This window comes from Callithrix jacchus, chromosome 1 (genome assembly GCF_049354715.1).
Source record: "Callithrix jacchus isolate 240 chromosome 1, calJac240_pri, whole genome shotgun sequence".
Classification (NCBI taxonomy): domain Eukaryota; kingdom Metazoa; phylum Chordata; class Mammalia; order Primates; family Cebidae; genus Callithrix; species Callithrix jacchus.
In genome coordinates this window covers 101,519,492-101,591,580 of record NC_133502.1, presented here as the reverse complement: position 1 = coordinate 101,591,580, position 72,089 = coordinate 101,519,492, and the positions used below count along the sequence as shown (strand labels likewise).

Below are 72,089 nucleotides of genomic sequence, written 5' to 3'. Positions count from 1 at the left end.
TGTATGTTATAGACCCTGAGAGTACATTAAGTACATAGAACATGCAACACATTTTCTTTCGTTTTCTTGAGATGAAGTCTCCTCTGTTGCACAGGCTAGAGTGCAATGGCACAATTTTGTCTCATTGCAACCTCTTTCTCCTGAGTTCAAGCAATTCTCCTGCCTCAGCCTCCCAAGTAGCTAGGATTATAGCCATGAGCCACCTCACCCAGCTAATTTTCATATTTTTAGTAGAGACAGGGTTTCACCATGTTGGTCTTGAACTCCTGACCTCAGGTGATCCACCTGCCTCAGCCTCCCAAAGTGCTGGGATTACAGGTATGAGCCACCGCACCCGGCCAAGTGCAATACATTTTCTTAACAATCCAGACATATTTATAATCTATGAATCATCAATTTTGTGTCGTGATTCAAAATTTTAATTGTCTTATGAGCATATGTCTTGGAAGACATTTTTAATGATACAAACTAGAGGAATGAGAGCCTTGTTTTTGGTTGGTCTTAAGATAATATTTTGATGCTACGAAAATTTAAGTTCCATGCTACTGTCCATAAAACATTTGATAGCCACTAAATGAGAAGCAGCTTTTGAAATCACTTCCAACTGAATACACTTTTCTATGAAGGGTAGAACTCAAAGAAATTGGCAACAAAGAATCTCATTAAAAAAAAAGGGGGGCTAAGGACATGAATAGACAAGTCTTAAAAGAAGATGAACAAATGGCTGACAAATATGAAAAAATGCTCAACATCACTAATGACCCAGGAAATGCAAATCAGAACCACAATGTGATAACACCTTACTCCTGCAAGAATGGGCATAATTAAAAAGTCAAGAAATAATAGATGTTGGAACGAATGCGGTGAAAAGGGAATACTTTTACACTGCTGGTGGGAATGTAAGCTACTACAACCACTATGGAAAACAGTGTGGGGATTTTTTGAAGAACTAAAAGTAGATCTACCACTTGGTCAGCAGTATCACTACTAGATATCTACCCAGAGGTAAAGAAGTGATTGTGCAAAATAGATACTTTCACACACGTGTGCAGCACGATTCATGATTGCAAAAATATGGAAGCAGTTCAAATAATTGTGTAGCTCTGCAATATGTTTTGAAATCAGAAAATGTGAATCCTTCATCTTTGTTCTTCTTGGTCAAAATTTTCTTGGTTATTTGGAGTTATTTATAGTTTCATATACATTTTAGGATTCTTTTTTCTATTTCTGTGAAATATACCATTGGAATTTTGATAGTGGTTGCATTGGATGCGTGGATTGCTTCAGAAATAGGCATTTTAACAATGTTAAGTCTTCTAACTGATGAACACAATAAGTCTTTCCATTTATTTGTGTCTTTAATTTCTTTCAGCAATGTGTTTTAAAAATATATATTATAATCAATTTAGGTTCATTCCAGAAATGCAATGTTAAACATTTGAAAATAAACCAAAAAGTTAATCATATTGAGAATAAAGAAAAAAACGCCCTATGATTATTTCAATGGATGTAGAAAAGCCATTTGACAAAATCAACATCTATTCATGATAAAAGCTCTCAGAAACCAGGAATAAAAGGAACATCCTAAAATTAATGAAGGGCATTCGTAGTATTATATACATATATTAAATATATAGTACATATATTATACTTTAAGTTCTGAGATACAAGCACAGAACATACAGGGTTGTTACATAGGTATACACGTACCATGGTGGTTTGCTGTACCCATCAACTCTTCATCTACATTAGGTATTTCTGCTAATGCTATCCCTCCCCTCTCCTCCCACCCCTGGCAGGCCCTGGTGTATAATGTTCCCCTTGTAGGTTTTATATATTAGTCCTTTGTCAGATGTATAGGTTATGAATATCTTCTTCCACTCAGTGGATTGTCTGTTTACTCCGCTGATTTTTAATTTTGATGTGCAGAAGCTTTTTAGTTTAATTAAGTCCCACCTATTTTGTTTGGCTTTGTTTTGATTTTTTTGCATTTGGTTTCTGGTTACTGATTATGACATCTTTGCCTAAGCCAATGTCTAGAAAAATTTTTCCAGTGTTATTGTCTAGAATTTTTAAGACTTCAGATCTTAGATTTAAGTATTTGATCCATCTTGGTCAGGTGTAGTGATTCACATCTGTAATGCCAACACTTTGGGAAGACAAGGTGGGTAGATTTCTTGAGGTCAGGAGTTTGAGACCATCCTGGCCAACATGATGAAACCCCATCTCTACTAAAAATACAAAAAATAGTTGGGTGTGGAGGCAAATGCCTGTAATCCAAGCTACTAGGAAGGCTGAGGCAGGAGAATCACTTGAACTCAGGAGGCAGCTTAGAGAAGATGTTGAGCATGAAGGAAGAATGTTGCCTATCACCCTTGAACCCACCCTGAGTAAGATGGGGAAGCCAAAGTCCCATGCCAGGCTGCCTATTTCATTTCCCAATGGCGTCTCTCTCATGATGATAAATGTGCTAGTCACTCAGATGTACCAATCGGGAACTGAGGGAGAGAGCCCTGTCTGTCCAGAGATGTGGATTTGGAAATCAAGCAAAACAACATATGTCCCCTGACCACCAGACCAGGTATCATGGCTCTCCTGAAAGCAGTTTAACTGATGCACTGATGTCTGCAGAAGCTAGACTGAGTTATTTAGGAAATGACTGAAAAGAAACTATAAAAGGCAAATCATTCTTTCAAGAAGTCTTTTTGTAATAAGGTATGACACCTTGAAAAATAAGGTAAAGGCAAGGGTGGTAGTTGCTGTTGACGCTTTTTGTTCTTAAAAGGGGGGCAACTTAAGGTAAATTATTGTAGAATTAAGAGAAAAAAAACAAAGATCACCTAAGAGTCTCAAAATAGTGGTGGTACAAATAACTGGTTAAGCGAGGCCTCAAAGGGGCTTACAAGCGTATGCTCTATTGATGACGGAAAGAAATGGTACTTATAATTAGGAGTCAGTAAAGCAAATAAAAAGGATTTGTTGGCTGGGCACAGTGGCTTACGCCTGTAACTGCAACACTTTGAGAGGCCAAGGCAGAGGATCACTTGAGTCCAAGAGTTCAAGACCAGCCTGGACGATATGGCAAAACCCCATTTCTACCAAAAATACAAAAATTAGCCAGGAGTGGTGGCATGCACCTGTAGTCTCAGCTACTCGGAAGGCTGAGGTATGAGAATCTCTTAAACCCTGGAGGTTGCAATGAGCCGAGATCATGCCACTGCAATCCAGCCTGGGCAACAGAGTGAGACTCTGTCTCAAAAAAAAAATTTAGGGTAATCTCAAAATTTTAATCTCATGATATATATAATTTCACAAAACCACTACACCCCCTACTTTCTTTCGTATTTCTTATAGTAATGATAAAATTGTAATTCTATAAACTGGATACCATGGTGAGTACTTTGCATGCATGTACTCATTTGTCCATTACAACACTGTATTAAAGATTATTTATAAATGAAAATAACCAAGGTTCACAGGGTAACTAACTTGCTCAAGAGGCACATATGGAAAGTGAAGTAACTGGGAATTGATTGCAAGAATATGATCCAAAAACCCACGCTCTGAGGCATTTTTTCTATGCAGCATCAGAAACAAGTGGGAGTAAACATCTGTCATTTATTCATTTGCCTCACATTCCCTCCTTTTTGGAGCCTTCCCTCAGTGCCTCTGATTATGGTGGGGGTGACTACGTGGGCCTTATTTTCTCTACCAAAGAACGTGAAGGAAGCTGCAATCACAGCTATCCAACCCCTTTCTTCCAGGCAGGGTGGGATATGACTCAAGGTGAACCAATCAGACAACTCCAGGGACCATTCAGGCAGAGTCTCTAGGACAAATATTTCCTTTCCCTTGAGGTTGCTCAGATAGCACTCTTTGGTTCTTGAGCTGCCAATCACATGGAGAAAGCCTATCTGAGAAAAACAAAGCCCTGATAACATAATTTAGAACTGCTAGATCCAGCTGTGCCTGAAATGATCTTCCTCAGGAATCACAAGGGCCTATTAATTCCTTATTGTGTTTAAGCCTATGTAGCTTAGGTTTCTGCCATCTAACAACTGAAATATTCCTAATAAAATACTGTGCAACAAAATAGGATTTGGAGTCACACAAATTAGGATTCAAATCCCAGCTCCCTAATCTTCTAACTGTATATCCTGACTAACCACATTCCTGAACTTCCTTGAATCTCAAAATCCTTGTCTGTAAACATGAGGATAACAATGCTACATTACTGTATAAGCAAACAGGCTTAGGAACGGTCTATGTTTAAAGTCTGACTCCATGGCTAACCTACTATCCAACTGTAGATAACGCATTTGCAATTATTCTCTCTTCACGTCTTCTTTCCAACTTTCCTTCTTCCAAGCTATGTTTCCAAAAGAACCTAAGGAGATGTACAATAATTATTCATTCAACAAATATTTATTGAGAACTTATTATGTGCCAGGAACTGAGCTAGTAGCCAGGAAATTAAAGATGAGCAAAATAGACACAATCTCTGCACTCGCAGAATAGAGACAAATATGACACAATAATCACATGAACAGATGCAATCCATGTGGCAGCCGGGGCTTTCCATGCCTTTGAGATCCTGAACTGTCCCTTTCTACCCCCATGCCATAATCTTGACTAACAGAATACTTCCCCAAAATATCTGCCAATTTTGTATGAGAAAGGGGAAGGTTTACCATCACCTGGATTTTTGGACACTGATTTCCTCATGAGTGCCTTGATCAAGCAGCACTGTGATTTCTACATTAAACCGGGCTTGCCTTATTCCATTTCCACAATAAAATCGCCTAATCCAAGCAATTGCAATATTGGTGGTCATTATTGATCGTTTCAGTTGGATGCCAAGAAGGGGTCTCCTATGCACAGTACCTTCTTCCAATCTCACCACTTTCTCCCTTATCCCTTATTTTCCAAATCTCGATTCAGTTTTATTATGAAGCACAATTTAAAGTTCCCAATTTTTCTCTGTCTCATAGGATACATATCCCTGCTGGCTGAGCCTATATTACAGATCAATTCCAGTCCCTAAGAAGCTTGCTTCAACTCTGATGTACTCTGAAGAATTTTCCCAAAAGTGCTTTCCCTAAGGGGAATGTTTCTGCTACCTGTGAAAGCAACAAGATTTTTCTACCTAGTGACATGGTTATAAACTTTAAATGGCAACAAGAGAAGAAAGAAAAATGGAGTATTATGAGAGTGTGAAACAAGGTATGTGACCCAATCTAATAGGTGGGAAAAGTGTTTGCTGGGCTAGGTGAGGCATAAATAAACATTAACCAGGAACAGGAGAAAAGGGGGACCCTTCAAGAAAAAAAGTATGTAATTACTTCTTTTAAAATAAGAAAGAAACATAATAAAAGGTTAATAAACACAAGAACATAAGGATGGAGCCAGCTTTGTAGTACAGAAAATACATACAACAAAACCCTAATTGGACTTTACCGGTGTAATTGCCAGAGGTGAACTGCAGATTCTGAACTGAGGTTTTTATCACCCAACACAGGTAGAAAAGCATTACCATGGTATAACTGAATTTGCATACAATAAACATGCACCAAGATGTGTTTCTTTTAGCATATGGCTGATGACTGATGAATGATAACAATGTGAACATACACCGAACGCTTACTTGTCTCATCTCATTCAATCATTACAACAAATCTAGATAGGAGACACAATGATCAGCATTCTAGAGTTGACGTTTAGAGAGATTACCTGAGCTGTGCATACTTGCTCAGCTGCTAAATGGCAGGGCCAGGATTCCAATCTCAGCCAGCCGTTTGGCTCGAAGGTCTTTCTCTTATCTACAGCACTACACTACGCTCAGGTCCTCTGTGGTCTCTGCCTTCCTAGGACAGTGCTGACTGACAAGCTCATGGGGAGCTATCCTTCCCTCACATCAGGGGGCCACTGTTCCCTAAAAATGAAAAACACTTTGAAACAATCCCCAGATTCACGAGACTTGTCCTCCATTTGGTCAAACCACGTTATTTTTCACAGTAGATGGATGCAGAGCATTCTGTAATGTTTCTTGTGTTACTTTTTGGTTACTGAGAACTTTGGTGCATTAAATTTTTGTAGTCTATGTAGAGGAATTCCTGGTTCAAACTGTAATGTCCTTTTGCTAATGGTACCCACCATGCCAGGTAATATATTTTTAATCACTGGCATGAATAAAAACTATAAAATGATCAGTAATCTAAGGAGCTCAGACTGCAACTAGATCAGTGATGTGAATCTAGATTCACACACTCAACCCTGACAAGATCTATATGACACAGTAGGTGCAACGCAGCCATTTCAGCCATTCACATATCCATTGGGGGAGTTTTGCAAGATGAGTTCAGATGTGGTCACCAAAAACTATAGAGAGACTAGAGGAAAGAAAAACAAAATCAGTTTTCCAAGGCCTGGCCCTGTCCTATCCTGCCCTGCCCTGGGATGGGAGGAGGTCTTCCCCTCTACTCTTTCTTTTCTTTTCACTTTTCAGTGCTTTTCTCCCCATCAAGTCATTCTTCCTTTCAGGTCAGAGTGCCTGGTAAAGAAAGCATTGTAAGGCTGGATTGCCAAAGCAATGGATTTTTAAACCCTCTAAATAGGACATTAGTTCATAGCTTGAATGTTTTGAAATCTGATCAACATGCCGTTTCTCAATACATTAAGCAAAGCAAGCAAAATTAGTCTGCTTTATGTCAGGTGCTTAGCACAAATCCCTTAATAATGTGCTTGAGTGCAGAAACCATTAATAAATGCATAATTCCCTAAGACAGGCTTGATTAATTAAGTCATATGTGTATCCTTCTAATTAAAAAAAAAAAGAACATTAGGCAGATGAGTGGGATTTCTGAGTACAAAATTCAAAGGCTTCTTTTGAATGCCTTTTGCCTTTCTCTTCAAGATGAAAGAAATGCTGCTGGTTATTGTAGCTGCCAACAAACAGTTATAGCACAGGCACAAAGCACCCAGAACTCTGTGTCTTATTAAAAACAATTTGGTATTCATCTGCCAATTTGTAACTCAGTTCTCAATCAGGGGCCTGTCTGATTAAGTCAAGCAATTCAAATTTGAGGGGGCAGCTGGTGCTGCTATGCAAATAAACAGATGAGGAAGAAATGGGACCAATGAATCAACAAGCAGATGGTAAAAAGCCAAGGCCTTCAAAGGGTACTTGAACATTTTTTCCTCTCTACTTCCCATCACCCTACGTCTCACAGAATTTATATTCCAGGGGATTATAAAGATTATCACTTAGTTTAATGATCAGCATAGAACAGTTTCTAACATTGATCCCTTTAGCATTCAGGATTTACACAAAGAAAACACTGGTCATGGAATGCTAGATTAGATGGTCATCTGCTTCCATGATTTTTCATTTTGTTCTTAATCAATTAACCAGCTACATAATAAAGATACTCTTACGTGTCCATCTTTATTCCCAACTAAGTGTTTCCCTGCAAAGCTGCAACACTCTTCAAATGAGTAGAAAAGTCTTCCTTTCAGCTCATATAGACTTGAAATTTTTTGGAAAGTTCCAAAAAAAAAAAAAAGACACTGGGTCCTGAGTCTATGCAGTACCACAAGTACGCATTTCCTCCTGATTGCATCAGTGGCATGCAGTCCTACTAATTCTTGGTCATTTCTCTGCAACTACTTAAGGCATTACTCACTTGTTCATATCAGAACTGGATTTATTTGGAAAATGCTCATGGAGTCTACCTTTATTATAGGGCATCTCAAATTTCAAATACAGTGTTTGGCAATCATGTTGTCTGAAGCCTCATCATAAACACCTTCATTAAATACAGCCTTTCATCTGCCAAAATCTTTGCTTTGGCTTGCTTTCTTCATGCTGATATCAAGTAGACAGAGCCAAGTCACGTAGATTGTGTAGGCAATATGATGAGAATAGATGCAGTTGGAAGTTATCAATGCAGGATATTATTTGAGATACCTTTTTAAAATACAACATTCTGGTTCTTATGACTTGGAAATTTTGAGAGATGGCTTTTAGCACTTTGACAGCTGAGAAGACTTTCTTTAGAATACGGTTACAAGTCATTGGTTTTATTAAAAAGGGAGAACATTTTTATTTCGATACGTAAATATTAGCACAGGACCAATCCTTCACTTCAAGGAGTGTTGAACTCAGGGATGCTTTTCTTGGTAGTAACATACAAATCATAATATTTTTCAAATATTTGTCTATACTAAATATTTCTTAACCCAGGTTTTGGGGGATGAGCTTCCTTTGTGCTTTTTTAAACATAAAGCATAGTCATCCTGCAGTTCTGAATAGCATGATGCTGACTGCTTTGGGCCAGCTTTATAGCAGACACGGCTTAAGTGCACTCTCTTGCATCAAGCAAAGCAAGGCATAGGTTAATGCTACTTTCTCGATTATAAACTATTAAAAGATCCATGTAAGCCAATATAATCTGTGAAAGGATTAAAACACTGCTATGCAATGTCTCTCTTTTCCTTAAATAACAAAAAGCACCAGCAACCCAGATTAATAAAAAAACAATTTCTAGAAACCTGTGATCAGCAGACACATGGTCAGTTGTTGAAGGTGTTAGGAAGAGTCCACAGATGTAGTCACTTGCACCTATACAAATCCTCACTTGTACCAGAGAGATTTTTTTGTTTTTGTTTTTGTTTTTTGAGACAGAGTCTCACTCTGTTACCCAGGCTGGAGTGCAGTGGCGTAATCTCAGCTCACTGCAACCTCCACTTCCCAGGTTCAAGCGAGTCTCCTGCCTCAGCCTCTCAAGTAGCTAGGACTACATGTGCCACCATGCCCAGCTAATTTTTGTATTTTTAGTAGAGACAGGGTTTTATCATGTTGGTGAGGCTGGTCTCAGACTCCTCACCTCAAGTGATCCACCCACCTCAACCTCCCAACATGCCGGGACTACAGGCAGGAGCCACCACACCCAGCCGAGTTATTTTACTTCAGAGTTTTGTATCTCCCCTCAGTACTTCAGTCTGTCTTCATCTATTACTTTACCTGTCAGTTCTAGCTCCCTGAACACTAAATCTACTCATAAGTTTCTTCCTGATTTTATATTTGATTATGCTTAGAAATCAGCTGTTGGTTTAATTATTGCTACGTTAGCAATCTCTTGTTCTCTGCCTTCTTATAAGATTTTTCTAGATTAGATAGATATCTAAAGATAGGTTTTTTTCATTTATGCTGCTAAAATAGTACTTCTTGAATATATGGCTTAATGACTTTAATTGGGTTGGAAATGTGTCAACCATTCTCTCTGTAAATATTGCTTTTTCCAGTTTTCTATCTCCTTTCCTTCAAAACTCCAATTACAAGCATATTAGACTGTCACCGTATCCTCTATGTCTTTTATCTGTTTTCTGTATTTTCCATTCTTGTACCTTCTATCTGGATATTTTCTTCTGACCTACTTTCCAGCGTGTGAATTGTTTCTTTATTTGGGTCTAATATGTTTAATACCCTATCCACTAAACCCACAAATTTGGTGTTATACCTTTAATTTTTAGAATTTCCATTTGGTTCTTTTTTTTTTTTTTAATAGTTTCTCCTGCTTTCTGCAAATATTCTCAATCTTGTTTTTCATCTTCTTAAACATAACAAGCATTGTTATTTTTAAATTTCTTTGTGACAACTTCAGAGTCTGTAGCCTCTGTGGGTTTGTTTATTTTGCCTGTTTCTTCTGCTGTTTTTGCTAATGTTTTATTGACTATTTAGGGATCTTGTTACTTTTTATTTTTTGCCAAGCATTTTATTTGAAAAATTATTTGTAGAAATAAGTTGATGTGTAGGATGATGATATCTTCCACCAAAAAGAATTTAAATTCAACTTTGGCTTGTAGCTAGAAGAACTAGCCATATGAATTCACTTCATTCTAATTTCAGAAACTGGTATTTACAGCTGAGCTGCAGCCCCAAGAAGGTATGAATTCTCCCAGTTCCTTTTATTATTAGACATCAGCTCTTTGATTCTTAACTCAAAATGTTGAGGGCTTACCCTTACCCCACCCGTTGGTGACCATGGACTCCAGTTCCTGCCCCCACCATTTGACATTTGAGTCCTGTCAAGCTGCGTAGCCATTCCCTGGAGAATGAGCAAATAGCCCCAGGGGTAAAATAGCCAGAAGTTCAGCCCTGGGCTCCGAGCACCCCTAGATCCTAACCCAGTTATTCTTCACTCTTTCGATATTTATTTCCTTACATACAAGCAGATGTTTTTTAATATTTTTCTGGTTGTTCTGATTGGAAGAATTTGTTCATTAAATCAGCTTTGTTCTAAACTTTGAATCTGTGACTCCCAAAACATGCTTGATATACTGATCCTGCCACAAATCTGTGACACTACCTGCCAGACTTATTCAAAAATTACACTTTTCACAAACGCGTAGAAAACTTACACATACCCTGACAAGCCACATTATAACACAGCAACTCACTATCAAAAGAAAATGATGATACTAACAAAGCCAGCAATTTTAATTTTGGGATCAGTTCAAGAGGGCCCAGCCCATACTCATGACTCCAAATCTAGCTCACCTACACACAAATACACACTGGAACGCATAAAAAGACACTGGTTCCCATCTGCCTTTCCCCCACACTGTTCCTTCTTCTCATGCTGCCTCTACCCTCAATTTTATCCATTTTGGTCAGTGTCTCAACTGCCTCTTTGATTCTCAGCTCCCTTGGATCCAGGTTGACATCAATACTGTTGCTCAATATAAATCCTCTGGCATTTTTCCTTTGGCCCAAATCCCTGATCTTGGATAAGAATCACCCCACAGGTAAAATTCCACCTGGCTCCATTAGATAAGCCTACCAAATTAATGACCCCTGCCCCCTATACAATGCTGCCCATGGGATAGGAGATAAACATTTAAATACAATTTCCAAATTATGATGTTTAAATAATTCAATGTTTAACTCAAAAACGACTATGTGCTACAAGTTATTCCAGATGTTTTAAACAGAAACATTGTTTTTGATCCACATGGTACTAAAGAGTAACAAAAGAATCCAAAACATAGATAACAGAAGGAACAGGAGAAGGACTTAAGTCAAACAAAATCATAAGAAACTCAGACCTTGTGAAAGAAAGAGGAAGAGGAAGAGAGAGACTAGGAGAAATCTGACTGGTTACAAGGAGAAAGAGTCAGATAATATTTCCATGTGCAGCACAGTCTAGGTACAGTTTTCTCAGTAGTATACCATTTGGATTCTTCAGTTATGTAATTAAAGCTCAAGCTACTGGTAAAAAACAAACAGCCCTGAACTTACTTCAGGCTTTTGTTTGCTTTTCCATAATTCAGTTAGGAAATAAGGCACTTTCAAAAATAAGAAGCAAGTAATAATAATGAATAACCATCACTCCCTCTCACTAGTTTGAAGGCTAAGTTTCCTCCTTCAAGGAATGCGAGTTACAAATCTCTAAAAATAGGGGTTCTTCTAATGGAGATGGAGACAGGGCAAAATGCAGCACTATAATTTGATAAGGACTTACTTAGTCAAGCCTATCATTTAAATAGAGTAAAAGGTTTTAAAACATATTTGTTTAGAAATGATTTATACAGACCACCCCTGGCACCAGGAGGATGAAAGACAGCATTGGCCAGTTATTTAATTGAAAGTCTCTCTAAAAAGGTGATACATTTCTGACATATGTCTTACAATTGCTGCTCAGAGAAGAATTAGATCCATATTATAACTCAATTGCTTTATCAGCACACCAGTAACTTCTTGTTGCCTGGGATGTCCTCCTAGTGACTTCAAAACTTGACAAAGATACAGCAATTATATAGATAATTCTAGGGCCACCTCATTGAGAACCTTGGCCCCTCTGGCTTTTGTGAAAGTTATGGAAATTTATAACCTCATGCTAACGACCCAAGGCTTTCTAAAGAACAATTACATACATATTTTTAATTGCATCGTCCTCTTAACACAGAAACCACAAACCCATCTGAAATACGCCAAGGTCATCCTTATCTCCACAAAAGTTTTTACATAATGTGGCAATCTTAAAGACCTTCAGTTAAAACATCTCAGCAAGTCTAGGAGTTTCCAAAGGTCTCCTGCTGTTCCTGTGAAATATATAGAGTATACTAATCTCCATGGACATTTTACTTCTCCACGTTGCCTGTGCTGGCTAACTCCATGCAATAATTTACAAGTGATACCAAAGGTATGAATTAATTATACAGAACAAACTACAGCCCAGATGTTACCCTTCAGCTACGTATACATAGTTCTCCATACAGGGAAGATAATATAAGGTAATTTTACTATTGGACAAAAAAGTGCCTTCTCCCTGCCCTTCTTAAAAAAAAATTAAAAAACAAAAGCTATAGCAATGCATAGCTACTGTGAATGAGGGTATGAAAAGACAAAGGGCAAACTGAAAGATGTCACAAAATTATAGAGAAATATATAAGAAGTATAAAGAGGAATATAAGCAGATGATTATAAGAAACTATAGAATCTGGCCAGGTGCTTTGACTCATGCCTGTAATATCAGTACTTTAGGAGGCTGAGATGGGAGGATCATTTGAGGTCAGGAGTTTAAGACCAGCCTGGCCAACATGGCAAGATCCCTGTCACTATTAAAAACATAAAACTGAGTCAGCCATCCACCGCTGTCTGCAGAGGGTGAGTGGACGCCGCATTTCCATACGGATCTTTATTGTCCACAGACTAGGAGATTCCCAGGTGTAAGGGCCCAACGGGCTGCATGGCAGTTTGGACCAGCGCACCTGTTTGGGCCGAGGCCACAGTGCAGTGACACACCATACAAAATACACTGGTTTGGTTGCCCTGTTAAACCAGCGATTGGAGATTTCAGAAGGCAGATTAGCACATTCATCTGATTAAACGAGACTTAAACAAAAGCCAGCCCAGGAGATTCCCAGGCAGCAACGTGGTTTGGGCCAGCGCAGTGGGTCGCTGCATGGGAAATCACACAGATCCCAGCGCCCTTGCAGCAGGCGACTGGAACACCTGGGAGAGAGTCAACTGCTCAACTTAAAAAAAAAAAAGAAAGGCAGGGGGCTCTGAGGCAGAGAGCCAGGTGATCAGGCTGGGCAGGTTCCACCCCCACAAAAACAAACAAAACAGCAATTGGAAAGGCTCAGGGTTGAGAGTTTCACGGCAAGCACAGCGGAACCCAGGATGGTGCAGCTCAGAGGGGGAAGGGCGTCCACTATTACTGAGGCACTCGACCCCTAGGGAGCTACACTGCCATTGCTGACACAGCCTGCCATTGCCGAGGCAACCCACCATTGCCGGGGCAACCCGCAATAACAGAGAGAGTCCGCCACTACAGAGGCAAGCACACCCATATAAACAGGACTACAGGGAATTACACACAGAGGCAGGGCGGGGCCCACGACAGCAGGGCGGAGCCCACGGCAGCTCAGCATACCCACTGCAGGCAAGCAGTGATTAGACGGCCCCCTTGCTGGGCAGGACAGTGCAACGGATACTCATAAATGGAGCCCTAACTCCCCAGGACAGAGCACCTGAGAAAAAAAAGGGGCTTTATGAGTTCTGCTGCAGCAGACTTAAACATACCTGTCTAGCAGGACTGAATGAACAACGGAGCTCACAGCTCAGCACTTGAGCTCCTATAAAGTACAGTCTCCTTAAGCAGCCTCCTGACCCCCTTATATCCAAAGAGTCACCTCACAAAGGACTGACCAGACTGACATTTGGCGGGCATCATTCAGGGACAAAGATAGCAGAAGAAGAATCTGGTAGCAACCCTCATGGTTCCGCATCTGCTACAGGAGTTCCCCAGGCAAACAGGGCCTGGGGTGGACCTCAGCAGTCCTGCAGCAGTGGGGCCAGACTGTTAGAAGGAAAACTAAGAAACAGAAACACTTCATCATCAACAATCTGGACATCCACTCAAAGACCCAATCAGAAAATCAGCAACCACTCAGATGACAGGTGGATAAATCCACAAAGATGAAAAGAAACCAGCGCAAAAAGGAGGAAAACACCCAAAACCAGAATACCTCGCCTCCTACAAAGGACCAAAACGCCTCACCAGCAAAGGAACAAAGCTGGACGGAGAATGAGTATGATGAAATGACAGAATCAGACTTCAGAAGGTGGGTAATGAGAAACTTCTGTGAGCTAAAAGAACATGTTCTAAATCAATGCAAAGAAACTAAGAACCTTGAAAAAAGATTTGAGGAAATGATAACAAGAATGGATAACTTAGAGAGGAATATGAGTGAATTGAAGGAGCTGAAAAACACAACTCAAGAACTTCGCGAAGCAGGCACAAGTCTCAACAGCCGAATTGACCAAGCAGATGAAAGGATATCAGAAGTCGAAGATCAACTCAATGAAATAAAACAAGAAGCCAAGATTAGGAAAAAAAGCACAAAAAGATAATAAACAAAGTCTCCAAGAAATGTGGGACTAGGTGAAGAGACCTAATCTATGTTTGATAGGTGTACCTGAATGGGATGAAGAGAATGAATCCAAGCTGGAAAATACTCTTGAGGATATTATCCAGGAAAATTTCCCCAACCTAGCAAGGTAGGCCAATATTCAAGTCCAGGAAATACAGAGAACACCACAAAGATATTCCTCAAGAAGAGCAACCCCAAGGCACATAATTGTCAGATTCACCAGGGTTGAAATGAAGGAGAAAATGCTAAGGGCAGCCAGAGAGAAAGGTCAAGTCATCCACAAAGGGAAGCCCATCAGACTCACAGCAGATCTCTCGGCAGAAACCCTGCAAGCCAGAAGAGAGTGGGGGCCAATATTCAACATCCTTAAAGAAAAGAACTTTCAACCCAGAATTTCATATCCAGCCAACTGAGCTTCATAAGTGAAGGAAAAATAAAATCCTTTGCAAACAAGAAAGTACTCAGAGATTTTGTCATGACCAGGCCTGCTTTACAAGAGCTCCTGAAAGAGGCACTACACTAGAAAGGAACAACCAGTACTAGCCACTCCAAAAACATACCAAATGCTAAAGAGCATCAACAAAATGAAGAATCTGCAGCAACTAATGGGCAAAAAAGACAGCTAGCATCAAAATGGCAGTATCAAATTCACATATAACAATATTAACCCTAAATGTAAATGGGCTAAATGCACCAATTAAAAGACACAGACTGGCAAATTGGATAAAAAGCCAAAACCCACCGGTGTGCTGTATCCAGGAAACCTATCTCACAGGCAAGGATACACAATGGCTCAAAGGAATGGAGGAAGATTTACCACGCAAATGGAGAGCAAAAAGAAGCAGGAGTTGCAATTCTCATCTCTGATAAAATAGACTCTAAAGCAACAAAGATCAAAAGAGACAAAGAAGGACATTACATAATGGTAAAAGGATCGATACAACAAGAAGAGCTAACGATCCTAAACATATATGGACCCAATGCAGGAGCACCCAGATATATAAGGCAAGTTCTTAATGACTTACAAAGAGACTTAGACTCCCACACAATAATAGTGGGAGACTAACACTCCACTGTCAATATTAGACAGGTCAACCAGACACAAAATTAACAAGGATATCCAGGACTTGAACTCAGTCCTGGAACAAGCAAACCTGATAGACATTTACAGAACTCTCCACCCCAAATCCACAGAATATACACTCTTCTCAGCACCACATCATACCTACTCTAAAATTGACCACATAATTGGAAGTAAAGCACTCCTCAGCAAATGCAAAGCAACTGACATAATACAAACAGTCTCTCGGACCATAGTGCAATCAAGTCAGAACTCAGAATTCAGAAACTAACTCAGAACCACACAGCTACATGGAAACTGAACAACTGGCTCTTGAATGTTGATTGGATAAACAATGAAATGAAGGCAGAAATAAAGTTCTTCAAAACCAATGAAAATGAAGACACAACATACCAGAATCTCTGGGTTTAAAGCAGTCTCTAGAGGAAAGTATATAGCAATAAGTGCCCACCTGAGAAGAACAGAGAGATCCAAAATTGAGACCCTATCGTCAAAATTGAAAGAGCTAAAGGAGCAAGATCAAACAAACTCAAAACATAGCAGAAGACAAGAAATAACTAAGATCAGAGCAGAACTGAAGGAAATAGAGACACGAAAAACCCTTCAAAAAATCAGTAAATCCAAGAGCTGGTTTTTTGAAAAGATCAACAAAATAGACAGACCACTAGCCAGACTGATGAAAAAGAAAAGAGACAACAACCAAATAGATGCAATAATAAACGATAAAGGGGAAATCACCACAGATTCCACAGAAATTCAAACCATCAGCAGAGAATATTACAAACAATTCTATGCACATAAACTAGTAAACCTGGAAGAAATGGATAAATTCCTGGACACCTGTATCCTCCCAAGCCTAAACCAGGAGGAAGCCAAAACTATGAAGAGACCTATAACAAGGTCTGAAGATGAGGCAGCAATTAAGAGCCTACCACACAAAAAAAGCCCAGGTCCAGATGCGTTCACAGCTGAATTCTACCAGACACACAAAGAGGAGGTGGTACCGTTCCTTCTGAAACTATTCCAAATAATCCAAAAAGAGGGAATCCTTCCCAAATCATTTTATGAGACCAACATTATCCTGATACCAAAACTTGGCAGAGATCCAACAAGAAAAGAAAACTTCAGGGCAATATCCATGATGAACATAGATGCAAAAATCTTCAATAAAATACTGGCAAGCCGATTGCAACAGCACATCAAAAAGTTTATCCATCATGATCAAGTAGGATTCATCTCAGGGATGCAAAGCTGATTCAATATACACAAGTCTATAAATGTAATTCACCACATAAACAGAACCAAAAACAAAAACCACATGATTATCTCAATTGATGCAGAGAAGGCCTTTGACAAAATTCAACAATGCTTTATGCTAAAAACCCTCAATAAACTCAGTATTGATGGAATGTATCTCAAAATAATAAAAGCTATTTATGACAAACCAGCAGCCAATATCATACTGAATGGGCAAAAACTGGAAGCATTCCCTTTGAAATCTGGCACTAGACAAGGATGCCCTCTCTCACCACTCCTATTCAATATAGTACTGGAAGTTCTAGCCAGACCAATCAGGCAAGAAAAAGAAATAAAGGGTATTCAAATAGGAAAGGAGGAAGCCAAATTGTCTCTATTTGGAGATGACATGATAGTATATCTAGAAGATCCCATCGTCTCAGCCCAAAAACTCCTGAAACTGATAAGCAACTTCAGCAAAGTCTCAGGATATAAAATCAATGTGCAAAAATCACAAGCATTCCTATACACCAATAACAGACTTAAAGAGAGCCAAATCAAGAACGAACTGCCATTCACAATTGCTACAAAGAGAATAAAATACCTAGGAATATAACTTACAAGGAATGTAAGGGACCTCTTCAAGGAAAACTACAAACCACTGCTCAATGAAATAAGAGAGGACACAAACAGATGGAGAAACATTCCATGTTCGTGGTTAGAAAGAATCAATATCATGAAAATGGTCATACTGCCCAAAGTAATTTACAGACTCAATGCTATCCCCATCAAGATACCAATGACCTTCTTCACAGAACTGGAAAAAACCACCATGAACTTCATATGGAACCAAAAGAGAGCCCACATAGCCAAGTCAATTCTAAGCAAAAAGAACACAGCGGGGGGCATCACACTACCGGATTTCAAACTATACTACAAGGCTACAGTAATCAAAACAGCATGGTACTGGTACCAAAACAGAGATATAGACCAATGGGACAGAACAGAGGCATCGGAGGCAACACAACATATCTACAACCATAAAATCTTTGATAAACCTGACAAAAACAAGCAATGGGGAAAAGATTCCCTATCTAATAAATGGTGTTGGAAAAACTGGCTATGGGCAGAAAGCAGAAACTGGACCCCTTCCTGACACCTTACACTAAAATTAACTCCAGATGGATTAAAGACTTAAACATAAGACCTGGCACCATAAAAACCCTAGAAGAAAATCTAGGCAAAACCATTCAGGACATAGGAGTAGGCAAGGACTTCATGACCAAAACACCAAAAGCATTGGCAACAAAAGTCAAAACAGACAAATGGGACCTAATCAAACTCCACAGCTTCTGCATGGCAAAAGAAACAGTCACTAGAGTGAATCGGCAACCAACAGAATGGGAAAAAATCTTTGCAGTTTACCCATCTGACAAAGGGGTGATACACAGAGTTTACAAAGAACTCAAACAGATTTACAGGAAAAAAAACAAACAAGCCCATTCAAAAATGGTCAAAGGATATGAACAGACACTTTACAAAAGAAGACATACATGAGGCCAACAAACATATGAAAAAATGCTCATCATCACTGGTCATTAGAGAGATGCAAATCAAAACCACATTGAGATACCACCTCACACCAGTTAGAATGGCAATCATTAAAAAATCTGGAGACAACAGATGCTGGAGAGGATGTGGAGAAATAGGAACACTTCTACACTGCTGGTGGGAGTGTAAATTAGTTCAACAATTGTGGAACACAGTATGGCGATTCCTCAAGGACCTAGAAATAGAAATTCCATTTGACCGAGCAATCCCATTACTGGGTATATATCCAAAGGACTATAAATCGTTCTACTATAAGGACACATGCACACAAATGTTCACTGCAGCACTGTTTACAATAGCAAAGACCTGGAACCAACCCAAATGCCCATCGATGATAGACTGGACTGGGAAAATGTGGCACATATACACCATGGAATATTATGCAGCAATCAAAAATGATGAGTTTGTGTCGTTTGTAGGGACATGGATGAATCTGGAGAGCATCATTCTCAGCAAACTGACACAAGAACAGAAAATGAAATACCGCATATTCTCACTCATAGACGGGTGATGAACAATGAGAACACATGGACACAGGGAAGGGAGCACTACACACTGGGATCTATTGGGGGGAATAGGGGACAGCAGGGAGGGGAAGAGCTGGGGAAGGATAGCATGGGGAGAAATGCCAAATGTGGGTGAAGGGGAGAAAGGCAGCAAAACACACTGCCGCATGTGTACCTATGCAACTATCTTGCATGTTCTGCACATGTACCCCAAAACCTAAAATGCATTAAAAAAAAAAAAAACATAAAACTTAGCCAGGTGTCAGAGTGTTCACCTATAATCCTACCTACTTGGGAGGCTGAGGCAGGAGAACCACTTGGACCCAGGAGACAGAGGCTGCAGTGAGCAGAGATCATGCCACTGCACTCTAGCCCAGGCGACAGAGCAAGACTCTGTCTCAAAAAAAAAAAAAAAAAAAAAAACCATAGAATTGCTTCAGCAAAGCAAGAAAATTTTTTAAAGTAACACTGCTGGGATATGTATAAAATCTCTTTGATTGCCACTGGAGAGAATAGAGAACATAAGAAGCGATACCTTTAATCAACTAACTAAAAACTTCAAGGCTTATGTGAAAGAGCAAGTTTCACTGAACATTAACATTGTACCATGTCCAGTAACACTTGATGCCTTTTTTTTTTTTTTTGAGACAGTCTCTTTCTGTTGCCCAGGCTGAAGTGCAGTGGCACGACCTTGGCTCACTCCAACTTCCGCCTCCCACGTTCAAGCGATTCTCCTCCCTCAGCCTCTCGAGTAGCTGGAATTACAGGTGTGCACCACCACGCCCAACTAATTTCTTGTATTTTTAGTAGAGATGGGGATTTCACCATTGACCAGGCTGGTCTTGAACTCCTGACATCGAGTGATTCACCTGCCTCAGACTCCTGAAGTGCTAAGATTAAAGGCATGAGCACCATGCCTAGCCCAGTAATGCTCTTAAAGCAAAGATAGTCAGTGCTATAGAAGTACTTACAAAAGATCAGTATTTGACCTATGAAATTCAGACAGTTGCAGAAACAGGGACAATTGTTAATGAATATAAAAGCCCTGATTTAATTCCTGTTTACTCCAAAACAGGCTGTCACTTAGTATTTCCCACCAGATCACATCAGATAGGCAGATAATACTAAGAAGCCAGTCTAAGAAAATAAGAATCTCAATCTGCTTATGACTGAGATATTCTCATACCCCTAAGTTGCTAATAATTTCATAAATTCTCTAGGGAAACATGAGTGGTATTTCGTGGTATATGCAAATTATACACAAACAGAGTTTCCTACTTAAGTTAACAATGCTCTAAATTCATACAGCATGTCATTATATAAATTCTTTCACCTTCTCATCAATGCCTTAGTTGTCTACATAAAGCCTCATACTAAAAGAATTCTGCCAAATATTTTTAAACATGATTGCATCAGACATTCCTATTTGCCACTCAGATCATTTCTCACCCATTTCCACCCTGCTGTGTGGTCTGGGAGTCCAACTTCCATGGGTAGCAACAACAGGCTCTCTTATCCTCTGGCTTCCAATTAGGACCAGTCAATGGGAAGTAACAGCACGGAAGGTGAGGGGAAAGAGGTTTGGGGGTATTTATTCCACTACCTATTTCCCTCAGGCCTTGGGTGGGCAGCAGCTTTGGTCCACCACTTGCAGTGATCATTCACGTTCATTCCTGCTGGTCAGTGCTTCTCTGCAGCTGTAGGAGACTGGTAACCACCTGCTCCTTTTTTCCCTTCAGGCCTGTATGTGGTAAGGGCTCTCCACTCTTGCTAGCCTTTTGGTGCTTCACCATTGCTTGCTGCTTCCCTTAACCCTGCCTATGTGTGTACAAATACTCCTTTCACTCGTCTCTCCTCAACTTACCCATTTGAGTCTGTTGTCTCTCTTCTGACAAAACCTAACTGATACATTATCTTAAGTGAATGAAAATTAAGGAAGCAGCACCTTTATCCAGTGAGAAGCACTCTAATCTGGAGACTTCCTATCTCAGCAGCACATCCAGCCAAACTGGCTGTGTCACCTCTCTCCATAAGCTACGGCAACAATATTTTCTGCACCAACCATTTAGACTCACAGTCTCAGGCAGTATTTTTAATCCTGATTTATGAATTTTGTTTACATGAAAGGCCTTACAATGATATAACAAGCTAAATCATAGGTGCACATGAAAAGGCAGTCTTTTTTCCTGTAGCTAAATAACACAAAAACGCGGGGAATGAAACCCATACACCTAAAAAGATACTTGGTTTTTAAAATATTTCAAGAATACAGTAACGAGATGATCTTGTCATAGCTTTCTAGCATTTACCATACTGTGATATACTGCTTGATTCATATATGTTTGCACCCTTCGTATTAATTTCCTTTTTCTGTGAAAAGGACAAACCTTCTGTTAAAATATTTTGAATGTTTCCCATACAAAATCCAAATAATATCTCCAGAGGAACTGAAGCAATATACAAACTAAAGGAGTGGGTGAAACACAATAATAAAGACTTGAGAGTACCCTTGTCAAAGAAAGAGACTTCCCAAAAAGGAGAATAAGGGCTGAGGCAGTTGAACTGCCTTTATGCATCTTAACAAATAACACCTCCTGTGCCTTAAATATTTAATGTGAAATCTGTGGATTTATATAGCTTACAAAATGCCAGGGGCTTATTATCTTTACAGTTTGCATGACAGGAATATTCATACTGCTCAATTCCACTGTCTAAGACAGCAGGAATTCCTCCAGGTGCTAATGGCAGATAACTTTCATGTGGCTTCAATAATCCACTAATTATGGAACCCCTCAGGTAGAACAATGTCATTAATCTGATTAAATTATTTATATTGCTGGAAAGCTAAATCTTATTAGGTCTTCAGGATTTTATTTGGTTCTCCAGTATGGATATGCAAAAGGACAACACCATCTTTTCTCTACTACGTTTTCCAGCTGGGAATAAAAAAAGCAGCTAAGAAAGAAACAACCTCCCATTTCAAGTTTCCAGGCAAGTCCACCACCTAAGGTCAGGGTCTACCCGTCTCGCAGGAATCTTGAAGCTATGTGGAATTTTCCCAAGTCTGTTTTGGAACTCTGTTCTTCTAGCTGGGGACTTGTCAGCATGTTTCAGTAGTAGGACCATAAGCCGTGGTAAAATTAAAGTTCTATCAAAGTTATTTGCTGTTACAGGTAGTGTCTAAATTAAAACAAAAAGGCTCATTTCTTCTGAACAGATCACTGAGAAGCTTGCAAAATCCTTAATGCTAAATATGCTACCCAAGTACACTAAACAGACATCCTCCATTGGATTTCTGGCTCTATACAGGACCATTTTCATATCTGTGCTGGTTTACCAGACATTTAGTTAGAGGGTTAAAGAAGGTCTGGAGATGAGATTAAACCTGCTGCAATTTGATGAGCTACTCAAACATGTACCATTTATCCAAGTCCTCTTGTGGGTAGCAATTTGTAAAATGCTTTGTAACCCATAATTTTAAAATTTCATAGCTGGTCATCTATCGTTTCCATTTTACGGAAAGAGGTACTCACTGTAGGCATACTTTTATCACAAGAAATATTAAGGCCTATAAGAAAATACGCATTTTTAAAAATGGAAATTAAAGCGCTAAGTGTTGGAAATGTTATATTCTATCAAATGAGTTAGTTAACATGTTTAACTTTACTGACACTTTTCTGAGTACATACGGTCTTATTGTCCCATATCTACTCAAATGTCTATTAAGTTTCTCGCTTCTCAAATACACTTCTTTCTTTCAAGGTTTCCAAGAAACTGGGAAAAGCTGTGATAAGCCTTTCTCTTATAGCCCAGGGCTTTCTTTTAATAGATATGTGGTCAGAGACACACAGCCAATCCAACTCCGGGCTAAATATAAATCATATGATCCCAGAAATAGATTTCATAATCTTATGTTACAAAAACACCATCCTCGAATAGAACACCCAGGATTTCAAACAACTCTATTTTCTTCTTGGACCAGCACCTAGAAGCCACCATAGAAATAATCCCATGCTCAAATCCAGCCCCACACAACTATGAAAACCTAAAAACAGCCAGAGCCAGCAACTTACACACTTGTATGAGTTTTCTAGTTACATTCTTGAAGACAGGCTCTGGGTCAAGTGTGTCCTGAAAGAGTGAGACCACATAAAGTAAATCTTTGACCAGGCCTCTGTCTGTCTCAGAACTTCCTAAGCACAGAAGCGACTGTTAAGTGTCCCTATACCACCCATATTTCTCTTTAGAAATGGAAGAACTAGTCTGTCACTGCTGGGAGTGCTGCAGGAAGACAGCGCTCAGCTGTCCTCACCCCACAAGGATTGCTTCTGTTAAAGAAAGCCTCCACATTCCAGATCACCTCATTCCTGGGGCAGCCCGTGTCTGATGAACAATTATTATGATGGTGGGTCCAGGACAATTCTGAAGGACCATTCCAACATCAAAGCTCCCCATGGGTTGGCTGAGGCTTCCATTGTGACTGCATTGCAGTTCAATTCTCCCTCTGACCAACCTTACTTTCTTTTCTTCCCTTCCACAACTGCCAATCGCCATAGGACTCCTTAAATTTCATGTGCATTCATTTCCACTCAGAATCTGCTTCTAGGACAGCTCAAGCAGTGCTAATGTTTAGTCACCATACTCTCTAAGAGCATACCTGCTTCGTCAAGTTCTTCTGGGTTAAATCAGAATTTCTAGGACAAAATTTTCCTAGACTAGTATAACAAAAGATGAGAATAAATTGGTGCAGTCCCAGAAGAAGAAAGACCAGAAGAATTGAAGAGGCAGTGTGCAAATGAACAATGCCATGTTTTTTGTTTTTATACAAGAAGAACTTATTTTGTGATAGATGAAATAGGATTGTCAAGGGTGCTTAGTCTGTAATTAACTGACAGGGGAATGACTTAGTATTCAAATGTCAAAGGTGTTTGAACAAGAGTGACTCCATCTTGAAAACGGGCTGGGTAAAATGGGGCTGAGACCTACTGGACTGTACTCCTAGGAGGTTAGGCATTCTAAGTCACATGATGAGACAGGAGGTCACCACAAGATACAAGTCACAAAGACCTTGCTGATAAAAGGCTGTGGTAAAGAAGCCAGCCAAAACCTGGCAAAACCAATATGGTGATGAAAGTGACCTCTGGTCATCCTCACTGTTCATTATATGCTAATCATAATGGATTATCATGTTAAAAGACACCCATACCAGTGCCATGACAGTTTACAAATGCCATGGCAACCCAACCCCAGGAAGTTACCCTATGTGGTCTAAAAGGGAGGAACCCTCAGTTCCAAGAATTGCCCACTTCTTTTTCAGAAAACTCATGAATAATCAAGAGTTTAGCATATAATCAAGAAATAACTATAATTCATCAAGCAGTCCATGCCACTGCCCTGCCTGTGGGGTAACCATTCTTTTATTCCTTTGCTTTCTTAATAAACTTGCTTTCATCTTACTCTATGGCCTCTCCTCGAATTCTTTCTTGCACAAGGTCTAAAAACCCTCTCCTGGGTGCGGGGGGATCTGGATCAGCATCCTTTTCTGGTAACAAAAAGACCATTCTGTCTTCACTTCAGCCCTAGAGACTGAGGTGTTGCTAAGTAATACATAGTGACAATCCTTTACAATTGGGATGGATCAGGCTGAAATTGAAAACAGGAACTTTATACGTACATCTCATTCCCAGGGACTGTCACTGGTACCCTGAAATATGGCTCCAGGGATATTAGCAGTTTGAGCCATTAAGATAATCTCTCAACTATATCATTTACAACTGCTCCCAAATTCTAAGCTTTCTAGGTCAGGTTCCCTAGAGACAGAGTCTGAGACAGGGAATATTGTGCAAATGACTGACTGAGGACATGCTTGCAGGTAAAATCTGTAAGGAAGTGATGGGAGGATAGACCAGGAAAAAAACCTAGAGGAAGATGCACGTTAAGCCAATGTCTACACGTTTTCTGCTTCCACAGGGAATTGTGGAGCATGAATAGCACCCCAATTATCCCACTTTCTCAACAAGCCCAGATGTTTTTATCCATGTATTTGTCAGTCATTGGCTGGGGGTTGCCCTTGGTTAAGTGTAGGCATGGCAAGAAACGTACCTCCCAAACATTTCTAGATGACGCAGCTTTCTAGGCCAACAAGAGGGGCAAGTCTGAACTGTGAGCAACCAATGCTCACAGCAGCGGCCAACAGGCACCCTGGCCCCATGAAAGGAATCTTTAAAGGGAGGAGAACCAACAGCGACTGTAACACTGAGCAAATACCACGTGCCAAGGTGCTGTGCAGGTGAGAAATATAAATGCAAGGCTGAATCACAGCAAGCATAATCTCAGTGTCCTCCTCTGTCCCTACAGCTATGCCAGGCTAGCCATAGGCTTTGGTTGTGTTGTAGGCTATCTCTTGAGAACAATTTCTACTCTTGTCAGGAAGGATTCCTGCAGGAGGTTCCAGACAGGAAAATGGAAAAGAAAAGGCAGTGGTCTCTCAGTTGTTTATCAAGAATTACTCTCTTACAGACTGACCATGTTGAATGATCCTTTTAAAAAATTATGAACTTTAGTAGAGATGTTCCTTCTTGGTTTATGTGATTCTCATAAGTCGAGTCATCAGGAATGTGTGATTGCAGGGAAGCCCACAGTCCCCACATTCAGAAACAGGCTGACAGAAGTTGATTAAATTCCAACTACAGAGTCATAACATTTCACCTACCTAAATCAAGCATGTAACTTAAAAACATGTAGCTAGTCTCATCCAATACCTGAATGAGAGGCTCAGGAAACTATTTCCACTACCTTTCCATCATTGTACAACTAAATCCAATGCCTGACATAGAAAGGGATGGATCCAGTCGTTAAGTCTTCATGTTGCACTGAGTAAAACACTTCACCTCAACAGACTTAATTTCCCATTTTATTATGAGGAATTTGAATTAAGTGGTTCATTTATTGAACAAGTATCTCTGGAATACCTACTATGTGCAAGACAGTTTGCTAAGAGCCCAGGACAGAATGGCAAAGAGACACAGAGCCACTGCGCTAGTGAAGATCACAACTGAGTAAGGAAGGGAACCAACACAAACAAGTTCAAAAATATTAATTGCAATATATGCTATGAAAGAAACAGAGGTGATGAAATCAAAAATAATGTCAAGGATATATTTTGGATGCCATTTTTATGGAAGGCCTCTGTATAAAAGTAATATTGAAGCTGAAACCTAAAGACGATAAGGAGATCATCAGGTCAAGAAAATTCCAGACAGAGGGGCTAGACTGGGCAAAGGTTCTGAATAGGAGTGAACTTAGCATGTTTAAGAAGCTGGAATATCACGGCGGATGGAGTATAGTGAGCAAGGAGCACAGAGACACAACACAGAGTTGGACAGAACCAGATTGCGTAGGTCAGAATAAAAAGTACAGATTTATCCTGAGAGCAGTGAGGAGCCATTGCAGGATCTCAAATAGGAGCAGAAGATTATCCGCTTTACATTTTGGGACCCACTAGCTGCTGTACGGAGACTTAACTGGAGGTAAGGGTAAAATCTAGGCGACCTGTCAGGGATGACTATCGTAGTCTAGCAAGAGATGATGGCAGTCTACGTAGGTACTGGCAGTGACAATGGAGAGAAGTGGAAAGATGATGTATTTCGGAAGTGATGATATGGACCTGACATAGCGGTTATATTGATTATGGTTTGGATGCACGAGATCAGTAAAAGAAAAAAACATTAAGAACGATGCCTGGGTTTCTAACATACACAACAAAATGACGGTGATGTTTACTTTTGAAGACTGGCAAACGGGTAGGAAAAGCCTTGGGATCAAGTTAGGAATTCGCTTGGACAAATTAAGTTGTTTAAGAGACATCCAAGAGATATGTCAAATAAGCAGTTAAATATATACATCTAGAGATCTGTGGAAAGATCATTATTAAGCAAGCCATTTAACATGTTGGAGATTCGGTTTCTTTATAAATGAAGTGGGGCCAGTAATATCTACTTTCCTAATTTATACAATTGTTATGAGGATCAAAATAAAATATGAGTAAGCACTTTGCAAACACATACATTAAGTGTATGAGTATGCATGTATATATAATATTTAACATGTCAATGGGAAATATGAAAACAATTTCTTATAATTGAATTTCTACCAACCATATTCACACACAGTTGTCATAGATCATGTTGATTATACCAGTTCTTAACAGTTAAATCAGTGAGAATTCTTCCTTTATGACTCTCATGATGTGTAGTTGGCTGTAGATTATGATTTCTATATGTCTGTTTCCACTAGACACCTGATGTTTGTAAAAAGGTATAAGAGGTATATATAAAAGTTGTTCTGAGCATAGAGAGAAAGAGGGCAACCAAAATTGCCAGAGTTCACCAGTGCATGTCAAGAACCAACAGATATTAAGTATTCAAAAGATAGGAATTCCTTCAACAGATAACAAGCATCTATAGAAAGATACTCTTCTTTGTACTTCCCCCTTCATTTCCCTCATAATACTAACCAAAGAAATCACTTTCTCCAAAGAAACAGGAAATGTTTTCCTGTTAAAATTTCCTATGTATATAAAGGACACTCCTTTGGCCTCTAAAGAACAACATTCCAGTAAGAAGCAAAGTGAGTGTTGATGTTCCAGTAACTTCTGAAGGGTTAACCCTATTCATACAGGGCTCTGTCTCTTTGAACAGACCTTCTGGAGTCATAACCAGGCTAACTGATCCTCTCCATGGAATTGCTCTGCCAGACAGAGTCTGGTGCCAATGCTATAAAAATGTAGAGATAGACAAGAAAAGTACTGGAGTTTTATCACCAAATATCCTAAACTGACAACCGGATAAAGTGATCAGAGTTAATAAAGCAAAACTTTTGGAAATCTGTCATGGAGCAGGAAGTATGTGTCTCAATGACCAACTTCTACAATAGGGTCAGTTGAGCTTCTTTGCAAAGCCAGTTAAAAGATGAAACACATTACTACAGCTATTAAAAGTAGTAGTAGTAGTAGTGGCATTTTCAGAAACTTCTTATCTTCGCAGTAGGCTCCAGGACTACCTTTCAGAAATGTAAAAATAAAAATAGTATCAATAAGAGGTTTGGAATTATCGAATTACGCTTTTTAAATTTTATTATGTTAATTGATTTGATTGCCTAAAGATAGTCAAGACTATGGTCCTACCTAAACACCAATTGTTAGAATTCATTATTGTGAAGAGTATTGGGTGTCTTTAAAAAAGTTAGGTTGATGTGACTGGAATTTCAGATAGACAAGTAGAAGGCTTTCTGAGTTTAGGGTGATGCAGTGGGGTGCATATTAGAAAAGATAAATCTCTCATTGGGTGGGGACACAATTTTTCTTGGATGTATCGCTATTAGTCAGACAAAAAGAGCGCTTTTATCCATCTTCCTTATACTAGTGATCTCCAGAGTAAATCACAAGATCTTCATTTACATTTATTATTTCCTCCTTTTAATTGTATACATATTTACACACTTTTAATTTTTTCCTGGTAATGATGAATGATCCACATATTGGGAGACCCTTGCTCAGAGTCTAGAACCTATGAAGTTCTAAATACATGCATAAAGTACCTTGCCCTGAAACTCTTTTCATGAGTATTGCAATCACTGAGAGGGCTCTAATTCAGGACCAAACTCTTCCTCCAAATTGGAAATAAAAGAGCCCCTTCTCCCAAGTGTACCTGCTTGGGGAATTCAGCTTTGAGAACTCAGCAGAGGCCAGGTGGCAGCTTCACTCACTGTGCAGTGAGCAAACTGCACAAATGTCCAAATGCGTGGGCCCTGCATGATCCACTTTCAGAGAATGTGCTCAGAACCGTCACTACCCCCTGCCTCCATCTGGCTAAACTTCTGGGCAGCCTCACAAGATGGCAGTTCAGAGACTCACTCTCAGCTTTACAGCCTCAAACAGGAGACAGATCCATTTACTTTAATCCAAGTCAGGAATTATCTAATTTAATTTTGACTCAAGAAATATGTGCCACAGAAACCAGAATCTTCTGTGCAAGACAATGTGCACATCTCCTTACATTAAGCGAAAGGATTTGCCTGCAGAAGGAAGGCATCTATCGAGTGAGTCAAAAGCAAAGAGGGTCAGGTAAAGATGCCCAGGTGTCTGCAGCTGACAGTAGAGGTTGTTTTACAAGTAGAGCCCAAAGCACTCTAGCTACAACTCTTTGAATTACCAAATTAGGGGTAATCTGACCAGGGGCTTTGCCAATGTTGTTAGCCAGCATACTAAACACCCATTGCAGCCAGCATACCAAACTGAACACCCACTGACGAGGATGTTCTCCTTCCACACTTGGAAAAGTACAGCCAATGCGTGTCTGACTGGTACATCCCTGAGTGATAAAACATCCTCTCTTTCTGGCAGGCAAGTTTTTTTTCTTTGCATATTTTATGACACTAAACTGGTCAGTCCTGGAGGGAAAGTTGTCTCTCTCACAATTCTGTATATTACTGCTACTGTCCCTTGAGCTTAAAGTTTAACTTTCAGAGGAAAGAATTTTTCCCTTTTTTTTTTTTTTTTTTGCAGCTTCTTGGGGGGTACCACACTGTACCAAAAACCATGTGTTTGTCACCCATACAGTGTGCAACTCACACTGCTTCCAGAACTGCAATAACCTTTGACTGAGAGAGGTCAGATCCCAGGAATCAAACAGCCATCTGCAGAGCTATACATTCCCTGGTCAACTAGGGTGAGCCACATGGCAGCTTCAAGAGGTGGCCCTTGTCATGACTAAAACCTTCTTACTGTGTTTTACCCTTCTCATAACTAAGATCGTCTAAGTGGCAGGCAACTCCTTCTGATAAATTTATTATTCTCACTTTGGCGACCAATAGTGATACAACGAGGAGAAACCAACGTATTTAGACTCGACTGAAAATAAACACCACCAGGGGAAAATGTGCCCATTCATAAAGATGTTTATACTAATAGGGCCCAGGAGAAGAAAATTATTTATTTAAAACCCAAAACATTTCTCCAAATGATAAGTTTGACCTCAGCTTCATGTCAGAGTTTAGTAGAAGAATGTATCTCTATGTATTTTCATTTTCCCATTAATATATGCTACACGGAGAGAAAATAAATAAAACTAAGTCAGTGAAGTAAATGAACTGATGTGAATTCATTATTCATGTTTTAAACTTGGCAGCAAAAGATGATTGCCAAAAAATACAGGAGCTTATATATCCCCAAAGTCAGCTGTTTTCTGTAAACATAGTTTCTAGACGATTAATAACATGTCCTTGGACCACATTCTTGGGCCATGCTCTGTTTTCTCACTAAATCTCCTGCATGTGCATAAAATATCTCTTCTCATTTTAGTGGGTGGGAATTGCTGCCCATTCCTTATAATGATCATCTTTTTTAACCTCTGAACAAATTGTTAAATTTGTTATTGATCATGAATGAAAATAACTGTCATTTTCCAGGCCTGAAACCTGGAAAAATGTATCAGACTTCTCTAGTTCATTTGCTGTTTTTGAAGGTAAAATACCAACTATTACTAAGAACTATATTAAACTGTTTACTCACACCTCTTCTAGAATTATGATTTTCAGTTTCCTACTTACACAGAAAATAGTAGTTAGTTTCTTCTATGCCAAAAGCACTGGGCTAGACAGTGAGGAAAATGGAAAGTGAGTCAGGTGCGGTGCCTGACTTCCTGGAATTTGACATTCCACAAGGAAAGATAGAAAAGCCATGCACACAATGGCCATAACGTGAGGCCACATAAAATTTTGGCCATGGGGAAAAGGACCAAGTACTCTAGAATCTCAAAGGGAGACTCCTGTCCAGCAGGCATGGTCAGGGAATGCTTTCACCACAGAGGGGAGGCATCTGAGTTGGGCATTCAGCCACGAGTCAGATTTCAGAAAGCACAGATAGGGGATGAAGCATGACCAGCAGATGGAATGGCATGAGCAAGGGCAGTAGAGAAGCACAGGGAACAAACAGTTATCCAATTTGGCTGGACCATGGTGTGCTGTAGGGATGATGGTGGTTGAGAGGTAAAGGTAAGTTGAGGTTAAATTCCGAAGAGTTTTGAAAGCATGAATAAAGAGTTTGAAATCTTTGGTGAGCAACTGGGAATGAGTGATCATCCTTATCAACATGCAGCTCAGGGCAATTGGTGAGTCATGTGCAATGTGAAAAAGGGGGAATGAGGAGGAAGGCAGGGAAAGGATGCCTGGTGTCATCCTAGCAGGAGATGATTAGCAGGCTTCCTAGTAGACTGCAATGAACAGAAGAAAGACTGAATGGTGGGAGGAATTTTTCTGTGTCATTTCTTACTTAACCTATTCTCTATTTCTTTTCTGGCTATATGAATCAGAAAAGCTAAAATCCATGATCGGATTGACCAGTCTAAAATACTAGATATGAGTTCTAGGAAACTACAAAATCTGAAGAGGCCACAGTTGGCTGCTGAAGCCACATTAAGCATTAAACTTCTAAACCCAGAAAAATAAGGACAAATGAGGGCAGGAAAAAAGTCCTGTTAGATTCCTTAGAATATAATTTTTTTAATTCTATGATTTCTTTTGATAAGCTAAAAAATGTATGAAATATACTTGAGGCCGCATGAATAACCACCTTAAAAGTGAGTATGTCCACTTCATTTTAGTGCCTGTGCTTTCATTTTTTTCTATGGCATCATCAGCAAGTGGTACTATGTTAATGTACGTGGGCTAATGTGGAGAAAGCTGAGGAGGAATTAGTATAAAAATGACACATACGTGCCAATTGAAGGCCAAGTGAACTTTGGTGAATGATGATTTCTGAATGATCTGGCTAAAGAAACAGGAAGATTGAGTTTGCAATACCAAAACTGCACAAAACTGAAGACTTGGTAGTTGCATTGTAGTCAGAAACTACGTTTTCCTAAATCAGTGTAGAATTTGGATTTCATTGGATTAGTAATTTTCTTCACAAACTGATTTAATTTGTAAATCAGTTTTGATTTTGTAATTGTTTTCTAAGAATAACAAGGCTGAGCTCAGTTGTTCACACCTGTAATCTCAGCACTTTGGGGGGGCCGAGGCAGGTGGATCACCTGAGGTCAGGAGTTCAAGACCAGCCTGATCGACATGGAGAAACCCAATCTCTACTAGAAATACAAAATCAGCTGGGCGTGGTGGCACATGCCAATAATCCCAGCTACTTGGGAGGCCAAGGCAGGAGAATCACTTCAACCTGCAAGGCAGAAGTTGTAGTGAACTGAGATTGCACTACTGCACTTCAGCCTGGGCAACAGGAGTGAAACTTCATCTCAAGAAAAATAAAAATAAATAAATAAATAAGAAGCAGCTTATAGTTACAAAATAAAAATAAAAGAATAAGAAGCTTATATACAGTTACGTTTGCAGAGATATACGTACCGTTATCTTAAAATGGTATCGGTTTAGTCAGTGAGGAATTTTTCTGTGTCATTTCTTACTCAACCTATTCTCTATTTCTTTTCTGGCTACAGGAGTCAGAATGAGTGAAAACTGTTCATTAAAGCAAGTCCGTATATTACTTACATTTGGAAAACATAGCCCTGGAGCATACATTTGGGCTTGTGGTTTGCTTTTACTGGTGAAGTATGTCAACCCCTTAAATTGTCAAGACAAAGAGGACACTCATATGTTTCATATTCTAAGAGTTCAGCCTGCTCATCTGTCAAGTTATAAATGTCTAATACATGCAAGAAACACATTTTATTTAGTACCCATTTGTTTGTGGCATGGAACTAGCTTATCTACTATGGTATTTAACCAGGTAGCCCCTCCTTTCCAGGGTATGAAACAAAGTAATTGAACCTAGATTTTGAAAATACATATTGTAGAAAAAATTCTTCATATATTTCAATTTTTTTTTAATCCATTCTAATTTCAATAACAGGTAAAGTCAGAAGACATAATATATCCTTGTGGTAGCTTAACAGGCAAATAAAATCAGCACATCGGTCACCACTGGGATGATATTATTTTTAGCAAGGCTGATATGGTTTAGTGGGACTCTCTTATTACATTAATTGGCTACCAGTTCTGCAAAGCGTAATTAGCACCCCTATTCATATCTCAGCCCATGTGCAAATTTGGCAACACTGTCAGCAAACACACCTGTTTTCCAAGCCTAGGATAACAACTGAGCAACAACTGACTGATATCCTGAATTATATTAAATATATTTAGAAGTTTGTCTGACATGTGTTCAAAGGAGACAGTATTGGAATTTTTCTTGTGCTCATAACCGTAATAAAGAAATACGTAATTTCCTGTGAGCCTCACAAATTATTAACTCAGTCCTCTTTAAACTATCCTGAGATATTCATCCCATTGTCTCCATTGTATAGATTTGGAGATGGAGACACACTGGAAACAAGGGTCAGGATGTGGTGTCTTAAGCTTTAAGACACTGCAGCTTATCACATTCTTAAAGTTTTCTCCTTGAGAATAAATCCTCATAATAAATGCGTCCAGGGTAAAACGTAAAATGCTTCATTCTATAAGTTAGGACTATTGACAATATTTCTGGCACTAAGACAGTAGATAAAAAAGACAATGTCTTTTTCTGACATTTTGGAGCAGGAGTGGGCCTTGACATTACTTAATTCACACTGAATAAGGAGCTGGTGGAGCGTGCATGACAATTTAAGAATGACCAGTTCTAGGATAGAAAAAGTCAATGGAAAATGTTGGATTAGTGTTTATATAAAGATAAATTTTTTAAATAAAACAAGTTATTAAAAGTAGGTATCTAGCACAAATAAAGAAGTCAAGTAATGCCAAATACATAAAATGCTAAATTAAAAAATCACAGGATTCTATCTCATCTTTTGACTCCTAAAGACACCCTCTCAGTCTCTCAGCCAGTTCCCTGCTTATGTATCATGTCAATTGGTCAACAAGCGACCAAGTCTTGAATACACATTTTTTTCTGGTTTCTCAGAGCAGCCTATTTCCACTTCGTTGTAGTCTCTCTTCTGGAAGCACACTCAAGTAATTGTACTTTCTTGATCCCTAATCTGTTTTGTACTAAACAAACTGCAACAGTTTCCAAGCTATCACTCTATTCCTTTATACCAACTCTGCATGATTCAGGAGTCTGCTTTTCCAAGCTGGGAGCACAGTTTATTTTCAATCACAACCAGCAATATGCCCCTTACGTCATGTTGAATCAGTCATATAATCCACCAGCTCCTTATTCAGTGTGAATTAAGTAATGTCAAGGCCCACTCCTGCTCCAAAATGTCAAAAAAAGACATTGCCTTTTTTATCTACTGTCTTAGTGCCAGAAATATTGTCAATAGTCCTAACTTATAGAATGAAGCATTTTACGTTTTACCCTGAACACTCCTATTAACATTATAAATTATGAACGCAACACATTAATCCATTGATTATTAAAATTTTATTTTTTATTTATATACTTATTTTGATATAGGTCTCACTCTGTCACTCAGACTGGAGAGCAGTGGCACAATCACAGCTCACTGCAGCCTTGACCTCCCAGGCTCAAACAATTCCCCAACCCCAGCCTTCTGACTAGTTGGGACCACAGGCACACGCTATCATGCCAGGCTAATTTTTTTATTTTTTACGAAGACAGGGTCTCACCATGTTGCCCAGGCTAGTCTCAAGCCATCCTCCCACATTGGCCTCCCAAAGTGCTGGGATTACAGGCCTGAGCCATCACACCTGGACTGAATATTAAATAGAAGTGTGCAAGAGAATCATGAAAATACACACACAGAGCCTCCCCTTCCAGAACATGTGCTTCAGGAGGGGAATCCAGAAATAAGTGTGCTTTGGAAAATCATTTTAGGCCTAATGTTCATCCTAGCTTCAGAGCCACTGCAGTAATCCCTCATTAAGTATCCAAACACAATAGAAGAATTCATTCTTTTTAAGTGCCATGAAATAATAGGATAAGGTAAGTTTGATGGTGAGATAGCAGTTAGCAAAGCAAAAAGTAGGCCAGAACAGTTTGCTTTGGGAAAAACTCTGGAGTTCAGGGAACAAAATAAAGAAACTGAATACTGGGAAGCATGAGGGGAACTAGAATAGAAAGAACAAAAGCCTTGAAACTACTTTCTATTAGGTTTCTATTAATAACTTATGCTGAGGTGGGCATCAGTGTTGAAAATTTCCAGCTTTAAAAGTTCTTTAAAACTTTGAAAAATAGCACTTTCTCAAAAAGTTTAACATAGAATTATGAAATTATCCATCAATTCCATTCCTAGATATGCACCCAAGAAAACTGAGCGTGGTGTTCAACTACTTGCCCGTGAATGTTCATCACAGCCCCACCCACAATAACCAAAGGGTGGAAACAACTTAAATACCCATCGCTGATGAATGGATAAAATGTAGCACATCCATATAATGTGATATTAGCAGTAAAAAGGCATGAAATACTGACAGATGCTACAAGAGGCAAGAACCCTAAAAACATGTTAGGTGAAAGAAGCCAGGTATAGAAGGCCACATATTGTATGGTTCCATTTCTATGAAATGTCCTTTATAGTCAAATCCATAGACACAGAAGCCAGATTTGTGGTTTCCAGAGGCTGGGGAGGGTGATGGCGTACACAGGAATGGGAAGAGGTGTTAATGGGTATGGGGTTTATATGTAAGTAAATAAATAATTAAATTTTAATAATTTTGATATAGGATTTCACTCTGTCACTCAGACTGGAGTGCAGTGGCACAATCACAGCTGACTGCAGCCTTACCTCCCAGGCTCAAGCAATCCCTCCAACTCAGCCTCCTTACTAGCTGGGACCACAGCCACACATCACCATGCCTAGTTCATTTTCATATTTTTTATACAAACAGGGTCTCACCATGTTGCCCAGACTGATCTTGTATTTCTGGGCTCAAGCCATCCTCCCACCTTGGCCTCCCAAAGTGCTGGAATTACAAGCATCGGTCATCACACCTGGACTGATTATTAAATAGAAGTGTGCAAAAGAAGTGTGCATGTATCCTAAAAACATGTTAGGATGTTAAAAAAAATCATTTTAGGATGAAAAAAATTCAGAACTAGACAGTGGTGATGGTTGCACATCATCTTGAATACAGTTAATGTCACTGCACTGAACACTTAAAATAGCTCAAAAGGTAAATTTCATGATTCATATGTTTTGTCAGAAATGTTTGATGTGCTTTACAGGTATGCATTTTTTATTCCAACTCAGCCCCTCACTCAGAAACCTTGAAGAAATATCCTCACAAGTGAGCTTCCCATGGGTCTACTGGTGCTTCTGCAGACACCCCCTCCCTTCTATGTTGAGTGTACAGACAGGGCTGAGCAGGTGTGAACAGGAAAGACTGCTCAAGTGCAGATCTCAATTTACCCCGTACCTGGATGAGGAGATAGGTGGAGGAAAGCTCTAAGAACGTCTGAACAGTGTGGCTCCCTAAATGTCACTGGGCTTTATGTGATTAAATTTCCCCCATACTCAGGAAACTTCAGGGATTGGCAGGCAGTGACTGCAGCATGCACTCTGCAATTTAAACCCAACACAACAGAAAGGAGGATTCCAAAGCAGACAAAATGCCAAAGAAAATTGCCCTGTGAGTATGCACTGTCTATATCCTTACAGAGTCAGCATGAAAACAGAAGTGCCCATTCTCCTTCATGCCACCCAGCTCTGCCTTACTTGTCATCTACAATGCAGAAATGTGGAGAAAAGAAATGAAACTATTTTCTCAGAATTCAGAGAATTCCCTACCTACCTAATGGCTGCCCTCCAAAACATTCAATTATGAGACTTGAACAGTGTAGAAAAATGTTTTTCTAATTGGAATCTGTCTTCTGATTATAGATACAGACAGTCCCTCATTCCATTTTTCTGTGGCTGCTGTCTATGGGTTTATAGTAGTCAGGTCTTTGATTCATACTTCATCACAGCTGATTGTCTAAGTTATCCAAACAGAACAGGGACAAACAGAATGCACTGCTTAAGTGCACATGTGATTGGACATAATCAAAAGGAAACTTAAAAACCTGTAAGTGGAATTCAAGTTTTGTAAATATATGTTAAGAGAGTGTTGAATGAAAGGTCATTCAACAAGTTTATAAAGATTATTTTAGGGTGGCAAGATTATTGGTTATATGTGGTTATTTTTCCTTTTCTTATATGTTCCTGTATTTTCTGCAGTAAGTACATATTTGTCATTTATAATGTAATAAATTTTTCAAAGAGCAATGTTATTTTTGGCCTAATGTTAAGTACATGTCTATGAGAACTCAAATGAATTATTATTGTTACTGTTCTATTTCCATATAATCTTCATCTATCCCCAGTTGGCTCACATTTTTCTTCCTATTGGGGTCTCTATTATGGATTCTTAACTTTCTACATATTTTCCATTTTATATCTTTGATAAATATCAGGTGATTTTTTCAAAGATGTTGGAGTCATTAGGGTAATCTGAAGATTTAAAACATGATTTGGAAATGGAGCAAAGTCCAATGAGAGATATCTTCATTCAGAATTTTCCTTTACATATACTTACAAAAGAGTGCAAATAAGTGTACAGTTAAATCATAAAATGGACACACCTATGTAATTGACACTAGGTTATGAAATAGACCATGTCCAATACACAAAGGCCTTCAACATGCCTGCTCCAATCCTCCGCTCCGTCCTTCTCCTCCAAATTAACCACTATCCTAATCTCTGACACCACAGACCAGGATTGCATATTTCTAAACTTTACATAAATTAATCAGTATGTATTTTTGGGTGTCTAGCTTCTTTCTCACAGCATAATGTTTGTCAAGTTTGTCTATGTCGTAACAGTACTTTTTTCATTGTTTTAAAATGTCCCTTTTTACACATATAGCACAGTTTGGCTATTCTACTCTTGGTGGATATCTGGATTGTCTCCAGTTTGGAACTATTATAAATCAGGCCCAATTCATACCTGGGTGTGAATTATTGGGTCATAGGGCGTGTGAATGTTCAGCCCACATAGGTATTGCCAAACAGTATTCTAAAGTGGTTGAACCAATTTATACTCTCACCAGTTCTATAAGAAATTTCCAGTTGCTCCCCACTCTTACCAACTGTTGATTCCAACTTTTTAATGTTAGCCATTTTATCAGGTATCTAGTACATGGTTGTGATATAAATTTGCATTTCTATGACAAATTATAAAGAGATTGTTAACCTTTTCATATGTTTCTTGGCTATTTTGGCTGTTCACCAGAATAGCCAAGAAACATATGAAAAGTATTTTCATATATTTTTATGAAAAGTGCCTGTTCATGAAACATTTCATGTTTGAATGAACAGTACCTGTTCAAGTATTTTGCCCACTTTTCTATTTAATTGTCTATTTTTTTGTGCATTTTAAAATACATTCTGGATACAACTCTTTTAACAGTGATATGCATGACAAATGTATTTGTTCTTCCAGGTATGTGCTTCTGCCAAGGTACAAGAAAGGTCTTCTTAATGCATCAAGGATGGAGACAATCAGAAATGAAATGCAGTTCCTGTGGTGGAAGATCTATTTTCAGGTTACTTATTTTTAAGATTTGGTACTTCAGAATCCCAAATGACAGCCTGGAGTGACTACTAAGACTCTTTCTCCTTGACGGGTCTTCAATTTCAGTTATTTCATCCTAGCCTCATAAGAGTATTTAAATCTCTGCTCAGCTTCTTAACTTCTCCGTTACTAATTGCAAATCAGCAAATTTCTCTACTGGAAAAGTCACATGGGGCCAAATGTCCTCTCTGTCCTTCCTTACTTGCTCAGAATCTTGGCCTGCAAGTCCTCACTGCTGTTTTTTTTGTTCGTTTGTTTGTGGGTTTTTTGTAGCTTTACAATATTTTATAACTTCAAACCAATGAACACACACACAAATATATATGCAAGTATATGTAACATGTATGTATATATGAAGATTGTCTATAACAAGCTTCATAGCTTGTTAGCCATGGTTTAGAAACAGAACTTTCAACCAAACCTTTTAATGGTTTTGTTTGTTTATTTGTTTTTTGTTTTGTTTTTTTGGTTTTTTGGTTTTTTTTTTTTTTTTTTTTGAGACAGGTTTTCATTCTGTCACCAGGCTGAAATGCAGTGGCACACTCATAGCTCACTGCAGCCTTGATCTCCTTGGCTCAAGTGATTCTCCTACCACAGCCTCTTCAGTAGCTAGAACTATAGGCACATGCCACCACACTCGTCTAATTTATTTGATTTTTAATAGAGACAAGATCTCAGTATGTTTCCCAGGCTGTTCTTGAAATCCTGAAGTCAAGCAGTCCTCATGCATTGACCTCCCAAAGTGCTAGGATTAGAGGTATGAGCCACTGCACTGATCCCAAACTTTTCTTCAATACTGTACCTCTTTCTATTGAGCTGGTACACTTGTTACCATTATAGGATGAGAGTTACATTATGTACTGTGTTTTACTCTGAGCCTACATGTTGAAAATCAGAGCTTAATATTCATGGCTTTTTCAGCTTAGAATTTCATGATTTATTTTTCTCCCGATCTTTCTCCCCTTTTTTCACAATTTTAACCTATTACCCTTTTAACATATTTCCTCTTTCAAAATCTTGTTTTACTAATACTGTATAAGCTACCTCAATTCATTTTGGCTATAGCTAGGGTGGATGGATGAATAGATGGATGGATAGGTAACTTCATAGATATACCAGGTTTTCAAATGCCAAATCAATAAAAAATTTATCATTGAAAACATCTAACAATATCAAGTCCATGAGCAAAAGAATCCAACAGGGTGGTCTTGCTATTTTAAAAACCTCAATTTGCCATAAGACGAAGGAAAAAATATTTTTAAACCACCATTCCTGGCTCAGGGGTGATAATAGAAAGACCTCTACCTGTACCATTCACCAGTACCTGTGGCGAGCAGGTGAAAAAAAGCCAGGATAGGAAACCTGAATGTCTAATCCTAATAAATAAGAAATAGCTCAACTCTAGACAGTGGACTTTCAAAGACTTTCTAGATAGAAAGTCCTTAATTCTCTCAACTGCAAAAGCTTATGGATTTCTTCAAACTTCTATTACATTTAAATTAAAATTTCACTGAGATACTATTTATTACCTACACTAGTAGAAATGCAAAATGACACAACTTTATTGGAGAACCATTACAAATATACTTGATGAACATTGATGCGAAAATTTTCAATAAAATACTGGCAAACCGAACCCAATAGCACATCAAAAAGCTTATCCATCACTAACGAGTCATCTTCATCCCTGGGATGCAAGGCTGATTTAAAATACCCAAATCTATAAATGTAATCCATCACGTACACAGAACCAAAGACAAAAACTACATGATTATCTCAATAGATGCAGAGAAGGCCTTAGACAAAATTCAACAGCCCTTTTTTTTTAATATACATTTAACTGCACTTGAGGGTCTGGGGTACATATGCAGAACATGCAGGATTGTTGCATAGGTATCTACATGGCAATGTGATTTGCTGCCTCCATCCCCCCATCACCTGTTATCTGGCATTTCTCCCCAGCCTCCCTACCCCCTGCGGTCCCTCCCCCATTTCCCCCCAACAGCCCCAGTGTGTGATGCTCCCCGCCTGTGCCCATGTGTTCTTATTGTTCAACACCCACCTATGAATGAGAACATGTGGTGTTTGATTTTCTGTTCTTTTGTCAGTTTGCTGAGAATGATGGTTTCCATTATTGAGAGTTTTTAAGCATAGAGTTTTAACATAAAACGTTAGTATAAAGGGCTGTTTAAATCTCAATAAACTAGGTATTGATGGAACAAATCTCAAAATAATAATAGCTATTTACGACAAACCCACAGCCAATATCACACTGAATAGGCAAAAACTGGAAGCATTCCCTTTGAAATCTGGCACAAGACAAGGATGACCTCTCTCACCACTCATATTCAACACGGTATTGGAAGTTTTGGCCAGGGCAGTCAGGCAAGAAAAAGAAATAAAGGGTATTCAATTAGGAAAAGAGGAAGTCAAATTGTCTCTATTTGCAGATGACATGATTGTATATTTAGAAGACCCCATTGTCTCTGCCCACAATCTTCTTAAGCTAATAAGCAACTTCAGCAAAGTCTCAGGATACAAAATCAGTGTGCAGAAATCACAAGCATTCCTATACACCAATAACAGATAAACAGAGTCAAATCATGAGTGAACCCCCATTCACAATTGCTACAAAGAGAATATCATACCTAGGAATACAACCTACAAGAGATGTGAAGGACCTTTTCAAGGAGAACTACAAACCACTGCTCAAGGAAATAAGAGAGGACACAAACAAAAGGAAATATTTCCTGCTCATGGTTAGGAAGAATCAGTATTGTGAAAATGGCCATGCTATCTTCATCAAGCTTCTGTTGAGTTTCTTCACAGAATTGGAAAAAAACACCTTAAATTTCATATGGAACCCAAAAGGAGCCTACATAACCAAGACAATCCTAAGCAAAGAAAAAAAAAAAACAAAGCTGGAGCCATTACACTATGTGACTTTGAAACAGCATGGCACTGGTACCAAAACAGAGATATAGACCAATGAAACAGAACAGAGGCCTCGGAGGCAACACCACACATCTACAACCATCTGATCTTTGACGAACTGACAAAAAACAAGCAATGGGGAAAAGATTCCCTATTTCATAAATGGTGTTGGGAAAACTGGCTAGCCACATGCAGAAAGCTGAAACTGGATTTCTTCCTTACACTTATACAAAAACTAACTCAAGATGGATTAAAGATTTAAACATAAGACCTAACACCATAAAAACCCTAGACAAAAACCTAGGCAATACCACTCAGGACATAGGCATAGGTAAAAACTTCATGACTAAAACACCAAAAGCAATGGCAGCAAAAGCCAAAATAAACAAATGGGATCTAATTAAACTCCAGAACTTCTGTACAGCAAAAGAAGCAATCATTAGAGTGAACCAACAACCAACAGAATGGGAAAATATTTCTGCAAGCTACCCATCTGGAAAAGGGCTAATATCCAGGATCTATAAAGAACGTAAATAAATTTACAAGAAAAAATCAATCCTATCAAAAAGTGGGCGAAGGATACGAACAGACAATTCTCAAAAGAAGACATTTATGCAGCCAACAAACATATGAAAAAAAAGCTCATCATCCTTGGTCATTCAAGAAATGCAAATCAAAACCACATTGAGATACCATCTCACGCCAGTTCGAATGGGATCATTAAAAAATCTGGAGACAACAAATGCTGGGGAGGATATGGAGAAATAGGAAAACTTTTACACTATTGGTGGGAGTGGAAATTAGTTCAATCATTGTAGACAGTATGGCAATTCCTCAAGGATCTAGAAATAGAAATACTATTTGACCCAGCAATCCCATTACTGGATATATAACCAAAGGATTACAAATCATTCTGTTATAAAGACACATGCACATGTATGTTTATCATGGCACCATTCACAATAGCAAAGAAAAAGCCAACCAAATGCCCATCAATGATACACTGGATAAAGAAAATGTGGCACATATACACCATGGGATACTATGCAGACATAAAAAAGGATGAGTTCATGTCTTTTTCAGGGACATGGATAAAGCTGGAAACCATCATTCTCAGCAAACTGACACACAAACAGAAAACCAAACACTGCATGTTCTCACTCATAAGTGGGTGTTGAACAATGAGAACACATGGACACAGGGAGGGTAACATCACACACCGGGGCCTGTTGTGGGGGATGGAGGAGTAGATGAGGGATAGCAGGGGGTGGGGGGATAGGGCAGGGACAGCATTAGGAGAAATACCTAATACAGATCACAGAATGATGAATGCCACAAACCACCATGGCACATGTCTAACTATATAACAAACCTCCATGTTCTGCACATGTACCCAACAACTTAAAGTATAATAACAAAAAAAAAGCAATATCCATCAGGATTTCATATATATTTACCCTTAACCCAGCAAACCAACTTCTAGAAATACATCCGAACAACACACTAGCTTCATTATTGTTAATCAGAAAATATTAAAAATCGTATTTGTATAGCTATTGCAGCACAATCTGTAATAACAAAAAAATTAAAATGACCCCATATTCATAAATAGGAAACTAGCTAAATAAATATAAGTACATTCATACAATGTAGTATCATGTCATACCGTGTAGCTGTAAATGGAATAAAGAGTATCTTTATCACTATGAAGATGTCTCTAAAAGTACTGTTAAATGAGAAAAGCAGACTGGAGAAAAGTATCCATGGGATGATGCCACTTATCCAAGGAAGAAAGAGAATATAAGTACACACACACACACACACACACACACACACACACACACCTTTTAAAACAAAGCAATGTGGAGAGGTAGGGTACAAACAGGGTAAAAGGGGTGAGATAGATGCTGGACTTATTTGATTTTGGAATGCTGTATGTGTTTTATAAGATTACAGAATAAATTTTAAGCAAAACACTTCTAAAAACTTAAAGCAAGATAAAATAAATTAACCTAGATTTTGTACTAAAGTGGTAACATTAACATAGAGAAAAAAATTATTTCAAGTGATTTTAAAGCATAAAAATCAGACCACACATTCTTAGAGGAATATACCTGAAAGACAAAAAGAACTTCTTGCAAACTATTTTCAGTAATTCTAGGGTCTGAATCTTTGTGTCTCCCAAAACTCATAATGTGATGGTATTAAAAGGTGGGACCGTAGGAAATGATCATGGCTCCACCCGAGTGAATGGGATTCGTGTTCTTACAAAAGAGGATAAGGGAGTATCTTTGCCCTTTCCACCATATAAGGACATAATGAGAGGCACAGTCTATGAACCAGGAAGTGGGCCCTCACCAGACATCAAGTCTGCCAGTGCTTTGACTTCCCAGCTTCCAAAATTGTGATAAATAAATTTCCATTGCTTATAAGCTACCTAGTTTATGGTATTTTGGTCTAACAGCCCAAATGAAGTAACACAAGTCATTACATTGTTTGTAATATCAAATTTAATGTTCTGAAAATATTATTTATGAGATCAAACTAAGAAATAATCATGTTACTATCACTAGGGGATAAATGCTTGAGGGATGGATACCCCATTCTCCATGATGTGCATATTCCACATTGCATGCCTGTATTAAAACATCTAATATACCCTATAAATATATATACCTACAGGCAGGCACAGTTACTCATGCCTGTAATCCCAGCACTTTGGGAGGCCAAGGTGGGTGGATCACTTGAGGCCAGGAGTTGCCAAGACCAGCCTGGCCAACATGGTGAAACCCCATCTCTGCAAAAATTAGCCAAGCATGGTGGCATGCACCTGTAGTCCTAGCTACTCAGGAGGCTAAGGCAGGAGAATCACGCTTGAAACCAAGAGACAGAGGTTGCAGTGAGCAGAGATTGCACCACTGTACTCTAGCTTGGGGAACAAAGCAAGACTCTGTCTCAAAAAAACTATATATATATATATATATACACACACGTATGTATACATACGCATACATATATACATACATACACATATATATGTATGTATTCACCTACTATGTACTCACAAATATTTAAATATATAGGCTAAAAATTATATAATATATATATATCCCAATTATACATATATCACTAGGATACAAGATTTTCAGCAAAGAGAAACAAGAAATTTTTTAATCAAATAAAAACTTGGTAAATCTAAATATCAATTTGAAATACCAGTATAAACTTAAGATGTATTTTCTCATTAAAAAATACACAAATACATTTCCTAGCTCTTTCCATTGAAAAGGCTTAGAAATAATCACCATTCCAGTAGCAGTAAGTACTTTAACACTCAGATTGTGGTTTCCAAATACCTTTTCCAACCAAAAGGAACCAGATATATTTGAAGAAATGGCCCATTCTAGGCCTCTGCCATGAGATGAACCTGGAACATTTTGCCAAACTAGAAAGCAAGAAAACTATCATATGCTATCACAATTATCAAAATGGTCCAGTAGCCCATTTGAAAAGCATTACACTGGCAAGGATGGGGCAATGTGAACGTTTAATATTAATAATCACTGCAATGGGTTAAGCATGGTGACTCACACCTTTAATCCCAACCCTTTGGAAGGCTAAGGTGGGAGGATCCCTTGAGGCCAATGACACAGTAAGATCCCATCTCTACCAAAATAATAATAATATAAAATGTTTTTAAATAACCAGGCATGGTAGTCCTAGCTACTCAGGAAACTTAGGCAAGAAAGAGGATTACTTGACTCCAGCCTAGGCAACACAGTGAGATCCTGTATCAAAAAGTAATAATAACAACTGCAATGGATTAAAACACATAATATATGTTTAAATGCATTAGATTGTTATGATTCTAAAATAAATACTCACTGGCTACCTTTGGAGAGTGTTAGGGAATTAATTCCACATTTTGAAAGCTGATGAATTGAAAGAAAGCATCACGTAATACCTTGCCTTTCCTATACCAGCTATACTTGAGGATAGGCAAATAGTTAATGAGGAATAGTATATTGCCTTACAGAAACATTCCAGTTTATGACTCGTGAAGGAATTACTAAATTATATTATCATTTTTGCAAACCCTGATAAAATAATGAATGCAGGAAATGATCATTATTGGCTCCTAACATCACCAAAAGAGAGAGAACCAGACATATGTCTCCTTCGGAAAGTAGTTACTACCACCTATACAGAGAAGCTTGTAGATCACTCCGTTTCTAATAAATAGGTAGGGGAACAAGAATGTCACTAAATGACAGTTTGATGAGGCAAAATCAAGAATGTGAAAATTTCTACAGAACCAATGACCCAAGTTTTTCAACTAAAAAATTGCAAAGTAAAAAAATGAGCAAGGAAGAGAGAGCCTGTAAATTAAAAGAGAATTAAGAAACATACAAATCAATTGCAATAGACAAACTTTATTCTAATCCTGATTTGAACAATCATTTAAAAAAAAAAGATTTCTAGCCAGTCTGGGAATTTGATTACCAATTAGCTGTTTGATGATATTAAGAAATTTTTATTAATCTTATGACAATGGTAACATGATTATGTGGTCTTAGAGCATGTTTACCTTTTAGAGATACATACTAAAATTATGAATGAAATGATTCAATGTCCTGGATTTGCTTCAAAATGATACATCTGTGATTAGTAGCAGGGAGTTAAATAAAACAGGATTTGCCATGAGTTGAAAGTTGTTCAACAGGTGATGAGAACATGGGTATCCTTTACTGTTTTTTTTTCTCCTTTTTGTATAAAGATAATAAAAGTTTAAAATTCCACTATTTAAATTATTAAAACAATCACAAATACCCAAATTATCCATCTTCAATATAAAGGTATCTTATTTCTCTGGATAAATATTAAGGCTTGGGGGAAAAAACACCTATTTTATAGCTAAATCAAGAAATACCTCCTGTATTAATAGTTCCATGACCAACCTTTAGAAAGGAGGGACAATATTATTTTAAAGGATCTTGGCAGAATTTCTTATAAGAACAGAACTATCTTTTGTTAAGCAACATACCTTGATGAGCCATTTAGGTAGAACAATGGTGGTAGTCTAGAAGACGGTAGAATAATGAGAAGAATAAATGCTTTTTTATGACTAAAAAATGGAAATAATTGGGACATGCACAGGAAGCTGAGAAGTAAATGCCCTCAGAAGGAAAGAGAGAAGATCTAAGGAAGTACAGACAATGAGGAAACCCAGCACCCTAGAAGGAAGTCTTTTCCATGAAGAAATTTTCCCCTTGGCACATGACTGACAGCAACCCAGGCAGAGGGGTCAGAGAGAAGGAGCCAGTGATGCTGCCCAAACTTGAGACCTATTCCTTCCCCTGGAAAGTCAATACAAGCGACGTTCCTGGTGGGAGCACACTGAGAACATTTGGCAGGTTGTACCTCTACAATATGGTCAGTCCAGAGTGACGCTGATGGCTCAGCATGGATCTGATCCACACCAGGTTGTTTGCACCAAGTTGGTGAAGCCCTTTCAAGCCCACGTGGGCTCCATGTACATCGTCCTTGGGGAGCTCCAGCTCCAGCAAGATGGAGACTCCCTGGTAAAGGCACTGGTGCTGAACCATGTGGAGGGGATGGACCTGCCCTTGTGAGAACAAGCCAAGCAGGAGCAGAGGCAGTACCAGTGGGAGAGGGATGGCAGCCAGTGGGAAATGCAGCCGAATAACTCTACCTGTTTCTGAGGCCAACCCCTCTGAAGCTACAGGAGCATCCCAGAGCATAAGTGCTTCCCCAGCAACTGCCTCGTCTAAAGCCTGAAAGCAGAGAGGGAGGTGGTTAATCCAGCACCTTTCCCTAATTTGGGATTGGCTCAGAAATAAGAACTCAGAAAACAGGCCCCAAGTCCAATACCCACTAACCCTCAGAGACTGTAGGCGGCTGAGCTCCAGACTACTATAGCACGCCTTGTGTGGGTCATGGAGGGTTCCAGAAGGTCCTGGTGAATAAAGGCCCAGAGGGTGTGACCTTGAAAAAAAAGCAAGAAAATTTCAGTGCTAGCTACGGCTATGAGACTACATAAAACAGGGATGACTAAAAGTCCATTTGGAATTACCTGCTGCGCTATAAGGCAGTGTGACCACCCCCACAACCCTCCGTTATTGCCAACTCTCAGTAAAAGCAAGGCTCATGCAGCCATATGTGAGTGGTTCTTGGAGAAGAACCAAAGGCAGCTGCTGTTTATGTTGAGCTGATATAGGCAGAAGAAAGAGACAACTGCAAAAGAGGAAATGTGTGGTTAGCAGAAGCAGAAAACTGGAGCAACATATGACTGAGAGATATGGACAGCCCTCAAGAATTCTCAGATATGGATGGAAAGGGTAGTGCGAAGCCTGTGGGTAGAAGCTTGAGCCAGTTCATTTGACAATTCAAAGAAAATATAAACACATAACAAACAATGCTTCCCAAAGCTGGAAGATTTGGAAACATCCAAGAAATGAACACCTGGGGGACAGTTAGAAGGCAATGCAGACTGCCATGTTCTATAATGCCGCGCTATTAATTCTGAAAAAGACCCAAGAGATACCCAGAACAGCATTTTTAAATCTGGTCCACAAAGCCCCTGGTTTCTCAAACATGACACAGGGACTTCCAGACAGTCCCCTCAGTTTGGGTCTGTCTTATTCCCTTCACACTGTTGTAACAAAACACCATAAACTGGGTGGCTTATAAACAATACACATTTCTCTCTCATCGTTCTAGAGGTTGGGACGTCAAAGATCAAGGCACCAATAGATTTGCTGTTGGGTTAGGACCCACTTTCTGGTTCATAGATGGGAACTTCTTGCTGTGTCTTGACATGGTAGAAGGGGATCTCTTTGAGGCCTCCTTCATAAAGCACTAATCCCACACATGAGATGCTCTCATGACCTAATCGTCTCCCAAAGGCTCCACCTCATACTATCACATAATTAGGTTTTAACACAAGAATTTTGGGTGGACACAAACATTCAGCCCATAGCAGGCATCTAATCCAATCCTCGCTTCATCCAGAAGAATTTAATCTATATTACATCTTAAGATTCCACGTCATATGTTATTTTTAAAAATTATTTTTGCTCCAACTAACACAAAAACAGAAAACCAAACACCGCATGTTCTCACTCATAAGTGGGAGTTGAACAATGAGAACACATGGACACAGGAAGGGAAACAACACACACCAGGACCTGTCGGGGGTGTGGTGCAAGGTGAGGGATAGCAGGGGGTGGGGGGATAGGGAAGGACAGCATTAGGAGAAATTTCTAATGTAGATGACAGGTTGATGGGTGCAGCAAACTACCACGGCACATGTATACCTATGTAACAAACCTGCACATTCTGCACATGTATCTCAGAACTTAAAGTATAATAAAATTTAAAAATATATATTTTTGCTGCTACACAGAAGAAAGAAGCAATGATATCATCTAATCTCTCAATACAGAAAGGCAAAGTTGATAAATGCTAAGTAACTTGCCACAATCACACAGCAGAGTTGTTAAAAGCCCGTTCTAATTTTTAGTCTGCTCATTCCTCCTTCTCAGTTTCAAGACTGACAAAGGTACCAATAGAAAACAGATGTACACTCAGGGTTAGTTTGGCTTCTGCAGTATTAGAGGTTCTCATCAAACAGAAGTCCCCATTGTCCAGAGATCCGGAGTCTTCTCACTGCCATAACCAGGTAGTAGAAAAAGGCTACAAGGATAGAGGAAACTCCTGCCCTCTTTCTGCCTGCTGCAAATATCTATTCTAATACAGGTTCAAGGCTCTAGAGAAAGCTTGAGGCCGACAGAAAAGTCCACATTTTCTTAACCTATCCTCCTGACAAGGGCTGCAAGGATGTCTTTTTTCCACTCCATGAGACAGTCTGAACTGCCTTCCCTTACATTCCCACAATTTGTATCTAACAGAGCCAACCACCATCTCTCTATAAAATTGTATCTCCTACACCAAAAATTAAATTTTAGGAAAGTTCCAGGCATAATGGAAAGAAGACTGGATTGAGAACCCAAAGACCTGGATCAAAAAGACAGTTCTGCCAATTCACTGTGTGACCGGAAGTAAGTTGATTAACTGTGGGTTTCAGCTTGATCTGTAAAATGGTTACAATAATACTTACCTCATAGTGTTATTGTATGAGGAGCAAATGAAGTAAGCCACTTAAAACAACTACCCCAGGACATGTGAGTCATTCCATAAACACTGGTTGATTTTTTCACATTTTAGTTCAACCTCACAAAGTACTACAGTACTGGCTTGGCAATCTGTCATTGGTTCTCCACTAAAGCGAGGAGATCAGCAGCAGCCAAAAGGCCTGTGAAGAGGGATTTTTGTCTGTGACTGAATTCTGAATGTGTTTCCTAAAATCCTGATGTGTCCACACTAAAAGGCAAAGATGTTTGCCAACTTCCCTCCAGAACACACAATCTGAAGAAAAAAGGCAGAGTTGTTATGTGGTCAGAGTTCACCGTCCGCCCAGACCACTCTTCCTCTGCTGGTCTCTTGTGGTCCAGGAGAAATGTCGACATCACAGAAAATATGTCATTCTGTTGGTTTAAGCTTGTAGAGTGAGTCAGCCATACAGTGCCTCATGAAGCAGGTGAATCCAACCACTTCTAAAGGAACTCACCTCCCTTCCTTGCCACAAGACATTTTAGAACAGTAGACCATCAACTTCACATGGCAGCAGCAAATCCATACTCCTCTCTTCCCCTTACACCAGAAACCATTATAGGGCTCTTCCGCAACTGTGTATGTCCAACTAGGCCACTTACCTAATTCAAATAACAGATGCAATCCCTAGCAATGGGAGAACTGCCCCACCTTCCTTGTGATACATGCCCAGTTGCCCAGTTGTCTAGTTTGTAGCTCTTCTGTGACCTTACACACAGTCCTCTATCCTGTCCTCAGCTGACAACCATCTTTTCTCATCACAAACTCACTACTCTGAATAAACCAAAGGTTTGATTTTCATATTTTGCATTTTTTTAAAGTTTCATCCAACTTGCAACCATAAAACAAGCAAACTTAATGTATAAGCACAAGCTCCGGGAAAAAGAAATTTACACACAAGTTGAAACACACTTCTTATATCAATCAGCAACTGTCATAATAATGCTGAGTAACAAGCCAACCTAGAACTCAGTGACTACACCTTAAGACTCTGTGATATGGTTTAGATCTGTGTCCCCACCCAAATCTCATGTTCAATTGTAATCCCCAATGTTAGAGGTGGGGCCTGATGTGAGACCATCAGATCATGGGGGCAGTTTCTAATAGTTTAGCACCATCTCCCTAGTGCTGCTCTCATGATAAGAGTTCTCATGAGATCTTGTTGTTTAAGAGGATGTAGCACCTTTCCCCTCTCCTGCTCTGGCCGTGTGAAGATGTGCCTGCTTCCCCGTCACCTTCTGCCATGATTGTAAGTTTCCTGAGGACTCCCCAGCCATTCCTCCTGTACAGCCTGTGGAACCAAGACTCAATAAAACCTCTTTTCTTTATAAATTACCCAGTCTCAGGTATTTCTTTTTAGCAGTGTGAGAAAGACTAATACACTTTGCTTTAGGCTGCAAGTCAGCTGGAATAGCTCTATTCCACAAGTGGTCATTCTAGACCCTTTGCTAGAGAGACAGCTGCTCATATCAAAAGAAGTTGAAGCCTTCCAGAGGTTCATGTGGACACATGCGAAGCATCTTAAGACCTGGAGTCAGAACTCACACACTGTCACTTCCTATATAATCCATCAGCTGAAACAAATCACAGTCCCAAATCCGGATCAGTAGAGTAGGGAAATACACTCCTCCCCTGGAGGTAGTAGGGAGAAATAGTAAATATTTGCCAAACAATGAGCTAATCTACAACACCTATATACACGTCAGCTAGTTACTCCTTACACACTAAACATTTCCCTGCAACTCAATATTTATGTCTTTCTTGCCAGATATTCCCAGAGTTAGAAGCTAGATAACACAATACCTCTAGAGATAGGGAAGTTATCTCTATAACAAAGCCTTCATGATGCCTACCCATCATTGCCTCTTCAGCATTAGGTAAGAGAAATTACATAATAAACAGATATTAGAGCATTAGGTAAGAGATAAGCCTTCCTTCTAGTTGTATGTAGCAGTCACTACAAATAGATGCATGTATAATAGATGTGTAATCCAAACACACACACAAACCACAGACATTTTTGCAAACTTGGCAGTGCTATGGGGAACCTCCAGCTTGTGGTTTGGCTTTTCATGTGGAGTTCCACTTGAGTGTTTGCTTTGGAATTTGATAAACACAGCTATTCACAGGGCTATCATCACATGGTATATTTGCTACCACAGAAACACAGAACGTCTTCTGAAGGAACATCCCTTATTTATCCTGTAAGCTGAATTCCTGCTATTGCCCAAAGATCCCACAAAATGACTCCATGGGTTTCTACTTCATGGTAATTTGGAATAGGGAGTAATGCATTTATTTTCTACAAATCCTCTTTTGCCTTCTTCCTCTCGCAGAAATACCTTCGTCATACTTTATTTTAAAACATAGGAAAAATAGTCTCATTTCAACAATTGAAAAGTGGGAGTGGGAAGGGATGAAGTTCTGGCTAGGGTGGTCTTCTGGACCCTCCTATTTTTCTAACAAGGTCTAGGAAAAAGAATTAACAACAGGCTGGCACAGAATTGTCTTCAGAACTTGTTTGCCTATAATTTAACTTTTTATTGTTATGATGCAGGACAACAAACCTTTCAGATGAATAGAAAGGGGTTTCCATGTGTCCAGGATTTAAATTAAGAGAAACTTAGTGGGAGACCTACTGGAAAATTAAACACCAATCTAAAAGTCCCAGAAGAAGGAATTAAACAAAGTAGCAGAGATTGGCCAACTATGTAATCATACAAATGTGGGTTTGAATCCAGACTCCACTCCTTCCTCTGTCATCAGACAAAATTGCTTAATGAAACACTGTTTAAGTTACTTATTGCTGAATAACAAACCACCTCAAAACTCAGTTATTTAAAACAACCATCTTACCATAGTCGTGGTTTTGAAGGTCTAGAATTAGGGCAGTACACAGCAGGGACAGATGATCTCTGCTTTACAATGTCTGTGGCCTCAAATAGAGTAGTACAGAGAACTGAAAATGACTGGGATGACCCAACTCTGTTCATAGGTTTGGGGCCCATGTTTAACTGATAATTAGGGTTTTTTGTGGGAGTTTATAGCTAGGTTTTTTTCCCAGTTTCTAATGAGTCTAGAATATGTCCAAGATGACTTCAAGGCTAAGGTGGCTGATAAGCTAGTGCTGGCTGGATATAGATCTCTGTCTTCCTCTGCCCACTCCCCAGGTAGCCTCTCCACAACCAGCCCGGGTTTCCTCAAAGCATAACAGTCTCAGGGTACTTGAACTTCTCACACGGCAGGTAGAACTAAAGCAAAAGCTTCCAAGCCTCTTAAAAACTAGATCTAGAATATGCAGTGTCCCTTCCACCACATGCTGTTGGACAAGTCAGCCACAAGGGCAAACTTGGAGTCAAGGGAAGGGAGAAAACACCTACTTCTTGAGAGAAAGGTGGCAAAGAATCTGCAGCCATGTTTAACCCACCCCAGACTCAGTTTCCTCATTTGTGAAATAAAGAACACAAAGAAACTATTTTATATGACTATTCTGAGAATTAGATAAGATGTAGGTAACATAGCTGACATTTAGTTAGCCCTGTAAGCAGTAGCCTTCATTAATGACAGTTTGTTTGAACACGAGAACATCTACAACTCCCACGATCAGAACCTCGGCTTACCAATATGAAAAGAATGAGAAAAAATTTCCCAAGGATGTCAAGATATATCTAAGATAAAATATAATATATAATAAATGTCCATATTCTATTATTTCCTGTTGATTTGCTCCCAATGTTATTAGACTTATATTATTTTCACGGCTCAGGTGAATCTAATATTCATTCATAAAGGTGGAACAGGCCACCATTATGGTAAATTGTTCAGTAACATGAGGGTAGATGAGGAATGTCCTGGTGGTGAGAGAAGATGCATAGAAAGAAGTTCTGTTGTTGAAAATAGCACATGTATGTCAAGCCCTCTTAACAGATGATCAAAGCAACCTTCTGCACAGCCACACCCATATCTGATGGGTGGAAAAGAACCCATCAGGTGCCTCTGGACTTTTGACCAGCGACCAAGTCTTAGAGAATAGGACTCAAGTTGGAATCCCAGTTCTGGCCCTTGCCACATAAGCCAATTTCCTTACCTCTCTATACCTCCTTACCTCTCTATACCTCCTTACCTCTCTTTCTTTCACAAAGGAGTGTACAGTGTGTAAGGCACATGGGAGATGCCCAAAGGCCCTTCTGTCAGGAGCTAGCACTGTCAGTGGACACAAGACTCAGTGTCCCTGATTTTTGCAACCATTACTTTAAACTTCCCACCTGCACAGGTGTACTCATACCGATAAAACATGCGACTTGCCGGGTGCAGTGGCTCACGCCTTTAATCCCAGCACTTTGGGAGGCCAAGGCGGATGGATCACGAGGTCAAGAGATCGAGACCATCCTGGTCAATATGGTGAAACCCCGTCTCTACTAAAAATACAAAAATTAGCTGGGCATGGTGGCACGTGCCTGTAATCCCAGCTACTCAGGAGGCTGAGGCAGGAGAATTGCCTGAACCCAGGAGGCGGAGGTTGCAGTGAGCCGAGATTGCACCATTGCACTCCAGCCTGGGTAACAAGAGCGAAACTCCGTCTCAAAAAAAAAAAAAAAAAATGCGACTTATGCCTGGGTTAGAGAATTAACTCACTTAGTTGGTGCTGACCAAAGAATCACTCCACAGGGAAGGGAGCAGCCCCGTTCCCCAGGATCTGTTCAGAAAGCTGGGAGCCCTTCTGTTGCTACAAAAGCCTTTTCTGAACAGCACATTTGGTTTCTGGCCTCTCACCAAGGTGACGGGATGCTTCCTCAGGGAGCTGATGTCTATCACTCCTTTTCTAGTGCCTCAAAGTACTGCAGTCTGGCTTCTACCCCCATGAATCCATCAGAACAGCTCTATGTAGGGCCACCACTGACACTCACATCCACAAAGACAGCAGAGTCTTTATTCTCCTCCCACTTGGCCCTATGTGGCAGCATTTGGCCCTGTTGACTTCTTTTGTGAAAGACAATCTTCTCACCTTCAAGCCATCTGTTTTTTTGTTGTTGTTTTTTTTTTTTTTTTCCTACCAACCCGTTCTTCTCATCCTCTTCACAGGTTCATTCCCCTCACCTGCCAGGTAAATTTTGGAGTTTCTCAAACCTTGGTCCTGAATCTTGTTCTCTTCTCATTCATACTCCTTGTCTCCTGACAACCTCACTTAGGACTTTTCCTCAATTGCCTGATGGAAGCACAAAAACGTCCATCTCCAGTCCAGGCCTCTCCCACAGCCAACTCCTGAGAGATATCTCCATGGTACCATAAACCCAAAATGTCCAAAGTTGAACCCATGATTTACCCCTGCCAAGGATGGTCTTCCTCTAAGGTATCATTTCTCCATTTATGAAACCACCATCTATATAGTTTCTCAACCCAGAAAACTAGGTCATCCTTTATCGATTTCCTTCATTCTTCCCTATCCTGTTAATTTTTTCTATCTGTTTATCTCACTCTCTATTATCCTCTCATTGAGACCATTGTAATAGACTGATAGCTATTATAGCTCATGCAGTATTTTTTTCCTCTCTTCCGCTTAGGCTAGAGTGCAGTGGCACAATCATAGCTCACTGCAGCCTCAAACTCCTGGGATCAAGCCATCTTCCCACCTCAGTCTCTTGACTAGCTAAGTCCACTGGTATATACCACCACACATAACTAATTGTTTCAATTTGCTTTTGTAGAAACAGGGTATCACTTTTTTGCCCAGGCTGCTCTCAAACTCCTGACTTCAAGCAATCCTCCTGCTTTGGCTTCCTGAAATGCCGGGATTACAGGCATGAGCTACCATGCCCAGCTTTAATCAGTATTTGTAAAAACTTCACACCATTTGTAGACCGAAATAAATGAAGTGGATGGCAATCAGTCCTTTTAAAAAAAAAAATAGACTAGATAAGACATAAAAGAAATGTTCATTCATAAAAAGGCTTAGGTCTTGACGCTTTAACTTGTGGTGTGTGTCTGTCTGCATGTGTGTCTGTGCGTGAGTATGCTGAGTCACAATACAAAACGTATTTCTTGTAAGGAATCACCTACAAAAAATGTTTGACAGCCACTGGCATAATCCAGCCTGGCCTCCTGCAAAACATTCTCTACAAGACAACCAGAGTTATTCTTTCAATATATGAATCTGATGTCACTTCCCACAGCTTCTCCCAGCAGCCACAGCTAACACTGGCCACCTCTCCCACCTCAACCTCATCTTGATTCACCCTCTTTTCCAGTGCTCCCACTTCATGAGCTTTTGTTCATCTCCTTCTGATTTCCATGTTTCCTTTTAATATAGAAAAATATTATGAGCTGTTCCCTTATTCTGTTTCCTTCCCTTTCATTGCCTAACACCTACTATGCTTCTTGCCTTATATACCAGAACACATTTACATTTTTATGTGCTTTGTATGAAATTTTGGTTCATGTCTGTTTTACTCACTAGACTTAAAGGTCAATAAAGTCACGGACTATGCTTTTATACACCATCATATCTCCAGCATCCATCTCACTTCTTGGCACATAGCAGGGCCTTTATCAATATTAGCTAAATCAATCTGAATGTGAATTCCAAGTCTGAGACTTCTAAGTTACGTGAGCTCCAGTTTTGTCAACATTGAGTTTTGGTTTTTCAATCTGTAAAATAGGGATGCTCATACCACTCTGGGTTACTGTGACATTAAATATGTCTAAAGTACCCTGCCTATAATAACAAGTAAATTATTATTTGACAAGTGAATATATAATTTCCCAAAGAATCAGTTTCCCTAGTGCTAAGATAATTGCTGTCAGTGTTCTTTAGTCTCTACTCTGATTTTAACCAATCTCCTGGACTTCCATTGGTTACAGTGGCTTTTTTCACTGTTTATTTTACATAAGGCACCAAATTCAAGCTATCCCATGTCGTTGGCTAGCTTAATAGCACTCAAACTTTTCCTGAGTTCATAACCAATGCTACGTAGCTTAATGCTGATTTGGTCTTTACTTAGGTCATTTTTTTCCTCGGACCATAAACTCCTTGAGAGCAGGGTCCACAGACTCCATTTTTGTATAAATTTTCCCTGCAGGAGCATGAAAGGCATCCTGGTATATTAATAAAAGTACAAGGTTTAGACTCAAATGGTCCCTTTATTTTACTGTCTGGTAGCAGGGTAACTCTCAGGTCATCTCTTAAATCTGTTTCAGCCAGTGGTTTCCAAACATGAAACTACAGCACATTAGAATCATCTTTTTCATTCGCATTTTTTCAAATACTAATGCCTGGTTTCCACCCCTGGTAATTCTGCTGCAATGGGCACAGGTTGCTGCCTAGGCACTGAGATTTTGGAAACCCCCTGGGCAGATTCTACAACCCTGTTTGGAAATCATTGCTCTAAATCACAAATTCTCTTATCTGTAAAACAGTAATGAAAATAGTTCCAGTTATAAACAATTAATGAGATACTTTAACAAGATCAAAGATGGTAAAAGCCTTGGCACATTAAAAGTAATCAGAGAATAATTGTTACCATTGTTAGCTGAGGGTAGTGGAAGTAGTAATATATAGTCACAAGGAATCAGATGGTGAAGATTCATGAGGACACTCGTCAGCCTAACTGGTTATGCAGCATATTTAGAACCCTTTAAATGTCAACCCAATTTCTATACATCTGGAACTTTTTTCTGACTTATAGAAGGCACCTCACTGCAGAGGCATCTTTTATTTGGATTTACCTACAACTGACATAGAAACTTGTCTTTCTCATCTTATGAACGAAAGGTGTGACGTGTCCTGTGAGTCTAATAACTACTCAGGAAAACTTTTTCAGTGCCTTCAGCATTTACAAGGCTAACTTTAATACTTGGGGAGAAAATTTTGATATCAAGTTGCATCTGAGCCTTTGAAACTATTTTGGGTCAGCTACACAGCAGAAGTTGGAGGCTGGCAGAGAGCCGTAAAACTGAGCCAAAAATAAACTAAAGACCATTATAAAAATGCTTCGAGTGCCAAAAGCATGAGATGTTAAAACTGCAACATAATGGAGTAAAAATTTACAAAAGAGCCTTTCCGATGGTGGCACAAAGTGTTCCAACCCAGAGAAAAACAGTTCACAGAGAAAAGTTTGGACAATAAACTCCGTGCCTGAAAATTAGCCTTCCAGACATGTAGGAATGCCCCCATCCAAGGTTATTTACAATGTATTCTCCACCAAGAACCAAGAGTGTTAATGTCCTTCCCCTATTGCAGAGCACAGGCTGGATAGCTGGGTACAGGAAAAGTTTTCAGAAAAATTAATTGGGCCACTCAGCTTTTTACCATATTCAACAAATGCTGCTCCACTTGCCCATCTCTTAGCCTAGACACGTTCTTCCCCTCAATATCCAGCCATTCCACAATGCACTCAGATGCACCTATTCATTATTTATGGTCTCATTTTCCTGAGCTCCAGAAAAGGTGGTGATGTATGCACAGTACAGGCCCTTGGTTAAGGCCTTCCAGAAGGGTGGCATCAAGTGCTGGGTGTCTCCCTCCTGGCTCTGCCCTGCCTGCCAGTCTCAGCTTCCTCTGCTTCAGTCCGTTCCCACCCTCATTTTCCACAATTAGGAACTGCTACCAATTGCACATGGACAGATTTATGCATGGCTTGGGACCAGACAGTCTCCCACTGATGGTCTAAAAGAAGAGTATGTTCTGTGTCAACAATCCTCTGTACAGAGTCCAATTGGTTTTTTGTACATACTTCTTTTGACCCAGGCCCATAATTTTTTTAGGGCCTGATGCAAAGTCTATCATTTTCTTTGTGAGATATATTCAGGGTACAGCATGTTTCTGAAACAGGCAAAGGTTTGGGGTATTTCTAACATTCCATGCCAAGAGAAGGTACTGGGAAAAAAGGGGGTGGAGAGATGTGGAGGGGCAGGTCTAATGCCTACTTACTAAGGAAATTTTAAATACCAAGATAGATATGATTGTGCATCAAAATGTGTTGAAGTCTTTGCATTAGAGCTGCAGATTCAATTATGCACTCCTCATTCAGGTGGTCCACCTCAGTGAGGCCACCAGGGCTGCTAAGAACCAGAGAATGGCTTCCTCAGCCAAGAGCTGTGCCATTCCATGCCATAACCCTGCTCTGCCCCCTGGCTGAAAAGATCAAGGTGGTGATACAGTCGACAACACATCAGGGCACCAGACCACAACCTCAAATTTCCCTGAAGATTTGCCCATCTTGTGTATGTCATGGTCTGACCTTTGAACAAGGTAGCAATACTTGATGGGCTTCAGATTGATAAGGACTATTGTATCTCTTCACAGGATTGCGGAACAAACAGTCTTGAGGTTGATGCTATACTCACTTATGTAGAAATTCAAAGAAAGTTCTTTGCTCTCTAAAAATGGCAAGTTGATGAGAATAGACAGGAAGCAAACTATAAAAATGCTTAAGAGATTATCATATTTTTTCTTAAAATCCCATTGAGTATTTTTATGAATATCTAATGCCAGATGTGGGTGAAGGGGAGGAAGGAAGCAAATCACACTGCCACGTGTGTACCTATGCAACTATCTTGCATGTTCTGCACATGTACCCCAAAACCTAAAATGCAATTAAAAAAAGAAAAAAGAAAAGCCCAAAGAAAGAATCGGACTCAAAACTCCATGATGTTACCAGCAGACACCAGGAGTCTGTAAAATGAAATAGTGAGAGAGGGTTTTTCTTCCAAGCCCATTTTCCTCCCTATTTTTCTCTTTCCCATCTTTCCAAGATTATTGCAAGATTTATGCCAAAAAACAAAATAACCTGCTCTGTAAAAGATTATTCATTTTATTATCACCCTTAGACCATTCTTATTCTTCTTTTCACTTTATCGATCCCATTTTACCCTAATTGGGTGTCGAGGCTGCTGCCTGGCCCTCTGGGCCTTCGCTGAGACATCTGACCTTTCCCTCTCTGGCCTCTCCCGACCCATTGCCACTACATCAAAACATACCAATCCTGACCATTGGTTTTAAACTGCTGCAATCACAGAAATGTCACTAACATCAAGAATGTGAGAATGTTTGCATGTGTGTGTATGAGTGTGTTTATATGTGTGTGCTTATGTGTGTATGAGTATATAATTTTGTTGTTTAGCCAATTAAATCTTAAAAATATGCAGTTGGTTTTTTTTCTGTCCTATTCCCATACACCTTGATCTCCCAATCTAAATTGATCATCCAGATGAAACTAAGATCTTAACGACTAACCCTAGAATACTGAGTTAACCTAAGTTGAAAGGTATGATGACTAAAATAATGAGATCTACCACAAAGATAGCATAGATAGCAAAGACAGACAAGTACCTAGTCTAAGTGCTTTGTATATAGTAGCTCCCTTAATTCCTAATAAGGTGGGTTTATCTTCAATATAGAGATGGAGAAACTGAGACACAGGATTAATGTAATTTGCTCAGAGCAACACAATTAGTTAAGTGGATGAGTCAGGTTTTAACTGGTACTGTCTAGCTTCTGACTCCACGTCTCAACTATTGTACTTGCCTAAGTATGGTATGTGATAATTTCCAAGTTGGTGCCAAGAATATGGAAGATGTATTTGTGAATACTTCCAACCACACCATTTGGCAAATAGACATTACTCCCCTGTGTGATACTGACTTTTGTGTTCTTCAAACTGGGTAAATGCATTGATCTTTTTGTCACTTTTGGTACATTTAACTGTAAAAGCCATTGTCAAGTAAAGGGCATAGCCTCTTAAATGGTAGCTGAAACTGAGGTATTGCTTACCTAGAATGGTAGAGTGATTCACACAAACTTTGAGTCTTTTGGTCGCAGCAATAGTAGTAACAGTAGTAGTAGTACTGGAAATACAAATAATGACACTAATAATAATTACTACTTGGTGCTATATTATTTTACTACTAGTAATTAGTATTTCATGCTATTAGTACTGGCAGTAGTAACAAGAGTCATAATAGCACCATGTTGATCAATTATTAATTACCAAGCATCATGGTATATGTTTTCATATGCATTATTTTCTTTAATTTCTTTAAAAATCTCTAAAATAGGTATTATTAGCCGTTTAGCCTCATTTTCCAGGTGAAGAAGCTAAGACTTGCAGGATGAGATTTTAATTCAGGTCTTAACTTAGTTCAAGGCTGCACAACCCTCTATTGCCAAGCAATTCTCTGTGAAGTTCGCCTGCTAGTAAGAGGAAGGCAGTTGAATTCCAAGTTGGCTTCTAGCTCTATGGTGAAGAACTGAATACCATTAGAGGGATACAAAATTGGACATAATTAGAAAAAGTCAAGATAGGATGATTTGATTTTTTAAAAAGATTAAAGATAATCTAGTTTCATGGAGAGGATATAACATTTCTATATGTACAGAGGCGTGGCCACAAAACCACACCTCTGTACATACAGAAACTAAGAAGTTGAGGTGACCAAAGGCTGAAATAACCTTCTAAATCAGAGATCAGAGCCTCAGAGAGCTGGATATTGAGGAAACAGCATGGTATTGGAGTCCAAGTTTACCACACATTTGGGGATTGTACCAATGTGTACTAAAATGTAGACTAGGTATCACTTGGTGGTAACAGAAGATATTTTACATGGTATAGGAAATGGTAAGAAAGTGATTTATTTATTTTTTTAATAGTTCAAGGATAAACTCTCCATTTGGTGTTTGTATGTATTTAATACCTTTACAGCATTTGCTAATTGCACTTTTAATAACAAGAGAGCAAGCCTCAAACTCAGAGCCTCTGCATGCAACAATATGCAGCTAAAACTTGATATTGTTGATCCATTTTTATTTGCCATAGTTCCTTTCATTGATAGCAACTGATGCTAGCTTTCAATTGACAGTAATGCAGTGGTTCTTAAACTTGAATGTGCACAAAAATCAATGGAGAGTTATTAAAACACAGCTTCCTAGACCTCATCTCTAGAGATTCTGGTTCACTAGTCAGCAGAGGAACCATAAATTTGCATCCTTAATTAGTTCCTACATGTTGTTCATGCCACTGCTCAGAGGACTATACCTGGAGTAATATCAGAGTAATTACACAAAATTTCTTAAAAAAAAAAAAGGTACTTTAGGCTGGGTGCAGTGGTTCATACCTGTAATGACAGCACTTTGGAAGGCCAAGAAGGGAGAATCACTTGAGGTCAGGAGTTCAAGACCAGTTTGGACAACAAAGCAAGATCCTGTCTCTACATAAAATTAGCTGGGCATGGTGGTGCATGCCTGTAGTCCCAGCTATTCACGAGACTGAGGCAGGGGATTGCTTGAGCCCAGTAGTTTCAAGTTACAGTAAGCTATGATCATGCCACTGCACTCCAGCCTGGGTGACAGAGCAAGACCTTGTCTAAAAACAAGAGAAAAGAAGAAGAGAAAGGAGGAGAAGGAGGAGTTGTTATTTTAATAAAATAGATGAGTCATATTAGAGGAAAATGTTATATTTTAAAAGTTATATAAATAGTATACAGATATAGCAAAAATCATGAAACTCTAATGTACAACTGAATTTAGGAATGTGCTCATCTAGAACTCACTCTAATACTTGCTAGATGTGATAACTGAGTTCTCCAAGCCTCAGTTTTCTCATCTATAAAGTATGGAGACATTCTTAGTATCTCTTACCACTCTAGTGAGGCTTCATTTGTGAAATCTGTTCATAAACTTTCTAAAAGTCTAACTAGAAGTCTCTTAGGTATCACAAAATGATACCGTTTTAAGAAATTAAGATCTTTTCAAAGTCTCCTAAATTTAACTTGAACATGAATGTAATTAAACCATTCGTCTTCCCCAAATGACATTATTTTGAGAGAAGAATACCTAAGATTTCCCACCGTTCATTAATGCAATTATGCTAGGCTACCCTAGAATTGTCCGACAGGTTACACAGTTAGGTTAATAATTGCTCAACCTACTTTACTAAGTGCATCTATTCCTGAGTGGTTACCTCTCTGAAGTAGTTTAAGAGAATAGCTGAATTTCCCTCTCAATCCCATTTTAAACTCATATTACAAATTTCAGAAATGAATGATGCAGAGACTTCCAATTTTACAAAGGCAAAATGAACACATCCTTCCACCATTTCTCTTTGAAATTGCCTAAAAGCAACAAGACATCTGAAAGGCAGAAAGGCAATTTTCAACTTGAATGAAACCCAGGTACTAGGTATACTCTGTGTGGCACCAAATTGCAAGAGAAAGAGTTCTCAAATTTAGCAAATAGCAGCCTAGAGCACAAAACTGTGCTGAACAGACAATAGTACCTGGAGGTTGAGGAGTGTGAAGTAGGTGGTGTCGTCAAAGGTAGAAGCAATGGTCCTTTATTTGCAGCCACAGGGTAAGATCGTGTAGTGATGGTGGGAGTTTCCTTGGTTTCTTTTGAGCAGCAAGGAATAATAAGAGACTCCAGGAAAGAAAAAGGAACACAAAGACTTGACATCATTTCTTGGCATTGTAGGTTGCTGAAGTGGAAGAGAGGAAAAATTCTGAAGTTTGAGGAGATGCTGAACTCTGACAGATTCAGAGATGTTCAAGTTAACTAGCTGACACTCAAAACCCTAAAGCTAAAGAGTTTCACTGTGCACCATCAAGGCTTCCTGCTACTCCAGACATGGCAATACCAAACACCTCCCAAAATCTGGCTTATCACTCAAAGATTGGTGATAACACAAAGAAATTAGCAAAAGATCTAGAAAAGGATACTATAGTAGAACACAAAAGAAAAAACAATGGCAAAAAATGCAAATCATAAAAAAAAATTGTAATGAAGCAGATGAAAGTCACAAATACATATTTAGGATCTCAGAGAATTAAATAAAATAAATGTGATTTTAAAAGAAGAGTACAAAGAAAAGGCGCAAATATTCAAGAGGAAAAAAAAGATGACAGACACATCAGAAGATTAGATACAAGTGGCCAGAGTTCAGGAAATAAGTGAAAGAAAACAATGAAACTGCCACAGAAATTAAGGCCAGTATGGAGATACCAAAGAGGAAAATAGACACCACAGACAACATAGGACTGAGAAAAAAAAATAAAATTAAATGAATATGGTGTGTTTTATAGGTTAGAGAGGAGATAGAAGACATAGCTGTGAGACAAAGAGATCCTAAATTTAAATAATTTTTATTCCTGAAAAAAAAATTGAACAGAAGAAAAAAATCAAAGATATAATTTAACATAGCTATCTTAAGTAAAAGCAGATTTAAAACTACAGATTGATGGTTATACTACACGCCAAGAAATAATGAATCAGAGAGATAAACATCAAGGCATACCTCAGGAAAGTAATTAAATGTAAAGTTAATGAAATAGTTCTTTGGGTAGCCATCCAATAACAACCATGAAACTGGCGATATACTATCATTTTAACCTGTAAAAATGACCATTTCTTCTGGTTCCAGTTAATAACAAAAGTTTGGATATCAGGACTGAGAGAACATGAGAATGTAGTGCAATTACATTGGCTGAAATTAAATGGATCATTTAATTCTAATGAATCTAGTAATGGAAGTATAAATGTTTTTAAACGTTTAAAGTAAACACTAGGGGCCCAGTGTGGTTGCTTACATCTGTAATTCCAGCAATTTGGGAGGGAGGCCAAGACAGGAGGATCACTTGAGCCCAGGAGTTTGAGAACTACCAAGGCAACATAATGAGACCTTGTCTCTTCAAATAATTTTTTTTTAGTTAGCCAGGCATGTGCCATATGCCTGTGGCCCAGCTCCTTGGGAGACTGAAGCAGGAGGACTGCACAGGAGATGTAGGCTGCAGTGAGCTATGATCATGCCACCACACTCCAGCCTGGGTGACAGAATGAGACCCTGTCTCAAAAAGAAACAAACAAGAAGAAAACACAAGGGAAACAGAAAAAGACAATATAATTAGCTAAAATCAGATGAAAAAGGGAGAAAAAGTGGATAGACAAAATTGCATAAACACTTTTTATCAGTGTCAACAATAGTAAGAATTAAGTATATACATAAGACTAACTATAAAGCTAATCATGATATACAAAAACAACACAAAACTTTCAGAATATCAGATGGCTATGTACCAAGCAAAGAACAAAAAGACCAGAGGATAAACGAGAAAGAAAGGAAACTTTAACTGTCCGAACATATAACACGGAGCTAGCAGCAATAAATCCCAAAAGATCTGTCATTAAAAATTGTGAATGGTGGTCCCCAGGCAAGATAGCCAAATAGGAACAGCTCCGGTGTGCAGCTCCCAATGAGATTGACACAGAAGGTGGCTGATTTCCACACTTCCAACTGAGGTACCTGATTCATATCATTGGGACTGACTGGACACTAGGTGCAGCCCAAGAAGGGTGAACCAAAATGGGGTGGGGCGTTGCCTCACCTGGGAAGCACAAGGGGCTGGGGAACTCCCCACTAGCCAAAGGAAGCCATTATGGACTGTTTCCTGCATTCCAGCCCAGATATTGCACTTTTGCCAGTTTTCACAACCCACAGACCAGGAGATTCCCTCTGGTATCTACACAACCACCAGGGCCCTGGGTTTCCAGCATAAAATTGGGTGGCCATTTGGGCAGAATCTGAGCTAGCCACAGCAGGTTTTTTTCATACCCCAGTAGGGCCTGGAATGCCAGCAAGACAGAACCATTCGCTCCCCTGGAAAGGGGGCTGAAGCCAGGGAGCCAAGTGGTCTGCCTCCATGGGTCCCACCCCCATGGAGATCAGCAAACTAAGATCCCCTGGCTTGAAATTCTCACAGCCAGTACAGCAGTCTGAGCTTGACCTGGGTCACTGAAGCTCAATTGGGGGAGGGGCATCTGCCATTGCTGAGGCTCAAGTAGGTAGTTTCAACCCCACAGTGTATAAATCTGCTGGGGAATTTGAACTGGGCAGAGCCCAACAAAGCTCAGCAGCTGGCTGGGCAGGACATCTCTGAAAAAAAGGCAGCAGCCCATCAGGGCCTTATAAACAAAGGGGCTCATAAATAAAGCCCCACCTTCCTGGGACAGAACACCTGGGAAAAGGGGTGGAAATGGATATAGCTTCAGCAGACCTAAACATCACTGGCAGCTCTGAAGGAAGCAATGGATTTTCCAACACAGTGTTCGAGCTCTGAAAAGGGACAGACTGTCTCCTCAAGTGGCTCCCTGACCCTCTAGTATCCTGACTGGGAGACACCTCCCAGTAGGGGCCAACAGACACCTCATATAGGAGAGCTCTGGCTGGCATCTAGCAGGTACCCCTCTGGGACAAAACTACCAGAGGAAGGAACAGGCAGCAATCTTTGCTGTTCTGCAGCCTCCACTGGTGATTCCCAGGTAAGCAGGGTCTGGAGTAGACCTCCAGCAAACTCCAGCAGACCTGCAGCAGAGGGGCCTGACTGTTAGAAGAAAAACTAACAGAAAGAAATAGTTTCAACATAACAAAAAAGACAACTACTCAGAGACCCCATCTACAGGTCACCAACCCCAAAGACCAAAGGAAGATAAATCCAAGAAGATGGGAAGAAACCAGCGCAAAAAGGCTGAAAACTCCAAAAGCCAGAACACCTCTTCGTCTTTAAGGGATCACAGCTCCTCATCAGCAAGCGAACAAAACTGGACAGAGAATGAGTTTGACAAATTGACAGAAGCAGGCTTCAGAAGGTGGGTAATAACAAACTTTTTCAAGCTAAAGGAGCATGTTCTAACCCAATGCAAGGACGCTAAGAACCATGAAAAAAGGTTAGATCAAATGCTAACTAAAATAACCAGTTTAGAGAAGAACATAAACGACCTGGTGGAGCTGAAAAACACAGCCTGAGAACTTCGTGAATCATAGACAAGTTCCAATAGCTGAATCGATCAAGCAGAAGAAAGGATATCAGAGATTGAAGTTCAACTCAATAAAATAAAGCAAGAAGACAAGATTAGAGAAAAAAATGTGAAAAGAAATGAACAAGGCCTCCAAGAAATATGGGATTACATGAAAAGACCAAATCTACATTTCATTGGTGTACCTGAAAGTGAAGAGGAGAGTGAAACCAAGTTGGAAAACACTCTTCAGGATATTATCCAAAAGAACTTCCCCAACCTAGCAAGGCAGGCCAACATTCAAATTCAGGAAATACAGAGAACACCACAAAGATACTCCTTGAGAAGAGCAACCACAAGACACATAATTGTCAGATTCACCAGGGTTGAAATGAAGGAAAAATGCTAAGGGCAGCCACAGAGAAAGGTTGGGTTACCCACAAAGGAAAACCCATCAGACAGTAGATCTCTCAGCAGAAACCCTAAAGGCCAGAAGAAAGTGGGGGCCATATTCAACATTCTTAAAGAAAAGCATTTTCAACCCAGAATTTTATATCCAGCCAAACTCAGCTTCATAAGCAAAGGAGAAATGAAATCCTTTACAGACAACCAAAGGCTGAGAGATTTTGTCACCACCAGGCCAGCCCTACAAGAGTTCCTAAAGGAAGCACTAAATATGGAAAGGAAAAACCACTACTGGTCACTACAAAAACATACCAAATTGCAAAGACCATTGACGCTAGGAAGAAATGCGTCAACTAATGAGCAAAATAACCAGCGAGCATCATAATGGCAGTATCAAATTCATAACAATATTACCCTTAAATGTAAATGGGCTAAATGTTCCAATTAAAAGACACAGACTGGAAATTAAATAAAGAGTCAAGACCCAGTGGTGTGATGTATTCAGTAGATCCATCTCATGTGCAAAGACACACATAGGCTCAAAATAAAGGAATAGACCAAGCAAATGGAAAGCAAAAAAAAGAAAAAAAAAAAACCAGGGTTTGCAATCCTAGTTTCTGATAAAACAGACTTTAAACTATCAAAGATCAAAAGAGACAAAGAAGGGCATTACATAATGGTAAAGGGATCAATGCAACAAGAGCTAACTATCCTAAATATATATGCATCCAATGCAGGAGCAGGAGCACCCAGATTCATAAAGCAAGTTCTTAGAAACCTACAAAGAGACTTAGACTCCCACACAATAATAGTGGGAGACTTTAGCACCCCACTGTCAATATTAGACAGCTCAACAAAACAGAAAATTAACAAGGATATTCAGGACTTTCAGCTCTGGATTAAGTGGACCTAATAGACATCTACAAAACCCTCTACCCCAAATCAACAGAATATACATTCTTCTCAGTACCACATCACACCTATTCTAAAATTGACCAAATAATTGGAAGTAAAACACTGCTCAGCAAATGCAAAACAATGGAAATCATAACAGTCTCTCAGACCACAGTGGAATCAAATTAGAACTCAGGATTAAGAAACTCACTCAAAACCACACAACTACATGGAAACTGAACAACCTGCACCTGAATGACTACTGAGTAAATAATGAAATGAAGGCAGAAATAAAGATGTTCTTTGAAACCAATGAGAATGAAGGCACAATGTACCAGAATCTCTGGGACACATTTAAAGCAGTGTTTAGAGGGAAGTTTATAGCACTAAATTCCCCCAAAAAAAAGCAAGCAGGAAAGGTCTAAAATTGACACCCTAACATCAAAATTAAAAGAACTAGAGAAGCAAGAAGAAACAAATTCTAAAACCAGAATGCAAGAAATAACTAAGATCAGAGCAGAACTAAAAAAGACAGAAACAGAAAAAACCCTTCAAAAAAAAAAAAAATCAATGAATCCAGGAGCTGGCTTTTTGAAAAGATCAACAAAATAGATAAACCACTAGCCTGACTAACAAAGGAAAAAAGAAGAATCAAATAGATGTAATAAAAATGATAAAGGGGGTATCACCACCGATCACATACAAATACAAACTATCATGAAAGAATACTATAAACAATTCTATACAAATAAAACAGAAAGTCTAGCAGAAATGGATAAATTCCTGGACACTTACAACCTCCCAAGACTAAACAAGGAAAAAGTTGAATCCCTCAATAGGCCAATAACAAGGTCTGAAATTGAGGTAGCAATTAATAGCCTACCAACCAAAAAAAGCCCAGGACCAGACAGTTTCACAACCAAATTCTACCAGAGGTACAAGGAGGAGCTGGTACCATTCCTTCTGAAAATATTCCAAACAATACCAAAAAGAGAAAATCCTTCCTAACTCATTTTATAAGGCCAGCATCATCCTGATACTAAAATCTGACAAAACGAAAAAAGAACATTTCAGGCCAATATCCATGGTGAACATTGATGCAAAAATCCTTGATAAAATACTGGCAAACCAAATCCAACAATACATCAAGAAACTTATCCATCACAATCAAGTCAGCTTCATCCCTGGGAGGCAATGCTGGTTCAACATATGCAAATCAATAATGAGTTATTTATGACAAACCCACAGCCAACATCATACTGAATGGTCAAAAACTGGAAGCATTCCCTTTGAAAACTGGCATAAGACAAGAATGCCCTCTCTCACCACTCCTATTCAATATAGTATCGGAAGTCCTGACCAGGGCAATCAGGCAAGAGAAAGAAATAAAGCATATTCGAATAGGTAAACAGGAAGTCAAACTGTCTCTATGTGCAGACAACATGATTGTATATTTAGAAGACCCCATCATCTTAGCCCAAAATCTCCTTAAGCTGATAAGCAACTTCAACAAAATCTCAGGATACAAAATCAATGTGCAAAAATCTCAAGCATTCTTATACACCAATAACACACAAACAGCCAAATCATGAGTGAATTCTCATTCACAACTGCTACAAAGAGAATTAAATACCTAGGAATACAACTTACTTGGTATGTGAAGAACCTCTTCAAGGAGTACTATAAACCACTGTTCAAGGAAATAAGAGGGGACACAAACAAATGGAAAAAATTCCATGTTCATGGTTAAAAAGAATCAATATTGTGAAAATGGCCATAATGCCCAAAGTAATTTATAGATTCAATGCTATCCCCACCAAGCTACCATTGACTTTCTTCACAGAATTGGAAGAAAGCGTCTTAAATTTCATAAGGAACCAAAAAAGACACTGCATAGCCAAGACAATTTTAAGCCAATAAAAAAAAAGCTGGAGGTATCATGCTACCTGACTTCAAACTACAAGTTTACAGTAACCAAAACAGCATGGTACTGGTACCAAAACAGATATATAGACCAATGGAAAAGAACAGAGGCCTCAGAAGTAATACTACACATCTACAAACATCTGATCTTTGACAAACCTGACAAAAACAAGCAATGGGGAACATTTAATAAATGGTGTTGGGAAAACTGGCTAGCCATATGCAGAAAGCTGAAACTAGATCCCTTCCTTACATCTTATACAAAAATGAACTCAAGATGGATTAAAGATTTAAATGTAAGACCTAAAACCATAAAAACAATAGAAGAAAACCTAGGCAATACCATTCAGGACATAAGCATGGGCAAAGACTTCATGACTAAAACACCAAAAGCAATGGTGACAAACACCAAAATAGCTCTAATTAAACTTAAGAGCTTCTGCATAGCAAAGACATTATCATCAGAGTGAACAGGCAACCTACAAACTGGGAGAAAATTTTTGCAATCTACCCATCTGACAATGGGCTAATAATCAGAATCTACAAAGAACTTAAACAAATTTACAGGAAAAAAACATCAAAAAGTGGGTGAAGGATATGAACAGACACTTCTCATAAGAAGACATTTATGCAGCCAACAAACATATGAAAAAAAAACCATCATCACTTGTCAGTAGAGAAATGCAAATCAAAACCACATTGAGATACCATCCCATGCCAGTTAGAATGGCGATTATTAAAAAGTCAGGAGACTAGAGATGCTGGAGAGGATGTGGAGAAATAGGAACACTTTTACACTGTTGGTTGAAGTGTAAATTAATTCAACCATTGTGGAAGATAGTGTGGTGATTTCTCAAGGATCTAGAAATAGAAATACAATTTGACCCAGCAATCCCATTACTGGGTATATATCCAAAAAAGTATAAATTGTTCTATTATAAAGTCATGTGAATATGTATATTTATTGCAGCTCTGTTCACAATAGCAAAGACTTAGAGCAAACCCAAATGCCCATCGATGATAGACTGGATAAAGAAAATGTGGCACATATACACAATGAAATACGATGCAGCCATAAAAAAGGATGAGTTCATGTCTCTTGTAGGCACATGGATGAAGCTGGAAACCATCATTCTCAGCAAACTAACACAAGAACAGAAAACCAAACACCACATGTTCTCACTCATAAGTGGGATTTGAACAAGGAGAACACATGGACACAGGGAAGGGAACATCACACACTGAAGACTGCCGGGGGTGGGGGGCTAGGGCAGGGACAGCGTTAGGAGAAATACCTAATGTAGATGAGGGGTGATGGATGCAGCGAAGCACCATGGCACGTGTGTATACCTGTGTAAGAAACCTGCATGTTCTCCACATGTATCCCAGAACTTAAGTACAATAGAAAAAAAGAAAATGGAAAAAAAGAAGTACTTAGTTAATGCAGAGTTTAATTGGACCAAACAGCAATAACCTTGGAATGTTAGTTTAGTATTGAGCTATTTATGGAATTGAATATTGTCATGGAATTTTATTGGCTAAAAATTGTTGAAGTAGTTTAGGATTTTGATATGAGTCAACAATGAGTCACAAAGACATCTAAGATGTTCATCTTCAATAAATCATAGTCAATCTTGCTGGAAAAAATTTGTGAATGGAATAATCCCATATATTCAACATTTACTCAGATCCTCAGACAAAACCCAGCTGTTTATGCTATGCAAGGTCTACCTCTAATGTAAACAGATTTCAATGTGGCAAAAGCAAACCTTGAAAAAGAAAGAGGAAGGAGATGGGAAGAAGAAAGGAAGAAAAGGAAGGAGAGAGGGAAGGAGAAGAGGAAACCCCAGACAGCAAGTCTGTCTGAACAGGACATGCTACAATGGAAGTAGGAGCTGGGGGTGTTAGAAAGCCTATCCTAATAAATTTCAAATAATGAAAAAATAAAACTGAAGACATTACAATTATTAGACTTTCACAAGTCAAAGGTACATGTAGCCATTTCTGGCCTAGCCACTAAGAAAAGACAAAAAGAGTATTTAATTTCAACCTAATGAAGGAGAAAATAGAATGATAAAAAATAACCGAACAAAAAGAAGGCAGGATGGGCTTGGTTTCTAATTCTCCAATAAAAGGAAATGACTCTTGAAGAGATGGCTAAGTCTACAACTGGGATACGGAAAATGAGCCTGCCACATCTTTTGTATCAGAAAGTAAGAAATACATAAAACGCAGCTGGAGCCATGTCAAAAGGACACAGGAACCAACCTGAAAGAGCTTCCAATGGCCAGAGCCGGAACAATTTGGATGATACAGTAAATAACGTAGTATGAATATTATAAATCAAAGTATAAAATGAATACATGAGTCCACATTAAAATAAATGATTGGAAAGATGATAGACAGATGAGAGACAGAGAGAGACAGAGAATGAAGAAATAAAATACAAATTTTTCTTATAGAAATATACCAAATAATATGTGTAGAGACGACTTCTTACTGGAGCTTA

General features: G+C 39.1%; 1 pseudogene; it reads left to right on the top strand.

The window, feature by feature from the left end:
- Positions 1 to 46,713: 46,713 nt before the first annotated feature.
- LOC100387303 (CST complex subunit TEN1 pseudogene) lies at positions 46,714 to 47,111 on the top strand (annotated as a pseudogene).
- The last annotated feature ends 24,978 nt before the right edge of the window (positions 47,112 to 72,089 follow it).